Source organism: Hordeum vulgare, chromosome 5H (assembly GCF_904849725.1).
Source record: "Hordeum vulgare subsp. vulgare chromosome 5H, MorexV3_pseudomolecules_assembly, whole genome shotgun sequence".
In the NCBI taxonomy this organism is placed as follows: Eukaryota; Viridiplantae; Streptophyta; class Magnoliopsida; order Poales; family Poaceae; genus Hordeum; species Hordeum vulgare.
This window is the reverse complement of record NC_058522.1, coordinates 497,340,302-497,410,757: the sequence shown is the minus strand read 5'-3', so window position 1 is coordinate 497,410,757 and position 70,456 is coordinate 497,340,302. Positions and strand designations below refer to the sequence as shown.

Sequence of the window (70,456 nt, the reverse complement as noted above, 5' to 3'; positions counted from 1 at the left end):
AGAAACAATAAATAACAACAACATGTGCAACACGATGTATGACATGGCAATATGCACGGCTAGGCATGAGCTAACGCAGTATCATCCGTCATTGACGGATCGGGAAAATTACACATGATATTTCCCGGGTCGCTGGCTACTAGTGGTCACGCGAAACGGATGGAAAAGTTCCACTTTCGATATGCTAGGGACGCGTGACACATGAACGGATAGCGTATCCCGGTTCATCTCGTTTTGTGATCAACTTTCACATACAAATTATTTTCATCTGACTTATGGTTTATTTTATATTAATTTTTAAAGTTTTATTAATATTCAGAATTTAAAACAGATTATTTAAATTCAATAATCAGGATTATGACATCGGCATGATGTCAGTGTGACATCAACAGTCAATAGTTCACTTCACTGGTCAACCCTGACCAATGGGTCCCAAAGTGTCATTGACACAGTTTTAGTTAACGTTTAATTAACTTTTATTCAGTTTAATTAGTGGGGTGGGACCCACCTATCATACTATTTAATTTAATTAATTAACGGTTTACTTAATTAATCTATTTAATCTTAAACATCTTATTAATTAATTAATTCACTAATTAACTAATTAATTAATTAAACTAATTACTTGTTTATTTTTATTTTTATATATTGCCTTTTTTGTTAAGTTTAGGGACGTTCCCCTCCCCCCCCCCCCGTGTCATAGGGCAAGGGGGCAATTTGCCCCAAAATGTCAGATCGCACGGGGGATTAATCCCCTAGATTTGCATGGAAAAGGGGCCCGAGGGGGCTAGGCTGAGGCGAGGCCATGGCCAGGGAGGCCGGTGATGATGGCGCCGGCTAGCGGCAGTGGGGGCAGGGCGAGTGGCCGGCCCGGGGAAGGACGAGGCCACTTTAGAGCAGCGGTCGGCCACGGGGCGGTGTGCAGTAGCGGGAGGGCGAGCCGGGGCGCGGGAGTGGTCGGAGGCGTGGTGCGGTTGCAACCACGAGGGGAGAGGGGGCGGTCGGAGCTGCGGGGCCGACGGTGGTAGGAGGCAAGGCGGAGCTCGTGGAGGGAGAGTGGGGAAGGAGAGGGGGTGTGGATCCCGTTGGCTCACCGGCGTGCAGGGTATCGGGGGCAGCGAGGCGTGAGAAAGCTGGTCGGGGAGGAGGCGAGGACGTGCGGCGGGGCGTCGTAGGGTGTGTTTGGTTGGAGGGATAGGCTAGGGTGGTTGTGGGTATCCCCAACCAGGTAGCTGGGGACAGCCCTTTTTTTTGTTTGGTTGGAAGGGTAGGGTTATCCCTTTTTTGTTTGGTTGGGAGGATGGAATCCTGCCGCGTTGGCCTCCTCCTGCGCCACCCGCGCCGGCCGCGCCTCCCGCGTCGGCCGCCCTCCCGCGCCCTGTCGCGTCGGCCGCCCCAGGGTGGTTGCCACCGCCCGCCCGTTTTTGGCGGTTGGCCACATCCCTTTTTTTGAAGAATATTCCCAGCATCTGGTTGACTCTATCCCTCCTCGCCCCAGATCCAAACGCATGGCAACCATAGAAAAAAGTGGTTATCCCTGTCCCTGGGAGGATATCCCTCCAACCAAACACACCCGTAGGTGGCCGGCGGTGGGCCGTCGGAGGTGGCCAACGGCGGGGCATTGGAGGTGGCCGGCGGCGGGGCACCGGCGGGGTAGTGCGACCCAGCCCCGATCTGGACGGGCGAGGGGAGGAGAAGGGAGCGTGGGGTGGGTGCCCATTGTTGGCCGCGGGGGAGAGAGTGAGTGGGGGCGGGGAGTTGGTGGGGATTTAGGGTTAGGGGGTTATACCCCACAGGGTTTAGTTGGTCGATGGGGGTGGTTGGGCTGGTTGGGGCTGGTCAGGGGTGTTTTTATTTTTCTTTTATTTTTTTATAAGTTCCTGTTTTAGCTTTATCTTAATTTAGCGGATTTAAATACTTTCAAAAATGTTGATTCCCACAACGCAATTACTTATGCATTATTTATCGCATCCCCATCATTTTAGTTTGTATATTCGAAAAGTTTTGTTGTTTGACTTGGTTTTGAATTTCGAATTCGCACGGGATTGAATCACCGTGACATTAATCAACAGTAACCGAGGTGTCGTGGCATCATTAGCATAGGATTACCGTAGCTTAATTACGGAGATTATTGTAGCACAAATCCGGGGATGTCATAGCTTGGCCGCTCCCCTCATGCTGCCGCAGCTCCCGCGCACCCCCGCCCCATCAACTGCACCCGCTCGCGCCGCTCGCCACGCCTGCCCGCTACTCACCTATCGCGTCCTGGCCGCGCGCCACAACCACTGTGGCCTCCGCTCTCGCCTCCGCTACGCTTGCCTCCATCGGCGCGCCTCCGCGAGCCGAGCGGCACGGCCGACTCGGTTGGCCCCGATAGGATTAGTGAGGGGATTAACCCCCTCTTTCACTATTCCCCCACATTGTATGACTAATGGGCCCAACCCTTAAAAAGAATAAATAAAAAATAGTAAAAATAGTAAAAATAAATAACAATAAAAGTAATTAATTAACAAAATCAATTAATTAAGTGCTTAATCAGTAAGCTAATTAGGTAACTTAATAACCTATGGTTATACTCTTAAATTAATTAGGTTAATTAAACGTAATTTGTTTAATTTAAAACCTGTTAAAACTTGGGTCTATGATAGTGGGATCCATTGGTGAGTCTAACGAGTCAACTAGACTCGTGACTCATAATGTCAGCATGATGTCATGCTGATGTCATAATTGTATTTTTTTTTAATTAAAATAAATCAGTTAAATTTCAAAATAAAAATAAAAATTTAACAATTAATCTAAAATAATCTCTAACTCGGATGAAAATACTTTGTACATGAAAGTTGTTCAAGAAAACGAGATGAACCCGGATACGATGTCTGTTCGTGTGTCACATGCCCCTAGCATAACGAATATCGAACTTTTGCATCGAATTCATGTGTCCGGTAGTAGCCAAAGACCCGGGAAATATCGTCATATATGTTCCCGATCCGTCCATGACGTTTAGTACTGTGTTAGCTCATGGCTAGTACTGCATATAGCCATGCCATGCATCGTGTTGCACCTGCTTACTATTATTTATTATTTCTTCCCCCCTCTTCTCTCCAGTAGATGCCGAAGTTGACGCTGCTGATGGGTACGACTACCCTCCTGATGACAAGCCTTTTGCAGCAGAGCAACAAGGCAAGCAACCCCGCCCCCTTGATCATTCCTATATTGCTCATTCCTTCTCCCTCATGGTTGCATTAGATTTAGCTATTGGTGTAGGTAGCTTCTATTTTGATGCATAGCCTGTTTTTGATAAACTGCTATTATACTCTACTCACATGAAATGCTTAGTATAGGTGGAGCAGTAAACCCCATTGACCCCGTAGTACGATTTGCCACTGCTTTATCATCAAAGACTCAATCTACCAATCGACGAGCCAAGAACCGTCACATCACTTCACACCCCCTAGTTGTACGACTCTGTAGGACCACTATCGAGTACCGAGGGCGACACCTCGCTATGTACTCTTGATGTTAGCTCTATGGTGTAGCTAACCAGTAGTGGTTTACAGAGGGTTATTCCTCCTTCACCACTTCCCATAATGACTCTATCATGCAACCCCTCAAGCATGAACCATCGAGGGTGATTCCTCACTGGTCGCCTTGATGGTTACATCATTCAGAATCCTTCAAGGGTGATACCGCAAAACCCTCTGATGTTACAGCCACACGGTTACTTGACCTTACTACTGGGAACATGATGAAAGGTGTGTTGATGGTGGATTCCCGCGAGGATATGACGAGGCGTGGCCGGGCATTCTTGGACCTTGCCACACATCCTCGAGACAGGGCGACGGGGCCACATATCGTGGATTGCCGATCGGCGCCGCAGTGTTAATAAAAATGGTAATGGGATTTGGGTATTTGATATGAGTTGGTCGATGGCCTCTTTCGCACTAACCATCACGTGGGAGAAGTTATGGGTACTCAACATTGTTGTATCATCTGAAGCTCTTCAGATGTCAGCAATTGAGCGGCACGTGCCCAAGTGGTCCGCGTAAGCATTGATCTTGTATTAGAGGTGCCAGGACTAATCTCGGACGCCCATGCAACGTACCGAAGCGCAAAGGGTGATTGTTCCAAGACCCCTGCGCGCTTAGGAGGTAGACCGGCGGGCTGGCCTCTCTGTTGAGCCTAGGTAGGGTTGTGACGTGTTGATTTTCCGAGTCTGGGCATGACCTAGGAAATTGTGTCCGACCAGAATTGATCAAGCGTGTTGGGTAATGTGGTGCACCCCTGCAGGGATGAAATTAACTACTCAAATAGTCGTGTCCATGATAACAGGACGACTTGGAATTGTATCCCGATCTAATACAACTAGAACTATGACTTAACTAGAATGTTTGGCTCCAAGATTTCTTTCTCGTAGGGAGTCGAGAAAGAATCTTTGGGCGCGACTTAATTAAAATTGTTGCAACAATATGACTATATTGTGTTATTGCTCTACACTCTTCTAATGCTGCAAGACACCGAAGATGCTAGTTTTCGATAGGACTAGACCCTTCTCTCTATTCTCGCATTGTTGCAGTCAGTCCAGATATAACCCCATTCCTTTGATACTGATGCATACTTAGCATAGTTTTGATGTCAGTCTTGTGAGTACTTTGGATGAGTACTCACGTTGCTTTTCTCCCCCTTTTCCTTTTGATACGATTGTCGCGATGAAATGATGGATCCCAGGAGATGGTGTATCCCGCCGATGACGACTACTACCCCGACGGAGCCTACTACTACGTGGAGGCCGCTGACGACCACGAGTAGTTCAGGAGGTTCCCAGGCAGGAGACCTCACCTCTTTCGATCTATGTATATTTTGTGCTAGCATTCCCTAAGGAAAAAACTTTTTTCTATGTATGTACTCACAAATTATTGCTTCCGCTGACTCGTGTGTTTCTGAGCTTATGTATTCGAGCCCTCAAGGCCCCTGGCTTGTAATATGAAGCTTGTATGACTTTTATTTGTGTCTATAGATGTGTTGTGATATCTTCCCGTGAGTCTCTAATCTTGGTCATATGCATTTGTGTGTATGATTAGAGTACGATTAAGCTGGGGCGTCACACAAAGCTCCCCCGCATTTGTCTCCAATATGCGGGAGAAATCGTGTTCGGATCGCGCCGTTGACCGATACAAGCCCATGTTGGATGGCTTCTGTGGCCCGCACAAATGTGGGTGGTTTGTGGGTTTCCCTTGGAGATTCCCTAACGAGCAATTTTCAAATCGATTTGATGGGTTAGTCAACCAAATTTTTATAGTCAGCCTATTTGTTTTGAACCGATCACCTCCGTAAACTGCACGACCATCGTGTGATCACCTGCCTCCACCGCTCGTGGTCAGCGGTGCTCCCACAGCATCCAACCTCACGGTCTCATCCTTCCCTCACTTCCTCCCACTGCCATGCTCGCACCACCATAGGCTGCAACCTTCCCTCTAAGAGCATCTCCATCCGCGCCCCCAACAGGCCCCCCAAGGCCATTTTTTGTCGCCTGCGGGGAAAAAACGGCCCAGTCGCGCCCCCATGAGCCCGTTTTTTGCTAGTTAGGGCTGAAATTGGCCCCAGCGGTCCCAGACCGACCCCAGCATGTTGGGGACGCCCGGGGGTGCCGGTGGAAGGGAAAACGGCACGTCGACCCCCCATGTCAGGCAAAAAAAGTTTTTTCCTCCTCCAGATCCGCCCCTCACGAACTACACCTTTCGCCTCCATGCCGATCCTGGCGCCGCCCACCTACCTATTGCCGCTACAAAGTTCATCTCCGCGTCGACGAAGGGAGGGTTCATCGCGGCTTCGCCTCCCATGCTTCTTGGCAGGTTTTCCGAGCGCTCCGGGCATGCACGCGGCTGCGCGTCTACCATGCTCGCTAGGTGTTCGGTGATTTGCCTGGGCGATGGACTCCGACGATGAGGAGGCGTTCGCGGCGCTAATGGAGGAGGAAGCTGATGCCGACACCTAGGATGAAGAGAACCTCATGGTCCTCGCCACTCTGGCCGGCCAATTCGTGAGCAATGTAAACCCGAGGCGAGGTGGCTCGGCGCCGGGTCAGTTGAAGGCAAAGCAGAGGCATCGATTGGAAGGTTATTTCTTTCTCTACACTGACACTCTTCTACATAGTGACAGTGTATTTCGACATCGTTATTGGATGAGCCGGAAGCTCTTCCTCAGGATTGTGAATTCCATTAGGGAGTTCGACAACTAATTGAAGTGCAAAAGGATTTCACCAGCACACTTGTATTTACCTCACTCCAGAAGTGCACGACAACTATGAGGATGCTTGCATACGGAGCTCCCAATGATATTCTGGAAGACTATGGACGCATGGACGAGTCCACCACTAGTGAGTGTTTGTACAAGTTCTGCAGGGCAGTGGTGGCAGTGTTTGGACCTCAATACTTGCGATCACCCTATGCTGAAGACACTGCTCAAATCCTAGCACATAATGTAGCAAGAGGATTTCCTGGGATGCTTGGAAGTATCAACACATGCATTGGGAATGGAAAAACTGTCCATTTTCTTAGCAGGGGATGTACAAAGGCGCCAAAGGAGGTTGCAGTGTGGTACTTGAGGCACTCGCCATACATGACCTGTGGATTTGGCACACCTTCTTTGGTATTCCAGGAACTCACAATGACATGAACGTAATGCTGAGCTCGAATGTCTTTGCCAAGCTTGTTGAAGGTTATGCTCCTCCGGTTAACTACGAGGTCAATGGGCACCACTACAACAAGGGATACTACCTAGCAGATGGCATCTATCCGAGATGGTCCACATTTGTGAAGACTATCTCAAATCCTGCACGAGTAGGTAAGAACTCCTACTTTGCCAAGCGTCAAGAAGCTTGCGGGAAGGATGTCGAGCGGGCATTTGGTGTGCTTCAATCTTGTTTTGCTGTTGTCTGGTATCCCGCTTAGACCTGGTCGAAAGATCAAATGTGGGAAGTCATGACTTGTCGTGTCGTCTTGCACAACATGATCATTGAGAGCGAGCAGGAAGAGTCAGTGTTTGACACTGAACCATATTATAGGCAGGGTCCTCTTGCCCAAGTTAATCACCAGCTACCGGCAGCCTGTACTGCCTTCCTCAACATGCGTCAGGAGATTCGAGACCCACAGGTGCATCAACAACTGCAAGACAATTTGGTGGAGCACCTATGAAGGCTCAAGGGCAATGCCAAGCTCGATGTGTGATGAATTATGAGTTTTTATTTGTTGAACTATTTTTATTTGTATTGATTTGTTGAACTATTTTTGATTTGTATTGATTTCTGTGAATAACTATGTGATAAAAAATAAAGGATCTGCTCAATTTGTGCCGAAGCATGCCGAATATGGGCCAAAAGTGGGCCAATTTGCGCTGAAAATGGGCCGAAATTGATGGTTGGGGACGACCTTGGGGGCGGCTGGGAACCCGAGCCCCCCCCCCCCCCCCCGCACACGCTGATTTTTTCGCTGGTGCACCCCCATGCGGCGCTATTTCACGCCCGTGTAGGGGCGAACGGCTGGAGATACTCTAATAGGTGCACCATCCAAAATTTATAAGCTTGCCCCCAAATTGTTAACCTTCAAAGTCGCCTCTGCTGGCTCGGCAACAGCTACTCTCAATCCTGGCCGAGGCCTTGCTAGCGTCCCCGAGCCTTGTTGCGCTTGCCCTGGCGTCGACGGCTTTGGTCCTCTATCTCGTCTCCTTCGTTTCCAAACGAAATCGACTGGCCCAAATTCAAAAATCATGCAACACACATCTAGCTAAACTGTTAAATTTTAATACATTATATCATATGTAAGTGCTCGAGAAATTAACTACACATGCAAACAAGACATGTTATAAATTAATACTCCCTCTGATCCATATTAAAGTGATTATCTACATCAAGATGAAGAAAGCATAGATATAGGTTAGGATGCCCCAAACTTTTACGTTCTTCAGTATCACGGAGAATCATGTATTGTAGTCAAAGCAACCGTCCTTCATGGAGTAGTTGATCAGTTAGGCCTTAGACGCTCTCTGAAGTATTTTTTTTGTTTAGAAAAGGCTAAATGTGATACATTAAGTAGCACAAACCCTTACAAAAACACTTTTTATAATAAAAATTAAAAAATACATCAAAATTCTTAGTCCTCTTATTTGTGTGTAAGATCCTTTTTTGCATTTGTATCCTGCAACATCCGTATTTGTATCCAAATTTGCTTTGATAATATGAAAAATGTATAATGACTTGATTGACAAAGGGCACGGAGCTGATAAGATCCAAATGTATAGGCATATATGCATGATTAATGTTCCTTTTAAGATATTCTAAACACTCGGGCTATGCTTGTTGCAGAGAAGGTAGTTTCTGGAATTAAAACAACTTTAATAGAAGGTCGTTACATTTTGGGTAATGTAATTATGCTACATGAGACCATGCACTTCTTACATAAGAATAAAGTTTCTGGCGTGTTAGAGATGATCGGGTTTCCTAAAAAGTGTACTCAGTGGATTAAGGCAATTATTTATATAACACTCATGTCCTCGTGACCTTGGTCAAAAAGGATCCCCTTGTCTAAGCCCTTTCCTAGTAATTAAGATAGGAAAGTCATCATCATACAGCTCAAACTAGGTTTAGTTTTAGTTGTATGATGGTGGCCTTACTATCTTATAATATGTTGACAATAATATTTTTATGACTCGAGATGATTTACGGGGGGCAAAAAAACTAAAGATTATCTTGTGTGTGTTCGAGCATTTGACTGGTCTAAAAATTAATTTCTGAAAATCAAGGTTACTATTTTGGTGGGGCAGAACCAAAACGGAACGACTATGCTCAATTTTTTACTTGTGCTATTGGGAAGTTTCCTTTTGGTTATCTGGGTCTTCATTTACATTATAAGAGGCATAGTAATAGGGATTTGAAACCTGTAGAGGAGAAGTGTGAAAGGAAAGTAGCTACATGTTAGGGTAGTTTGCTTCCTATGTGGGGTATGATAATCCTTACATAAACGAGCATGAGCAACATTCCGAACCACATGCTCTCGTTTGTAGATTACCGAAAGGCGTAGGTAAAAGATTTGATTTTTTTCCGAGCTCGGTTGGTCTGGCAATAAAAAATATGGTGTGCGTAAATGTCATCTGGCAAACTAGAGTGATGTGTGACAACCTAGGGACCAGGGTGGCATGGGAGTTACTAATTTAGATATTAATAATATAAGTCCTTTGTGCAAATGGCTTTGGAGGCCAAAGAACGAGGGGGTTGACAGGAGATGATTATAGAAAAGTTTTGGAAAAAAACACTTTGACTCAATGTGAATCATCTCGTGGCAACTCCCATTTCTAGAATGGCTTGATGGAAGTTAAATATGTTGGAATTATGCCCTAGAGGCAATAATAAATGTATAGTTATTATTATAATTCCTGTATCAAGATAATAGTTTATTATCCATGCTATAATTGTATTGAATGAAGACTCATTTACATGTGTGGATACATAGACAAAAACACCGTCCCTAGCATGCCTCTAGTTGGCTAGCCAGTTGATCGATGATAGTCAGTATCTTCTGATTATGAACAAGGTGTTGTTGCTTGATAACTGGATCACGTCATTGGGAGAATCACGTGATGGACTAGACCCAAACTAATAGACGTAGCATGTTGATCGTGTCATTTTGTTGCTACTGTTTTCTGCGTGTCAAGTATTTATTCCTATGACCATGATATCATATAACTCACTGACACCGGATGAATGCTTTGTGTGTATCAAACGTCGCAACGTAACTGGGTGACTATAAAGATGCTCTACAGGTATCTCCGAAGGTGGTAGTTGAGTTAGTATGGATCAAGACTGGGATTTGTCACTCCGTGTGACGGAGAGGTATCTCGGGGCCCACTCGGTAATACAACATCACACACAAGCCTTGCAAGCAATGTAACTTAGTGTAAGTTGCGGGATCTTGTATTACGGAACGAGTAAAGAGACTTGCCGGTAAACGAGATTGAAATAGGTATGCGGATACTGACGATCGAATCTCGGGCAAGTAACATACCGAAGGACAAAGGGAATGACATACGGGATTATACGAATCCTTGGCACTGAGGTTCAAACGATAAGATCTTCGTAGAATATGTAGGATCCAATATGGGCATCCAGGTCCCGCTATTGGATATTGACCGAGGATTCTCTCGGGTCATGTCTACATAGTTCTCGAACCCGCAGGGTCTGCACACTTAAGGTTCGACGTTGTTTTATGCGTATTTGAGTTATATGGTTGGTTACCGAATGTTGTTCGGAGTCCCGGATGAGATCACGGACGTCACGAGGGTTTCCGGAATGATCCGGAAACGAAGATTGATATATAGGATGACCTCATTTGATTACCGGAAGGTTTTCGGAGTTACCGGGAATGTACCGGGAATGACGAATGGGTTCCGGGGGTTCACCGGAGGGGGGCAACCCACTCCGGGGAAGCCCATAGGTATTTGGGGGGGTCACACCAGCCCTTAGTGGGCTGGTGGGACAGCCCACCAATCCCCTATGCGCCAAGGAAGAAAAAATCAAAGGAAAAGGAAAAAAAAAGGAGGAAGTGGGAAGGGGGAAGGACTCCCTCCCACCAAACCAAGTAGGACTCGGTTTGGGGGGGGAGAGTCCTCCCCCCTGGCTCGGCCGACCCCTTGGGGTTCCCTTGGACCCCAAGGCAAGGTCCCCCTCCCTCCTCCTATATATATGGGGCTTTTAGGGCAGATTTGAGACGACTTTCTCACGGCTGCCCGACCACATACCTCCATAGTTTTTCCTCTAGATCGCGTTTCTGCGGAGCTCGGGCGGAGCCCTGCTGAGACAAGATCATCACCAACCTCCGGAGCGCCGTCATGCTGCCGGAGAACTCTTCTACCTCTCCGTCTCTCTTGCTGGATCAAGAAGGCCGAGATCATCGTCGAGCTGTACGTGTGCTGAACGCGGAGGTGCCGTCCGTTCGGTACTAGATCGTGGGACTGATCGCGGGATTGTTCGCGGGGCGGATCGAGGGACGTGAGGACGTTCCACTACATCAACCGCGATCTCTAATCGCTTCTGCTGTACGATCTACAAGGGTACGTAGATCACTCATCCCCTCTCGTAGATGGACATCACCATGATAGGTCTTCGTGCGCGTAGGAAAATTTTTGTTTCCCATGCGACGTTCCCCAACAGTGGCATCATGAGCTAGGTTCATGCGTAGATGTCTTCTCGAGTAGAACACAAAAGGTTTTGTGGGCGGTGATGTGCGTTTTGCTGCCCTCCTTGGTCTTTTCTTGATTCCGCGGTATTGTTGGATTGAAGCGGCTTGGACCGACATTACTCGTACGCTTACGAGAGACTGGTTTCATCGTTACGAGTAACCCCCTTTGCTCAAAGATGACTGGCAAGTGACGGTTTCTCCAACTTTAGTTGAATCGGATTTGACCGAGGAGGTCCTTGGATGAGGTTAAATAGCAACTCATATATCTCCGTTGTGGTGTTTGCGTAAGTAAGATGCGATCCTACTAGATACCCTTGGTCACCACGTAAAACATGCAACAACAAAATTAGAGGACGTCTAACTTGTTTTTGCAGGGTATGATTGTGATGTGATATGGCCAATGATGTGATGTGATATATTGGATGTATGAGATGATCATGTTGTAATAGAAATATCGACTTGCACGTCGATGGTACGGCAACCGGCAGGAGCCATAGGGTTGTCTTTATACTAACATATGTGCTTGCAGATGCGTTTACTATTTTGCTAGGATGTAGCTTTAGTAGTGATAGCATAAGTAGCACGACAACCCCGATGGCGACACGTTGATGGAGATCATGATGATGGAGATCATGGTGTGGCGCCGGTGACAAGAAGATCGTGCCGGTGCTTTGGTGATGGAGATCAAGAAGCACGTGATAATGGCCATATCATGTCACTTATGAATTGCATGTGATGTTAATCCTTTTATGCACCTTATTTTGCTTAGAACGACGGTAGCATTATGAGGTGATCTCTCACTAAAATTTCAAGACGAAATTGTGTTCTCCCCGACTGTGCACCGTTGCTACAGTTCGTCGTTTCGAGACACCACGTGATGATCGGGTGTGATAGACTCAACGTTCACATACAATGGGTGCAAAACAGTTGCGCACGCGGAACACTCGGGTTAAGCTTGACGAGCCTAGCATGTGCAGACATGGCCTCGGAACACATGAGACCGAAAGGTCGATCATGAATCATATAGTTGATATGATTAGCATAGGGATGCTTACCACTGAAACTACTCTCGACTCACGTGATGATCGGACTTGGGATAGTGTAAGTGGATCATGAACCACTCAAATGACTAGAGAGATGTACTTTTTGAGTGGGAGTTTAGCATATAATTTGATTAAGTTGAACTCTAATTATCTTGAACATAGTCTAAGTCCATTTTGAATATATTTGTGTTGTAGATCATGGCTCACGCAAGTGTCATCCTCAATTTTAATACGTTCCTAGAGAAAGCTAAGTTGAAAGATGATGGAAGCAACTTTGTAGACTGGGCTCGTAATCTTAAGCTAATCTTACAAGCTGGAAAGAAGGATTATGTCCTTAATGCTGCGCTAGGAGATGAACCACCCGCTACGGCTGATCAGGATGTTAAGAACGCTTGGTTAGCGCGTAAGGAGGACTACTCAATAGTTCAATGTGCAGTCTTGTATGGCTTAGAACCGGGACTTCAACGTCGCTTTGAGCGTCATGGAGCATTTGAGATGTTCCAGGAGTTGAAGTTTATCTTTCAGAAGAACGCCCGGATTGAGAGGTATGAGACCTCCGATAAATTCTATGCTTGCAAGATGGAGGAAAACTCGTCTGTCAGTGAACATGTGCTCAAAATGTCTGGGTACTCAAACCGTCTAGCTGAACTGGGGATTGAACTCCCGCAAGAAGCTATCACTGACAGAATCCTCCAATCACTGCCGCCAAGCTATAAAGGCTTTGTGTTGAACTACAACATGCAAGGGATGAACAAGTCTCCCGGCGAGTTGTTTGCGATGCTGAAAGTCGCAGAGTCTGAACTCCGTAAAGAGCATCAAGTGTTGATGGTCAGCAAGACCACTAGTTTCAAGAGAAACGGCAAAGGCAAGAAGGGCAATTCGAAGAAGAGCGGCAAGCCTGTTGCCAATCCGCCGAAGAAACCCAAGGCTGGACCTAAGCCTGAAACAGAGTGCTTCTATTGCAAGGGTATGGGTCACTGGAAGCGCAATTGCCCCAAGTATCTGGCAGATAAGAAGGCGGGCAAAGAGAAATCAGGTATATTTGATATACATGTTATTGATGTGTACTTAACCAGCTCTCGTAGTAGTGCCTGGGTATTCGATACCGGTTCTGTTGCTCACATTTGCAACTCGAAGCAGGAACTGCGGAATAGACGGAGGCTGGCAAAAGACGAAGTGACGATGCGCGTAGGAAACGGTTCCAAGGTTGATGCAATCGCCGTCGGCACCGTGTCACTTCAACTACCATCGGGATTAGTGATGAACTTAAATCATTGTTATTTAGTGCCTGCGTTGAGCATGAACATTATATCTGGATCTTGTTTATTGCGAGACGGTTACTCTTTTAAGTCTGAGAATAATGGTTGTTCTATTTCTATGAGTAACATCTTTTATGGTCATGCACCGAATGTGAGAGGATTGTTCATATTGAATCTCGATAGCGATACGCATATACATAACATTGAGACCAAAAGAGTTAGAGTAAACAATGATAGCGCCATATTTTTGTGGCACTGCCGCTTGGGTCATATTGGTGTAAAGCGCATGAGGAAACTCCATGCTGATGGACTTTTGGAGTCACTTGACTTTGATTCACTTGACACATGCGAACCATGCCTCATGGGCAAGATGACTAAAACTCCGTTCTTCGGAACAATGGAGCGTGCAAGTGACTTGTTGGAAATCATACATACCGATGTGTGTGGTCCAATGAGCGTGGAGGCACGCGGCGGATATCGTTACTTTCTCACCTTCACTGACGATTTAAGTAGATATGGTTATGTCTACTTGATGAAGCACAAGTCTGAAACATTTGAAAAGTTCAAGCAATTTCAGAGTGAAGTGGAAAATCATCGTAACAAGAAGATCAAGTTCCTGCGGTCTGATCGTGGGGGTGAATATCTGAGTTTCGAGTTTGGTACTCACTTAAAACAATGTGGAATTGTTTCACAGTTAACACCGCCTGGAACACCACAGCGTAATGGTGTGTCCGAACGTCGTAATCGTACTTTGTTAGAAATGGTGCGATCTATGATGTCTCTTACTGATTTGCCGTTATCATTTTGGGGTTATGCATTAGAAACAGCTGCATTCACTTTAAATAGGGCACCATCGAAATCCGTTGAGACGACACCATACGAACTGTGGTATGGCAAAAGGCCAAAGTTGTCGTTTCTTAAAGTTTGGGGATGTGATGCTTATGTCAAAAAGCTTCAGCCTGAAAAGCTGGAACCCAAAGCGGAAAAGTGCATCTTCATAGGTTACCCAAAAGAGACAGTTGGGTACACCTTCTATCTCAAATCCGAGGGCAAAGTGTTTGTTGCTAAGAACGGAACTTTTCTCGAGAAGGAGTTTCTCTCGAGAGAATTGAGTGGGAGGAAGATAGAACTTGACGAGGTTGTCGAACCTCTCATCCCTCTGGATGGTGGCGCAGGGCAAGGGGAAACCTCTGTCATTGCGACGCCGGTTGAGGAGGAAGTTAATGATGATGATCATGAAACTCCAGTTCAAGTTTCTGTTGAACCACGCAGGTCGACGAGATCACGTGCTGCTCCAGAGTGGTACGGTAATCCCGTCTTATCAATCATGTTGTTAGACAACAATGAACCTGCAAATTATGAAGAAGCAATGGTGGGGCCAGATTCCAACAAATGGCTAGAAGCCATGAAATCCGAGATAGGATCCATGTATGAGAACAAAGTGTGGACTTTGGAGATACTGCCTGAAGGCCGCAAGGCTATTCAGAACAAATGGATCTTTAAGAAGAAGACGGACGCTGACGGTAATGTGACCGTTTATAAAGCTCGACTTGTGGCAAAGGGTTTTTCACAAGTTCCAGGAATTGACTACGATGAGACTTTCTCTCCCGTAGCGATGCTTAAGTCCGTCAGAATCATGTTAGCAATAGCTGCATTTTTCGATTATGAAATCTGGCAGATGGATGTCAAAACGGCGTTCCTTAACGGTTTCCTTAAGGAAGAGTTGTATATGATGCAACCCGAAGGTTTTGTCGATCCTAAAAATGCTGACAAGGTGTGCAAGCTCCAGCGATCCATTTATGGACTGGTGCAAGCATCTCGGAGTTGGAACAAATGCTTTGATGAGGTGATCAAAGCATTCGGGTTTATACAAGTGGTTGGAGAATCTTGTATTTACAAGAAAGTGAGTGGGAGCTCTGTGGCGTTTCTAATATTATATGTGGATGACATATTACTGATTGGAAACAACGTAGAGCTTTTGGAGAGCATAAAAGGTTACTTAAATAAAAGTTTCTCTATGAAGGACCTAGGAGAAGCTGCTTACATTCTAGGAATTAAGATCTATAGGGATAGATCAAAACGCCTGGTAGGATAAGATCTTCGTAGAATATGTAGGATCCAATATGGGCATCCAGGTCCCGCTATTGGATATTGACCGAGGAGTCTCTCGGGTCATGTCTACATAGTTCTCGAACCCGCAGGGTCTGCACACTTAAGGTTCGACGTTGTTTTATGCGTATTTGAGTTATATGGTTGGTTACCGAATGTTGTTCGGAGTCCCGGATGGGATCACGGACGTCACGAGGGTTTCCGGAATGGTCCGGAGACGAAGATTGATATATAGGATGACCTCATTTGGTTACCGGAAAGTTTTCGGGCATTACCGGAAAAGTTTCGGGCTCATCGGTAGTGTACCGGGAGTGCCGGGAGGGGTGACGGGGACCATCGAGAGGGGTGTCACGCCCCAAGGGGTCTCATGGGCTATGGGAAGATATAAACCAGCCCCTAGTGGGCTGGAATAAGTTCCCACTAAGGCCCATAAGGTTTGAGAAGGGAAAAACACAAGGTGGAAAGAGTTTCCAAGTGGGAAGGTGGAATCCTACTCCAAGTAGGATTGGAGTAGGACTCCTCCACCTCAAATTTCGGCCAAACCTTGAGGGTTTGAGGCTGCCTCCTCCCCTCCCTCCCTCCTATATATAGTGGGGTTTTAGGGCTGATTTGAGACAACTTTTGCCACGGCAGCCCGACCACATATCTCCACGGTTTTACCTCTAGATCGCGTTTCTGCGGAGCTCGGGCGGAGCCCTGCTGAGATAAGATCACCACCAACCTCCGGAGCGCCGTCACGCTGCCGGAGAACTCATCTACCTCTCCGTCTCTCTTGCTGGATCAAGAAGGCCGAGATCATCGTCGAGCTGTACGTGTGCTGAACGCGGAGGTGCCGTCCGTTCGGCACTAGATCGTGGGACTGATCGCGGGACGGTTCGCGGGACGGATCGAGGGACGTGAGGACGTTCCACTACATCAACCGCGTTCACTAACGCTTCTGCTGTACGGTCTACAAGGGTACGTAGATCACACATCCCCTCTCGTAGATGGACATCACCATGATAGGTCTTCGTGCGCGTAGGAAACTTTTTGTTTCCCATGCGACGTTCCCCAACATTAACATCATTATGTGATCCGGCCATGCTGAAAAAAGAGTGCAAGATCCAGAGATGTTGTGAGGCCACGGCCTCAAGTATGACAGTGCAAGCCCTGACATGGCCCTTATACTGCCCTTGCCAAGCGGTAGGGCAGTTCTTCCACTTCTAGTGCATGCAGTCTATGCTGCCGAGCATCCCGGGGATGCCCCTGCTGGCATTCATCGCCAACAAGCGGGCTGTATCTTGAGGAGTCAGCTCTCTCAAGTACTCACGGCCAAACACAACAATCACAGCCTTGCAAAACCTGTACATGGACTTTAGGCATGTACACTCGCTCATATGGATGTACTCATCAATGAGATCATCGCGTACTCCGTATGCAAGCATCCGGATGGCTGGAGTGCATTTTTGATAAGATGAGAAGCCAATCTTTCCAAGGGCGCCCTCTTTGCACTCGTAATAGTTATCTTATCCAACCACACCCCCTCTCTAAAACGGTTGAAAACATACCTAGCCATATGGAAATGCCGCCGGAATTTCTGATGTTTAAACACCGGATTGGTTGTGTCAAAATAGTCCTTCCAAAGAAGGAAATGGTCGCTCTCTCGGTTACGATTAACGCCAGAAGGTCTCCCGAAATTGAACCATGAAGCAACGTCTGCTAGCTATTAAGGTGGTGATGGAACAACGCGACAACCAAGATCTCCACCTCCTCATCGGACGACGAATCGTTGGAGTCGCAAAGAAAATTATGGAAAAAGAACTCGTCGGCGAAGTCCATTGTGTACCTTGGCAAACTATCGAACAACTTGCACGCGTCGTTGAAGGAGCTGGCCAGCGAAGAGATGCGCGCCTCCCTTGGACCTCGCGGCTGGCCTGGACAAGTCTTGGCGGCGACGACGGTGGTGGCGGCGACGTTGGGGTAGGTGTGTCGGCACCGACAAATGGACGGTGGCGATGACGCGACAGAGGCTGGCGAGGGTTTGCTGTCGATATGGGTGGAAGAGGATGACCAATGTGTCATCGACTAGCGGGCCAAGGGGAGGAGTAGGCGGACGCCACACGCGTCCATCTCGTGTTCGCGTCGACGCAAATCAGGATAAAAAATGAACCGAGAATGGATCGGCGCGCGAACGAAGAGCGGACGCACATCCATTTGGGTCGACGCGTTGGGCCGACTTTTCTGTCCGTCTTGATCCAAACGGACGCACATGGACGAAATGGGTCCGTGCGTTGGAGTTGCTCTTAATCCCGTAATGACGGACAATTTTTCTGTTTTGACCTACAAGACTAAGAAAATCCAGAATTGACCTCCCTTTCAAAAAAGTTCCCAATATAACCTCTCTTTGTGACGTCAACATCCCTGATGTCTGGTTTGCATGAGAGACGTCAAGGTCCCTGGCGTCTGGTACGGGCCTGCATGACCGGCTGACCCACTAAGTCTCTGACGTGGCAAAGGGTCAGGCGCTAGGGACCTTAGCGTCGAGCAAATCACACATTTTTTAATAATGTGTCACATCATCCAGACGCCTGGACCCTCGGCGTTTGGTACCACACACTGGACCCTCAGCGTTTGGTACCACACACCAGGCTCCTTGGCGTCTGGTTCTGGACCAGATGGTATCATACCACGTCAAAGACTTAGCGCGTCAGCCGGTCATGTCAGGCCATACCAGATGTCAGGGATCTTGACGTCTCTCATGCAAACCAAACGCCAGGGATGTTGACGTCATGAAAAGAAGTTAGGTTAAGAATATTTTTTAAAGCAAGGTCAATTTTGAATTTTCTTAGCCCTATAGGTTAAAAATAAAAAACTGTCCATGTCTGCGCGTGTAGCATTGCTTGCCAAAGCCCATACATTCCAACAAGACGGTGATTCACGGGCGCGTGGCCTCCCGCTTGCAGTTACGAGGCGATCACCACCGTCGTCTGCCATGCGGCCATGCCGCTGCCGTTTTGGCAGTTTTCGGCCTGGTTCTGTTGGGTCGCTTGCACTATAAACAATGACATGATCCATGCGAAGATAAAGATGAACGAACAGACAGTGTTGACTGGACGGTACCATGCACGCGACGTGATCGAGTGTATAAATCGGAGGGTTTATTGATACCGACGCACGGGGACGACGACGACGACGGGACAGCACGGGGAACATCGATCGATCTTACAGGGCAAGACAGGGCAGGACACGCCAACTGTAGCTAAGCCTCACACGCGAATCAACATGTAATCAACAATAGACAGGTAGAGATAGTAGTAGATATATTTAGGCAGCAGGCTATTCCTCGTCACTGGCGGGCGAACAGGCAGCGGATCAGGCACTGAAACATTGTCGACCAACGTAGTACGGTGTGGTTGGATCCTTCTCTCCAGCAAAGGAATCCGGACCTCCAGAGCACTGTGGGGGATCCCATGGAATGTAACATAACATGATCCTGCAAAGCAAAAGGGCAAATCTCAGTTGCTGTCTGCGCACAATCAAATCTGTACAGCTTCAACTATATCACGATACAAGGCGATAAAAGAGCAGAGACCACAGAGATGTTCACGTATCGTATGGCCAAGAGGTCCGCTACGGTTGCATGCTCTGTACATCGTAGTTTCAGCCCATAGCCGGCTGCCCCCCACCCACTGTTTTAGTTCTCTGTCTGCTAGCGGTTTTCAGCGCGTGCTCGTCGTCGTGTTGCAGGCTCGCCGCTGCGTGCTGGTCTGCGGCACGCTACTGGGCAGCACCATGTGCTCAAGAAAGCTTGGCGGCATGGCCCAAAGGAGGCAACACCTCTGTTACTAGTATCACAGTAGTAGTTTAGTACTACCCCATGCCTTGGTTAGTACTCCAGGAGTATCGACTCGTGTCGCTCTTCGTAACAGAGGATCTTACATGATTGGATTTGGAGATCACAGAATGATGGAAGTACTCTGCTCCTATGGGAGCAACAGAAATCATCTTTCTGACCAATAACATTTGAATGACACTCAAACCTACCATCATTCTTTCTGCTTAAAACAACCATCAGTTCATCAAGGAATTTTTTTGTCAATAATTTTCTTATCCCAATGTGTTGACATGGGTAAGTCTAAACAACGCACAGTTTATCAATTTCAAATGCGATTCGTATGCCATGGCTAGTCGTCGGGCCCATAAACAAATCTATACTTGACCAAGGGGACCCATTCTACACTAAAACTGCCACAGAAATAGCATAATTTTATTATAAATACTGGGATCCAAGGAAGAAAATCTTAAGAAACCTTGAAATGGTAAACAGCCATCCACAATACACCATGCATGTCGATTTGATGACCCTTGAGAAGGGTACATCATTGATATATAATTCAAAGGTCAGATGAAATAAATTCCAGGTAGTAGATTACCGGATAGAGAAAACAAACTTGTTACCGAGCCTAGGCACCAAGCAGGGGAGGTTCCTCTGCATTACTACGTCCATTGAGCTGCTCTGGGTGGATCTTCTTCCCCAGCATCTTCTTCACGGCCTACTTATTCCCACAGATGACCAATACCATCAGATGACGACAGGTTAGTGACTGTTTGTTATCAAGAGCTAAGCTGTATAAAACTTACTTTTAAAAAACATGAACAATATATAAAACACTGTCGTGTCCATGGAGTAATGTGGTGAATTTGAACCACTTCTAGGTAAGTAACAGACAGTGTAACACCACAAGCTAACATGAATTTGCAGAAGAACTAATGGCCATGTTTCCATAAAATGAGCATAGTTGCAACATATAAAAGATAGGGACGAAGAAGGCCATACTCGACTTAATTTTCTCGTAGCCTTTAGCGGATCTGGCATTGGCTTTATTGTCTTCTTTTTATGCGTCTTTTCCATGCACAATGCAGGTTTTGAAGTGGATGCCCCAGCAATAATGGCAGTCTTCTCGTAACTCTTCTCCTCTGTATCACTTGGTGAGAATGCTTCGGCTGCAAATAGATCAGCAAGTGTAGTTCTCACTTTTTCCACCTTCTCTACCATCAGAAGTGGCCGTTCCTGGATTTGAGCAACATCCTCCACTTCAACTTCACACATCAGGATTTCTTCCTTTAAAGAACATGTGAAGTTGTATTCTTTCATCGACGATGAATGCATCTTGGCAGGTTCAACAGCAGGTTCTGGTTCACTTGGTGCTGTAGCCAATGCGTCTTCTTTGTCCCCACACTTCTCCTCTTCGTACTCCTCTTCTTCCACCTTTTCTCTATCCATGACGATGAACTCATCTTGTTCATGGCAGGCATCAGGGCAAAGGGAGTTCACGTTGTGGCCAAGTGTGCCAATCGCAAGTATTCCATTAAGAAGCACATCACGGAGGAGCAGGGCTTCAGTATCTTGCTCAGCCACACTCTCGCACACAGAGTCTTCCTTCTCCGTGGCTGTTTCATTAAAAAAAAGTTGATGACATAAATAAGAACAAAGAAATGCGTGATCAGATAAAAGGGGGGTATCCTGGGTCATGACATGCTTACCCTTATTTTCATCGATGGTGCAGTACTCAGCATTAGAATGCATCTTCCGATTCAGCCAACTGAACACCTGGCGATGCCATAAGAAGACGTAGAATCATTAGCAGCATCACTAAATCCAAGACCAGGGACTTGAATCTTACACACAGCTTAAGAGAGCAGAAACTGCAAAGGCCTGTACTTTGCAGCATACACTATACACCGACAAATGGTGTGTCAGCACGAGTTAACTGTATACCTTTAGGGCCATCTCTCTAGAGCCAATCTGAAGTCAGAGGTGAAAGCCAGACAGTAGCTCAGATCCTCAAATGCAAGGCCTGGTTTTATATAAGCAGACTAGTCTCATAATTGAATGGTCCAGGAGACAAAAGAATGGACTTTTGGCCGCAACTGGCTTGGCCTGACTCAAGTGAAGTAAATTCTTTCACTGAGGTAGATATGGACACCTGTGGCACTCTCATAGTAAGCAAAGGTCAGTCCCACTAATCACAACAGGTGGTGGATGATTCAGAGATAATCCAACCACCAAACTGTGGAACAATGCATGTGCATACTGGGGTCCTATTGACAGAATCGATCATATCATACCTAATTGGTTCCTGGTATCATGCAATCTCACCTCAGGGTCATAGAATGGACTGAGTAGGTGCGCTTTCCTCACAGACAGGGCAAGACCAGTATAGTCTTTATTCTTTAACAACTTACAAAGTCCAGATTAAGCACGTGACAGAGTATGGATTAAATTAAAATCTATTACTCCCTCCGTCCCAAAATTCTTTTCTTAGGTTTGTCTAGAAATGAATGTATCTAAATACTAAAACGTGTTTAGATACATTCATATCTAGACAAATCTAAGACAAGAATTTTGGGAGGGAGGGAGTAGTTAGTTAGATGCTTGACATCTGTACAGATATGTTCATCATCCTAACTTTCAAAGAGATGTTTCCATCTTCATACACTTTACTTTGTTCATATTTTCAAGATTCTTGCAACTTGCAAAGCTAAGCCTATTACTCCATCTGTAACGAACTATAAGACGTTTTTTGGTGTAGTTCGGTACAAAAAAACGTCCTACATTTTGTTACAGAGGGAGTATTTAACAGTAAGATGCAGATGCTTTCACTTGGGTTTTGATGTATGGTGTGGTTGTAAATTGTTACGCTAATTGTTCATAACGCAGTAGCCATACAATGGGCAGTTATCGCCCAAGCACGACTGCTAACAGGCAGAAAGCCTGGAAGTTGGCAATCATGAATAATAACTTACTATGGCATTAGAGTGCATAGACAAGTAGTGAGTCCCAGTTTAAAACTACATCGGCAGCTAATGGCTGGCAGATACATATAACTTGTGGGCAGAAGTTCGGTCACAGGTCCCAGTATTCTGCTTCCTTTTTAAAAGTAATGGTACGGTTGCAGGTTGCTGATATCCACATTTTTATATGTCAATACTGTTTTATTTTATTTTCTTTGCTACAATTTCTTGCGTGATCTATATCAATTTTCACAAGGAAATTATGGCAAGGCAATTATGTTCTATGAACTGGGATGTTTGATTTTGCATTCTTCATATTGAAACAAATGAAGAAAAATATGTGCAAGATATTGGGAAAAATTTCTGCTGAAACAGGTTAGAAAATTTCAAGGATCCGGTTTGAAAAAAATCAATATACAATAGTAAGAAGTAAACATATGGCTTACATTTGTTCTCTCATCTCTAATTAGCTTACCACATACAATGTATCGAAAGATGTTCTCATGACAGACCATGTGTGGCTGTTTGCTCCAAAACTGGTCAACTTTAACCATACGTGCAAAATAATACCACATTGATGATGTAATTATCAAAATAATAATACAATAGAACACGAGAAGATAACCTTGTCCATATGACGGTTCAGAAGGCGCTTTCCCTGCACAATCCCCCACCACCACCACCATTCAGCATGGAGCTGAGACCTACATATCTTCTTCGCAATGCCAGCAAGCTCCAACTTTCAACAGTTCCAGGCTGCGACGTGCAAAATAATACCACGTTGATCAAGTAATTATCAAAATAATAATACAATAGAACACGAGAAGATAACCTTGTCCGTATGACGGTTCATAAGGCACTTTCCCTGCACAATCCCCCACCACCACCACCATTCAGCATGGAGCTGAGACCTACATGTCTTCTTCGCAATGCCAGCAAGCTCCAACTTTCAACAGTTCCAGGCTGCGTCCACAATCCTTGATGGATGAAGAGAGCCCCAGGTACATGTAGCCAAATCTCACAAGAGCAGAAATGCCCGTTCTACATCCATCTTTCTACAGTGGCAACTTCACACGGGCCCATATTTGTAATGCAATAACATGTCCCCCAGTTCCATCGGCTTGGCGCTTTATGAAATACCAGAATAATACTGTATCAAATTTCAGCACAGTTCAGCAGCTAGTTGCTCAACAGCAATCAAGAAACGGATGGAATAACAGTAGTAAACAAGTACTGCACAGAGAGCATTAATAAGAAAGATATCACACAATGTTGCTTCTGCATCAGAATTTAAGAACATTGGACGATCGTAAGGAGTAGGGAATTCCCACCGCGCAAGGATGAAGATTGATACATGGACATGTCAGTTTTTCTTTTTCTTTTTTGAACTGAGAAATGGAATACCAGGTTGTGCAACGTTTCACAGAAGGCTGGTGTGAAACAGGGTATTGAAAGCATTTAATTCAAGAAAAAATCAAATATTCCGCTGGGGACGAAGATCAATGATATGGAAGAAACAGAAACAAATAATTGCATTCTGGACCAGTCAATGGTACATGATGAACATATACAAACGAAATAAAATTCAAGCACACAACGGAGCTCTGAATTATCTGTTTCATATAAGATTTGAGGAAACAAGACAAGGTCCAGCTAATAAACAGAAGCATTACTTGATAAACTTGAGGAAACGGTGATTGCACAGGGAAATATTTGCCATCATGAATCTAAGAAATCAGCAATATTACATATGATCAACGTAGTAACAGATATATGTGTTGATATTCTAGATTATTCACAGAACCTATTGTTTCCTTGCAGGGAATGGACTCAAAAATCCCATCTTAAAACAATAGTCCAGTGCAATAGCAGAAGACAGAAATATAAAAATGCTCCCAACCACACTAACTGCACCATCAAGAGCAAGTGGCATTAAGGCATCGGTGCTCAGCTCGAAAGTCCTCCCAGATTCCAGCAAAGCAAGACCTGCAAACAATTCAGTTTCAGTGAAGAAAATAATCGTGCAAACGAATATTTGCTGAGAAGTTTTTAGCAATGGCATCGTCTAGTTTTACCTCTAACAACAGCGAATGCGGCAGCAGCTCCGGTTTTAAGCTGGATATTATCCAGATCTCTTCTAACAGCATACCGGAATGTGACTCCAAACAATGCACAACTTATGAGAACAACCGATGATCGAAAAAACAGTTGGGGCAAACTGTGGACTTCATAGGAAGATATGGGCAAACTAGCCAGAACACCGATTATAGAGGAAATTGCTGCAGCTTTTACAGATTCAAGTCTCTCACTATCTTTATCGATATCTTCTCCACCTGACGTGTTCCAAAAGCTTCGATCCTCAAGGCTAGAAGTCAAGGTACGCTGTGCTTCATCAATCATTTCTCTTGCCTGTAGCAATTCCCGCTGGGACTCTGCAATCTTGTTTAAGTAATGCAACATTATAAACATATATATTATGAAGAAATGCATCAAGCTAGAAAAAACTGATGTCTTCCTATGACTATTGAAGGAAAGGTATTTCGATGATTACAGAACTGTACGATCATATAAAGTTGGTATCACAACCAATAATCAATTTGCTTCATCATCACGGGACCACATGAACAAAGGCACATGCCACTAGTACTTTATGTTTGTAGAAGAAGTGGAACCATCTCATTATCTCAGTTTACCAAACAAACAACAGGGCGTCTTGAAGCCTTGAACCCCAAAAGGGTGGAAAAGTCTACTGGTAGAAGCCAATATGATACCCATCAGTACTTAACAAGTTCCACAAATAACAATTCTCTCGTCTGCGAGCACATGAAGCTCAAGAAGTAAATCTCGCATTCCCTGCATCTAGCCTGTCTATCGCAGTCCCGCCGCTCTGCGGGCATTACCTTGACGAACCACATGCACCTACTGAGTCTGAGTGTTTCTATTGTTTGGCCAATTAAAGAGCATCATTCATCGCCCCTCAAGTTAGTCGGCGCCACATTAGCTCAAACACAAGAGCGGCGGTCACCGAACGTCGTAGCGACATGGTAGGCAGCGGTACTACCATATGTCCATATCCACAGTAGCGTAGAATCGCGCCAGAAATAAGCAGCGGCGCACTGAGGGTGACGGTGGCGGTCCGTGCTACGTACCGCCCACTGGCCGCTCGCGTATGATCGCCCTCCTACGACTGACCCACGCAACGCGGGAGAATCACTGAGCAGGCAAAGCGTCGAACAGGTTACGTGCAGCCGCGGCGTATGCTGTCGCGTACCTCGTCCCGGCGCCTCTCGAGGCGGCGGACCTCCTCGGTGGCGAGGCGGGCGGCTGCCTCCTGGCGCTCGATGTCCGCGAGCTTGGCGCGCGCGAGCTCCACGCGGCGCTCGGCGGCCTCGACCCCGTCCAGCAGCGCCCGGTTCTCCTCGCGCCGCAGCAGCTCGTCCACCTTCTCCCCGACCGCCGAGCTCAGCCACTCCGCGCCGGAGGCGCCCTCGCCCGCGCCCTGGCCGGGAGCGCATCTCCCACGGACGCGGCGGCATCGCGCGGTGAGCGGCCTCGCGGGGACGAGAGGGGGCGGGATGAGCGGGCGGAGGAGCGCGGCGTGTGGCATCGTGCCGTGGTGTGCGTTTCTCGGCTGCCGCGTGCTCTGCTCTGCTGCGGTTTGGATTGGAAGAGGACGGCGACGAGTTGTTCCACTCACCGCCTGGCGCTCACTGCACGTGGGACCCACACAAACCCAGACAGAGTGCCTCTGGAAGAACGTTTTATTTTAAAAACAAATAAAAATAAAACATGGAAGAATGTTTTAATTCAAAAGAAAACATGAAAATGCAGCAATATAAGTACTCCAACATTAGTGTAGGCACTGCAGTTGCATTATGCAGCCCCGTTTGGACCGTTGAGATTTCGATAGAAACGGCTCGAAATTCCCACAAGAATCAGAAAAAGATACATGTCCTCGTGGCATAACTTTGACAGGAGACATACAACATGTGAACGACATATATGAATTGTCACTGGAATTTGCAGGGAAGGTCCAGGTGTGTTACCATGCTTCTCTTTGATACTCTGCTGTTTGTTGCTCTATAGCACCAGATGTCAACAGCAAGGTAAAACACGAACTTTAAACAAGGAAACACAAGGAAAGACCGACAACTGAGAATAAGGCCAGGTTTATCAGCATCCGGGAAGACCTTCAGTAGCCCCATACATGGTTTGCATTCAGCAGCAACCAATCCATTTGCACGCAGCTGGTTAGGGTCAACGGCCTGAAAATCAAACGATGCAGAGGGTTTAGCTTACAGAATTTACGACGCAGAACAAGTTTCAGTCGATTTGCACCCCACCCAGCGTGCTACTTGGTAGGAGTATAATTGTTCTGCGGGCATTTTCCGATTAAGCAGACATAAAGTATGTTGTTGCAAATACAAATAACACATCTCAGTCCAAGTAGCTCGAATAAGTATATGATCATTCTCGGACCTAAATGTTATGATTAGGGAGCATAGTTGAAGCGTATCGGATTCTGATTTTTGAATAACCTAAGTCAAAGGACTGCTTCTATTTCACATTATGAACATGTATCCAGACCTCAACAAGTGATTGTCTGAAATGTCACACAAGTTTGCACAAACATAAGTTTCTGGTACATATCTGCAGGAACCATGTAAATAAATTAGGAATTGTTTGGATTCCTCTTTTATCTCACCAACGTGACTTTGAGGGGAGGTAATCATGTAACCAAATTTGAACCTGTTCAACTGTGACTTTTCTATGATAGTTTCACTCTTAAATGGGTTTAAAAGTTGAGTGTAATCTAAGTCTAATTGTTTTTAGCAGGAAGACATCTCCTAGTATTAAGAGTACAGCTCATATAAGAATAGAACACACTTATGTTTCGATGTTGGTTATTATTGGTCTTCTTGCTACCATAGAACCAACTGTAACAATTCTACAGGATTTGCAGCATTACACGCATTATTAATTAAGATACAAACAAGTTCAGAGGGCCACTGGTTTAATCTAGAAACAGAAGCCGGCCAACATCCATGACTAAACTCCTCTAAGATGATACTCCCTCCGTTCCTAAATATAAGTCTTTTTAGAGGTTCCGCTAGGAGACTACATACGGATGTATATAGACATACTTTAGAGTGTAGATCACTCATTTTGCTTCGTATGTAGTCTCCTAGTGAAATCTCTAAAAAGACTTATATTTAAGAAAGGAGGGAGTACAAATTTATCTCAACATTGCCTCCAACTCTGAAATATTCCCCATTGTACATATGTCTACACAGGTGATACATTCATATGTTATGAAGACTCTTAACCATACACTACTAGGAAACGTACAAGCATCTGATCTGAATTCCTGGGATATTTGGGAATTTGACAAAAGGTGTTGGCACAATTCTTCCATATGATACCTGACCTTACTCACTATTGCAGCAATCTCAAATCAGTACGGCAAGAAAGAGGGTAAATAAGCTTCAGGGTTCAGAGAGATTGCGACGAATTGCATAATACCTAAATAAATATTTCCTGCATTTACCCAGGTATTATTAGTTCCTATGATCAAGTTCAACAAGTGTGTCACTACCTCAACCAAGATAACAGTTAACTGGCACATAAAAGATCTTCATGAATTGTCTATTATACAGAATTGACATGGTAAATTTTAGCAACAGCAAGCCCAGGGATCAAATTTACCTTTTCTTACTTCATGTCAGCATCACTGTTCTTCAATGATTTGGGTAACCTTTCTCAGGCAGGCATCAAGCTGGGGAAGACCCAAACTGGGGGTCTGAGAGGTGAATCGCTGTTCAGAGGTGGTGCGCCCGCATATTCAGCATAGCAGACATCACAAGTTCCATTAACCAAGGAATACTCGCACCATTCGCCCAAGCGTCGCCCAGCTGCATATATGCAATCACCTCGGATCTCAGGGAAATCTGGGCCCATGCAAGCCGCGAATCCATGGAACCCAAGAAACAATGTTCGCCCACCCAAGCTTGTTATCATCACCCACTTTCCCTCCCCAGGCACCCACCGGAAAACACGGTACACAACCGTCTCTGCCTGCTCCTCGCCGATGAGCAACACCTCGCCGTCGCACTCCCCGAGCATGAACCGCTCCCCCACCGGCCTGTTCTCCTCATCATACTCTCCTCCAAGGAATGACAACTCCAGCGAAGTTTCGGACAGCTCCAGCGTGGCAAGACGGAGGCCAACCAGGGCGTAGAGGGTGCCGTCAACGAAGATCAAATCGTCGAACACGTGGGGCGCATCGGCGGTGGCCACACGCCAGAGCGCATCCCCAGGGCGGCAGTGCTGGACGGTGGACCTGCCGGGCAGGAAGAGCACGACGAGGAGGTCGGCAGAGAGGATGGCACGGGAGAAGGGGGTGGGGACCCTGGGGAGGCGCTGCTGGTCGCCGGTGAAGAGGTGGAGGAGGAGGAGCCTCGGCGGGTACTGGGCGGCCGCGGTGGTGACGGTGACGAGGAAGCCGTGGGCGTAGAGGAGGGTGAGGCGGGAGGAGGGCACGTGGTGGCCCCAGGGGAGGCGGAAGCGGTGGAGGCGGCGGAGGCGGGGATGGAAGAGCGCCTCGGCGAAGGAGGGGAAGAGGGAGACGAGGAGGAGCGGGGCCTGGGAGGCGAGGTGGGGGCGGGACACCGGGAGGAGGGCGCGGTAGTCGCGGCAGGAGGCGCGGAGGGAGAAGAAGTCCTCCAGGGAGGTGAGGCGACGGGCGATGTCCGGGAGGAGGTCTGGCGGAGGGGACGGCGTGTGGACGGAGGCCGCGGCGGTCGACGAAGAGGAGGCGCCGTCCGCAGTCGCCGGCGGTGCGTGGTGACGCCGACGCTTCTCCGTCGCCATTTCTCTCCTCTCCTTTTTTTAGTTTTTTTTTTCCTGTCTAAGCTGACCGGTAGCTGTAGGAGGAAATGGCGAAGACTCTCCCCCGTCTCTCGCACCATCCAGTTATCATGGGCTGTGGTGGGCTCGCAGCCCATGGCGGCATGGCCCCTGTCATTCCCAAGCTTTCTACTCCCTATGTACTACTCCCTCCGTTCCTAAATATAAGTCTTTTTAGAGATTTTATTAAGTGACTACATACGTAGTAAAATGAATGAATGTGCATTCCAAAGTATGTCTATATACATCCGTATGTAGTCTTCTAGTGAAATTATATTTAGGAACGGAGGGAGTAATTATTATGGTACAGAGGGAGTAAAAAGAACATGATTCTCAAGCTCTCAAAAAAGAAAAGAAAAGGACAGTTTTTTTAATTAGATTTTCTCAAGAAAAAATACAGTGACTTACTTTTACTGAAAAAGTGAAAATCAACCAGCATCCACAACTTTAACTGAAAAACACAACAGAATTCTGAAGCAAGAATGGCACACAATTTACATTTGCAGGTACTCCGGGTAATGTTGTTTCCCTACTTCTTACACAGGAAGTACTAGTGAGCCAAAAATATAACTGCTCCAGTAGCACAGGTGGTTCCAGCTCTCATGAAGACAAGGGGAAAAGAAAATACAACAGTACAGGTACATCATGACTTTGCTTCAGAAACGGAGGCATCGGAGCTGAGGGTGACACACGGGAACCAGTATCTACGCTTGCCATCCCTGTGTCCGTCGTCGATCATAGCAAGTCCCTCCTGGTCGCCCAAGAGAGTTTCATGGGTTAGAAGTCGCCGATGTTATACACGCGACAAAGAAATTTACAGATAATTTTAATCTGGGCATGCACATGGCTCCAGAAAATCGCAGTGTAGGTCTCGGTCCAGGGTGTTCCAACATAACTTGCGTTCTAAAAAACAAAGCTGATTTTCTTTCCTTTTGGCGTGGGAATGAACCATATAGATTGCTATCATAAAGAGGAAATCCAGAGGCGGTGTTTACCTTTAGCAAGGTTTCAAGGGCATCAATTGCACGGCCAGTTGACCATGAGAACTCCTTCTCAACTTGTTCTACGGTGACATAGCCTTTAGCCTGCATGTGAATGATGTTACAACTAGAGTAATATGGTATTATGGTATAGGTTACACCAGTTTATGCTTGTTCTCAGTTTGATAGGTTCTATCAACCTATGCCTTGCTTGTCTAGTGCCTAACTGAACTAAGCTTGGCAAAAGAGTTTTCCAATGTACTGTAAGGGAACATATACGAATTGATATGATTGTATTGTAACATTGTGTCAAAAAACACAAACCTGAGCTAGTTCAAGTATCCCATTATGGTCTTTATTTAACTCAGTAGGAACCGATCGCACAAGCTTTTTCTTCCCAACAGAAAATACTTCAAAACCACTACCAAGGACCTGCAAGTTCACAATTGAAGGATTACAAGAGCCAGAAAGCTATAAAAGGACATCAAATAACACTGTACTGAGCAAGGATTATTCACTAATTATAGTGCAAACTCTAAAATGATGTGAAGCACCAATTCTAAAGTTCTCAAACATGTTATTCGACAATATAAGCTTGCAAGACTGACCTTGAGCTTACTTATAGCACGTAAACAGTCATCTGACGATAATGACCCAAGATCAGTTTTTCTTTTCTGGCAGAGAAGCTTGCGGAGTTCTAGCAAGTCAATAAGACCACCATTATGCGATCTGGTCGCTATGCATATGTCAACGATCTGAACACCTGCCATGACAGAGATGGATGTTAAGCAGAGCATAAAAAGGTATAAGAGAAACTTACAAGAAACAAAGAACAGCAAAGAATACCAACCCAATTCATAGTAGAAGTCACCAATCCCTAGGAGCTCTGCCCAAACTCCTTTATTAGATGCCAGTGGATCTACTCCAACTTTTGCACACATTTCATGAAACTGCTGTCTAAATACCGAATTTTTACGGATGTCACTCTGCACTAGCACAATTGTGTACATGGCATTAGCAGAGGCAACTGAAATATGCTTTGCCATTAGAAATTTATTGTCATCTCTTCTGGCACATGGGGATAAAAATGTAAATACCACCACACTGGAATTATGCCATGAGAAGAGTGAAATCTAGAACTATCAGTTATTACAAAAAACAGCAATCAATTGAAACCTAATTGATACTTGCTGATACGAAATGAAGTTCTATATGACATATTTCCCAGCAGTGGCATATTAGTCAGACCGGAGTATATATGAATAACTCTGCACACACACGCACGCACGCACGCAAAAATCGCAACAGCAAATTATGTTTGCTCAGTTTTGAGTACATGCAGGGTCATGCACTTCAAAGCTAGTTAGGCTCCCCTTCGAAGTTTGATTGACAACTTCAATTCATATAAAGCAGTAACTAGACTGCTTTCAGTTTTGCCCAAAATAGTCATTCCAATTGTGATTATTGGAATCCAACAGATATCAGATACTCCCTCCTTCCCAAAATAAGTGTTGTTGATTTAGTACAACCTTGTACTACCAACTTTGTACTAAATCAGTGACACTTATTTTAGGAGTGTACAAACAAGTGAGGAAGATAGGGAGATCGATAGGTAGATCAGAAAAATAGTCCGTATCATGTCGATTCAGTGGAACTACCGTGGGCAATCTGTCCCCTCCACTTCAATTCCCCTCAACTACAGCAAGCAATGAATTACCTTATGCTTGCGAGCGAATTCTTCGAGCTGCGACCTGAATGTCGCGAGCTGCTCCTGCATGACATCCGTCCTGACCTTGGCCACATTCTCCCCGACCAGACGGAATTTGTCCTGGAAGTTCCCAAACACAGTTGCATCTCAGGATCCAAAGGATGGAAACCCGCGCGCCATCTAGGCCAACAAGTAGAAGAATTTGCACGTACGCGAGTCGCCGCCGCGTTCTGCAAGCCGGCGATCCCCGGCCGCCTCCTCATGCTCCTCCTCCTCCTGCCGCGCGGCTCGCGCCCTACCGCCCGGTGTCCCGGAGGCGGCGCGCCTATGGGAGGTGGGAGGTCGGATGGTGCTAGATCCTGAGCGCGGGGTGGGGTGGGAGAGGCAGGGGCGTGCAGTGAGGCCGACGAGGACGACGGAAGGGTAGGTGACTTGGCGGTGGAGGGGCGAGCTGCGATGAGCGGTGGCGTGCCGACGGCGAGGGGTCAACGAAGGATGGGCTGGCTTAAGTTTTTTGTTTTTTAAGAAAAAGATGAGCTGGGTTAGTGAGGCTCGGCCTCCGGCGATGGGAGCTCCTACCTGCTGCTCACTGCGGCAGGCAGCCCTGCGCCGCACATGGGGCGCCCCGACTGGGCCCGCCCAGATTTGTTTCTCATTTTTCTGTTTCTTTTTTCCTGCTCTGTTTATTTTCTTTTTTGTTCGTTTTTTATTTCCTTTTTCCTTTTCTTTTGTATTTGAAGAAAAAACATTTTTAGAATTTGAATAACAATTTTAGAAAATCGTGACCAAATTTGGAAGCGTGAACAATTTTTTAAAGTACGAACATTTTTTGATTCTTGAGAACAAAAATTTGAAAAGGAGAACAATTTTCAAAACCCCCAAACAAATTTGAAAGAGCGAAATTTTTAAAGCACAAACATTTTTTTGCATTTTGAAAACAAATTTTGAAACCAAGAACAATTTAAAAAAAACATGAACAAATTTGCAAGCACGGACAATTTTTTAAATACACGAACATTTCTTGAATCTTGAGAACAAAATTTTGAAAAGGAGAACATTTTTTAAAACCTCCAAGCAGATTTGAAAGAGCGAACATTTTTAGAATTTTGAGAAGAAATTTCGACACCGAGAACAATTTTCAAAAAACGTGAACGAATTTGGAAGCCCAAACATTTTTTAAATACACAAAATATTTGGAAAACATAAACAATTTCTTAGTCTATAAACAAATTTGAAAACAGAAGCATTTTACAAACATGGAACTTTTTTTTGTAAGAAAGAACATTTTTTGAAATTTGTGAACAATTTTTGAAACGTAACATTTTTTGAACTTGTGTACACTTTTTAAAACAGGAACATTTTTTGAACTTACGTACATTTTTTGAAATGGAAAATATTTTTAAGGAAATGTAGAATATTTTTTAAGCTTCCCGAATATTTTAAAATCATGAATAATTTTAGAATTGGTGAAGAAAATTTGAACAGGTTTTCAATTTGTGAACAATTTTTCAAAAAAAGGAAACATTTTTTCTAAACATGTGAAAAGAAGAACAAATTTTAAAAAATTGTGTACAATTTATGAAACAGGTACCATTTTTTGAAAAAATCATGCACTTTTTTGAATATGGGAACAATTTTTGAAACACGAACATTTTTCAAAGTATAAACACATTTTCGAAGCAGAACATATTTTGAAGCACGGACATTTAAACATAAATTGTGAATATGAGAACATTTTTTGAAATTCAAAACAAAAATTATAAAATGTCAAACAAAAAAATTGGAAAAGGAAAAGGGAACAAAAGTGAAGGAAAAAATTAAAAAGGAAACAATAACATTTTTTAAAAAAGAACATTTTTAAAAAATGGCGAACAGAAACGAAAAAAAAAAGGAAAGAGAAAAAACAAAAACAAAAAAAAGGAAAAGGAAAGAGAAGAAAAAAGACAAAGGAAGGAAGTAATAAAAAAAGGCATAAAAGATGATTGTTAGCGTATCACCAAATGTGGCATGATGGTTTCCGCGTTTGTACCTGATGTCGAGGTCGCACGTTCGATCCCCCGCATGCACTCCTTTTTTCACCTTTTGAAAACACGAAGATGGGTCGGCCCGGTGCGGGAGCACTACACGTGCACGTTTGCACAAATGCACGTTAACGGACACGTGTAGCGTCAAATAGGAAACACCACCGGCGAATGGGTCAACGAAGGATGGTCTCTCAGCACCAGAAATGCTAATGAGCCTAGCCCAACTGACTGCAGGCTTTCTGTTTTTTTTTCTCTTTGCCTTTTCACGCTTACTTATGTTGCTATTTCTAAAAAAAACTTATGTTGCTGCTTTGCTATATCTGTGAGTTCATTAGTAAGTTTTTTCCCTAGGCAAAAACCTAGGGTTTCGACAACTTCCGACGCGCGTCTTCGGAATTTTATATCTAGCCCATGTCAACCGCTCTCCGACCACCTCTGGACTCGGGCCGACCAAGGGGGATCCTAGCGATCTTTCCCGGCCTTGGACTCGAGGGGGCGGGGGCGATTTTCACAGCGAGGTGCGACGTGTGGCATTTTGAGATCGGATCGTGCACGATGGAGGATCTTCCTAGAATGCATAGGAAGAAGGGGAAGGAATCGACGGAGGATCTCCTAGCTCGGTTAGCCCTGCAGGAGGAGGAACAGGATGACTTTATTTAGGAGGAAGAACTGTCGGATCTGCTGGAACCGGCGAAGTGGCTGGCGATTGCCTGTTTCCACACACCAAAAAACTTTAGCCCTAATGCTTTGTATGGCGACATGCGGGCAGCTTGGAACCCTACAAAATCGATGGTTTGGACAAAAATCAAGGATAATCTCTTCATGGCGCAGTTTGGCTGCCTACGGGATTGGAAGAAAGTAATGACCGAAAGGCCATGGTTGTTCAAGGACCAAGCGGTGGTGCGGGAGTATGATGGGTTTAAGAACCTAGATACTATCAAGTTGGACAAATTGGTTGTGTAGGTGCAAATCCATCGCTTGCCACACAAATATTTAATTGAGCCCGCAGTACGGGGCTTGGCTTTTTCGGATTTTGTGAATTTTTTTTGAAATGTATGAAGAATTATGGAGTGAAGACAGGTCAGAGAAGGGCGGCTTGTGGGCCACAAGTCAACAGGCCGCAGACACCCATGATACGTCCATTTTGCATCATGTTTTCATGTTGATATTTATCGCTTCTTTGGCTGTTATTTCACTTCACGGTACAATTCTTATGCCTTTTCTCTCTTATTTTGCAAGGTGTACATGAAGAGGGAGAATGCCGGCAACTGAAATTCTGGCCTGAAAGTGGAGCAAAGTTGAGATACCTATTTTGCGCAACTCCAAACACCGTAAAAATCTTTTCGGAAGTTTTATTCCGTTTGGACTCCGTTTAAAAATCCTCCTCTGAAAAGGGTCAAAAACACAGAAAAAACAGGAACTGGCACTTGGCACTGAGTTAATAGGTTAGTTCCAAAAAAGATATAAAAGGCATACAAAACATCCAAAGTTTGACAAGATAATAGCATGAAACCATCAAAAATTATGGATACGCTGAAGACGTATCAACCATCTATTGATCAACGAGCTAGACAACTAGAGGCTCACTAGGAACGTGGTGTGGTATATGTATTCACACATGTATTACGGTTTCCGGTTAATACAATTATAGCATTAACAATAGACAATTATCATGAACAAGGAAATATAATAATAACCATTTTTATTGCCTCTAGGGTATATTTCCAACAACAACACCATGTTGTACTCTCAATGGTATTACGCGTGGTGCACCGGGATGTAAAACTCCACGTACATGAAGTCGGGCGGACCTCGTGATGAGCCAGCCTCATGGTCATGCTTCCCCTTGCCCTTGTTGAAGAAGCCCATGACGCTTAGGGTTTGTGTCAGCCGCCGAGGGAGCACACGTGACCAGATGTGGACTGAAGTGGGAAGGAGAAGTGGGTGAGGTTGTCCTCGCATGCTTGCCATTTTAAAAGGATGTGGACTCTAGACGCTTCCAATCGCTGACATATAGGCCCGAGGGAGGTGGGTAGCATTGAATATGACCGCGATGGTGTTTGGGGGCCGCTAAGCGGGCCGAGACGAACACCTAGAGGACGCTCGACGCGTCCATCTCGTGTCCGAATTAACGTAAATCATGCATAATTTTAGGCCGAAAATGCGTCCATGCACAGAGGGGCGTGATTTGGATTTGTGTCCGTGGGACGTTTGTGACACCCCGATGCCGACGTTCGAGAAGATTTCCCTTCTATTCCGTTTTCGTCGTGTGTCTATTTTCTTTTATCGCATCATCATCGCATCATGCGCATCATCTGCATTGCATCGGCATCCCGTTGCCGCCAGTTTTCGAAACTTGCATCCGTTGTTAGTTGCCGGTTCTCGTCGTTGTCCGTTCTAAGACCGACCGCACTCGCACGCGCCCGCGACACCGTCGTAACCCTGTTTTTAAAGTGTGCGTAAAACTTTCTCTGATTGGGGTGAGATTTGACGTGCGGTGTTAATTTAATATAGCTAGACCGCCTGTCGAATTTCGTCGCGATCGGAGTCCGTCTGGTACCCGAACGGTCCACCGTAGCGGCACCGTATTAGGTCTACCGTCGGACGTCTGTCGGTGTTTTAAAAATCGTTGTCGCGTCGCCCGTTCTCCCTCTCGTCTCCGGATAGCCCCTCTACATGGCCGCGTACCCGTTCCCGCGTGCGGAATCATTCGAATTCGACCCCGCGGTTGGATCCGGAACGCGATTTGGGGTAACCTAGCCCCCCCTGTTTGTCTATATATAGGCCCCCGTGTCATTATTTTAGACAGCCCCTCTCCCTGCCTCGAAAACCGTGCCAACCCTAGCCTCCCGCACCCCCTCTCTCCTCCCCTCGGTCCCTCAGCCACCGCCAGGGCCCGCCGAGCCCAGATCGGGCCCGGGCAGGCCCGAAACCGCCGCCGCCGCCGCCTCCCGTGCTCCCGTGCCCCCGCAGCCCGAGCCCCTCCTCCCGAGGCAGCAGCCTCGCTGCCAGCCCCGCTCCCGAGCGCCGCCGCCACCAGATCGGGTCGCCGCCTCGACTGCCCCGCGCGTAGCTCGCGTGATGCCCCGCCTCGCCGGAGATCACCCCGCGCCGCCGCCCCAAATGCGACCAGCCTCGAGGTTGTGCTGCTCCCGCGTGGCCTCCTCCTTGCCACCGCCGCCCAGATCTGGCCGGATCCGTCGAGATCCGGCCCGGGGAGGTGCGTTCCCATCTCCAGCCGGCCCCGCCCTTGTCCACTCGCCGAAGCTCCATCGAGCAGCTCTGCGTCGGTCACCTGCTGCCTCATGTCAAGGGAAGGAAGGAGCGGCCGAGTGGGCTGCCCCAACCGCCGCATGGGCCAGCGCCAGCGCCGCGGCCCAGCTCCACCCCGCGCGAGCCTTTGTGCCTCCGTGCACCATGGGCTTGGCCCATGAGGTGAGCATCCCTCCAGCCCGTCTATTCCCCGCCCCCGACGATAGTTAGCTATATTGCGCTGCCTGTTCGGCCCGTTAGTATATTTAGGAGTTTTTGGAAATTTAATTAAATTCCAGAAAATAGTCGATATTAATTCGTCCGTAGTTTAATAACCGTTTGTCGGATCGCGAAGAATTAGATATGTTTTTCATGTAGTTTTGCGCGTAGAATCCGTTTATAAAACTTGCACATTTGGTTGACATCGTTTAGCGTGCCTAACGCCTAATTTAGCGTGTTGTCCTAATATGTTTTGCCCGTAGTTTAATTTTCGCACGTGTCCGGTTTGCCCGAATGCCTTAGATTAAATGTTCATGCTCTAGGGACCCTTTTTCCATGTATCTTAGAGCGGTCACTCGTATTTTTGCGTGTAGGGAATTGCCGCTAATTTATTTTCCCGTGTATAGGTTATTTTCTCGCATTTATGTGTGGCATTATTATTGTTGCGCAACCCCATATATTATATATGTTTTCGGGATAGAAAAATCCCATGGATTTTTCTGTGCAATTAGTTTTAGCTTTTGAGTAAGTTAGTTCGCGCTATATTTTGCCGTGATGCCCTTTTGTTTATTTCGTAGGTTTTATTCCGTGCTTCGTTTGACGGAGTTGTCAACTAGAGAGTTGTTCTTGGGTGTTTTGTCTAGCCCCTGGTATTTTTGGTTGCAATAGAGATGCATGATTAGGTGTGGTTTGCTTGCTCTCAAGTTGCTAGAAATAGTGCTGATTTGGAGGAGCTGAAATATTTCTAAGTCTGGAATCTGTTATATTTTGTTGTTGTCTTGTCTTGCTTGTATCTTGTGATCTACAGCTCTTTTGAGGTTGGTCCAATGGAGTTAGTTGTAGCCCTTGTGTTTCTCTAGCGTGCTGTGAATTTTCATGCCATTTGGAGTCCTGTAGCTATAGGTTTTGCTGTTGTCAATATGGCTTCAGATCGAAAATTGCACTTTCATGAGGTGTAATTTTCACTAATTCTGAAATAGTGTGTGAGATGCCATTTTGTGTATTCTTTCCCTAGTGATCCATGATTCCATGCTAGTTGTTGTTAGTTGTTTGTAGTAGTGCATCTTGCCCCCTTTCGTGTCTTGCCTTGCTTGAGTTTATTTGAGTTGTGTAGCTCGTAGTTGTGGGGTATAGAAAGTGCTATGTGGCTGATTTTGGCAGATTGTAGTGATTTCTTGATTTGCTCGTAGTTGTTGAATCGTAGCTCCGTTGGAGATGTTCTTTACGTGTAGATTGCTTGAAATGACGCGTAGAATCACGTGAACCTATTTGTTTTGCTGTTTGACAACTAATTAAATGTGTTAGTTCAAATCTGGCCAGAATTGTAAATTAACATGTGATGTCGTCTCGGAGATGCTATATGTCATTTCCGACCTCATTTAAAATGCCTAGATAGATAGTTTAATTACGCTTCAACTCTTGCCATGTTTAATCACATTTAATATTGCCGTGTACCTAATCGGGATAGAACTAAATATTTAAACGTGGAGTTTCATCAATATGCAACCCGTTGCATATTGAACTTCACTTAATGTGTAGTGTTTGTTTTGTCATGAATTGTCATGCCGTGTCTTGCATGTTTTCAGCTGCTCATGCATCATTTGTGTTGTTGCATCGTGTGGTGAATTTCGTGTGTTGATGCTTGTTTCCGGTTCTCCCCGTCTCGATAGAGTTCCGCAAGCGTGTCGGATGTGAGGACCCGTTCGACTACGTCGGTTCATCTGCTTCACGGAGGCATTCTTCTTCCAAGCGGGATCTCAGGCAAGATGATCATTTCCCCGGATACCATTACTATCATTGCCTTAGTTTTATCGCTTCTATCGATTATGTCTCGTTGCCTACCACATGTTAAATATCAGCCTCTCAACAATGCCATGAAAATCTTCAACCTGTTCAACCTAGCAAACCACTGATTGGCTATGTTACTTCTTGCTTAACCCTGTTGATAGCGTTACTAGTTGCAGGTGCAGTTGCTTCCATGTGATAACATGGGTCCCTTGTCACATCACCCTATTAAATGCTATTTAATTTAATGCACCTATATACTTGGTAAAAGGTGGAAGGCTCGGCCTTTCTAGCCTGGTGTTTTGTTCCACCTTTGCCCCCTTAGTTTCGGCTACCGGTGTTATGTTCCATAATTGGGCGCTCCTAACACGATCGGGGTTGTTATGGGGACCCCCTTGATAATTCGTTTTAGATTAAAGCTGGTCTGGCAAGGCCCAACATTGGTACTACATTTGCCCAACATAATAATTCTGTTAAATTGAAATGCATAGGGAGTTAGCGCTACCCGAGGAGTAATTCTACATAATACAGGGAGGGCCAGTGCTGATGGTGCTGGTCCAAAACAGAGCACTGTGCGGGGCCACCGCGAGGAAACCCGAGGTTTGGCACTCGTACGCGTAGCTTATCCGTCGTGTCCTGAGAACGAGATACGCGGCTCCTATCGGGATCGTCGACACGCCGGGCGGCCTTGCTGGATTAGTTTTACCTTTGACGAGATATCTTGTGCATCGGTGTTAGAGCATATATCTCCATATGTGGTTTTTGTAATTGATGACAATTCCTATGGACTAATGGTTACCTTAAGTTTCATTTATAGGATTTGTCCATAGGCACTTCTTGAAGTCCATCTGTTGGGTTCAAGGAGTTTATATGATGACCAAGATGGTATTCAAGGTATTATCCAAAGAATGGTCATAGAGACACATGGTTGATCAAGATCTCAGACAAAGAGTAAATCAAGATGATCAACACACAAAGCGTACAAGATGTACCGAGAGGGATCAAGTGATCCCATGGTATGGTAAGCATTGTCCATTACGTGTTTGTGTACTAACCCATGGTCTTCGTGAAAGTTCTATGTGGGGGTTAGGTGTGTTTCCATGGGCTTGCGTCAAAGGGAAGATCTCATACAACCCATGAAGTATGACGTCAGTTGTGATCGTCATCAAGATTGTGATGTGCAAGTTCAAGCGGATCAGCACGAAGATATCATGCTTGAAGCTTGCCGTCCGTTGTGGTGGCAATGGACTTGTGAAGATATGCTGAAGAGTGGCTCACCCATAGTGAGTATGGGGGAGCAATCAACTAGTCTTCATCAAGCCAACACAATCAAGAAAGGTGGTCCATCTTGAGGAAGCCAAGATCATCATCATCTAGCTCAAGAGGACGAGGTGCAAGGTATAGGTTTGCCCTTGATAGGTTTTCTGTTTAAGATAGATTGCTGTACTATCGAGGGGGGGCTCTCAACTGAGTAGCTTGATCGTATCGTTCGTTGAGAGCTCAAACCATTTGCATCCTTGCATCATACTTCTTGGTTCTTGTTTGGTGTTTCTCTTTGTGAGTTTTAGAGCTTATGGTCATCTTCGTGACAAGCTCGAGTTCATCGAAAACGGAGTCCATATGCATCTACTATGATGTTTTCGATGTTGGAGTTTTTGCCGGTTCTTCATTCATAGAGGACTCACATCTCTATATCATTGGCATTTTCATCTCGAGTTCATAGGCTGTTTGGATAGCTCTTGTCGTCCTGAATCCAACAAGCTTGGGTTTGCTCGATTCGGAGCTCGTATGCGAAAGTTATGGTTGTTTCAGTGGCGAGCGGTAGTACCGCTGGACCTAGCGGTAGCACCGCTAGAGTTGGCGGTAGTACCGCTGGCTGGCGGTAGTACCGCCCCTGGTCAGCGGTAGTACCGCTCCAGGAGCTTAGTACCGCCTGCCTAGCGGTTGTTCGTGGATGGACCTTTTTGTGAAGACTTTCTTGGCGGTGGTAGTGCCTTTGCACTACCAGGGGCCCAGCGGTAGTACCGCTGGAGTGCCAGCGGTAGTACCGCTAGCTGGCGGTAGTACCGCTGCAGCGAGCGGTAGTACCGCGAGCTGGCGGTAGTACCGCTGGAGCTCGGGCACAGAGTGGGGGTAACGGTCTGATTCCTTCCCCCACTATATAAAGGGGGTCTTCTTCCCCCTTGGCCTTATCCATTAGTTGAGCTCTTGTTCTACCTCCATTGTTGACATTCTTAGAGCTTGCTTACTCTCAATCCCTCCAATGATTCTTGCTTGTTCTTGAGGGAGAAGAGAGAGGAGATCTAGATCCACATCTCCACCAATCACTTTCTCCTCTATGTGAGGGGAACCCCTTGGATCTTGATCTTGGAGTTCTTTGTGAGCTCCTTGTTCTTCCTCTCATATTTCTCCATAGCTTTCGTTGTTGTGGATGGATTTGAGTGTGAGGGACTTGACCACTTCGTGTGTTCTTGCCATTGCATTAGTTGCATCGGTTTGAGTTCTCCACGGTGATACGTGGAAGTGAAGTTTGAGAAGCTTATTACCTTTGGTACTTAGTGTTGGAATTATGCCCTAGAGGCAATAATAAATGTATAGTTATTATTATAATTCCTGTATCAAGATAATAGTTTATTGTCCATGCTATAATTGTATTGAATGAAGACTCATTTACATGTGTGGATACATAGACAAAACACCGTCCCTAGCATGCCTCTAGTTGGCTAGCCAGTTGATCGATGATAGTCAGTGTCTTCTGATTATGAACAAGGTGTTGTTGCTTGATAACTGGATCACGTCATTGGGAGAATCACGTGATGGACTAGACCCAAACTAATAGACGTAGCATATTGATCGTGTCATTTTGTTGCTACTGTTTTCTGCGTGTCAAGTATTTATTCCTATGACCATGAGATCATATAACTCACTGACACCGGAGGAATGCTTTGTGTGTATCAAACGTCGCAACGTAACTGGGTGACTATAAAGATGCTCTACAGGTATCTCCGAAGGTGTTAGTTGAGTTAGTATGGATCAAGACTGGGATTTGTCACTCCGTGTGACGGAGAGGTATCTCGGGGCCCACTCGGTAATACAACATCACACACAAGCCTTGCAAGCAATGTAACTTAGTGTAAGTTGCGGGATCTTGTATTACGGAACGAGTAAAGAGACTTGCCGGTAAACGAGATTGAAATAGGTATACGGATACTGACGATCGAATCTCGGGCAAGTAACATACCGAAGGACAAAGGGAATGACATACGGGATTATACGAATCCTTGGCACTGAGGTTCAAACGATAAGATCTTCGTAGAATATGTAGGATCCAATATGGGCATCCAGGTCCCGCTGTTGGATATTGACCGAGGAGTCTCTCGGGTCATGTCTACATAGTTCTCGAACCCGCAGGGTCTGCACACTTAAGGTTCGACGTTGTTTTATGCGTATTTGAGTTATATGGTTGGTTACCGAATGTTGTTCGGAGTCCCGGATGAGATCACGGACGTCACGAGGGTTTCCGGAATGGTCCGGAAACGAAGATTGATATATAGGATGACCTCATTTGATTACCGGAAGGTTTTCGGAGTTACCGGGAATGTACCGGGAATGACGAATGGGTTCCGGAAGTTCACCGGAGGGGGGCAACCCACTCCGGGGAAGCCCATAGGTGTTTGGGGGGGTCACACCAGTCCTTAGTGGGCTGGTGGGACAGCCCACCAATCCCCTATGCGCCAAGATAGAAAAATCAAAGGAAAGAAGAAAAAAAAGGGAAGAAGTGGGAAGGGGGAAGGACTCCCTCCCACCAAACCAAGTAGGACTCGGTTTGGGGGGGGAGAGTCCTCCCCCCTGGCTCGGCCGACCCCTTGGGGATCCCTTGGACCCCAAGGCAAGGTCCCCCTCCCTCCTCCTATATATATGGGGCTTTTAGGGCAGATTTGAGACGACTTTCTCACGGCTGCCCGACCACATACCTCCATAGTTTTTCCTCTAGATCGTGTTTCTGCGGAGCTCGGGCGGAGCCCTGCTGAGACAAGATCATCACCAACCTCCGGAGCGCCGTCACGCTGCCGGAGAACTCTTCTACCTCTCCGTCTCTCTTGCTGGATCAAGAAGGCCGAGATCATCGTCGAGCTGTACGTGTGCTGAACGCGGAGGTGCCGTCCGTTCGGTACTAGATCGTGGGACTGATCGCGGGATTGTTCGCGGGGCGGATCGAGGGACGTGAGGACGTTCCACTACATCAACCGCGATCTCTAATCGCTTCTGCTGTACGATCTACAAAGGTACGTAGATCACTCATCCCCTCTCGTAGATGGACATCACCATGATAGGTCTTCGTGCGCGTAGGAAAATTTTTGTTTCCCATGCGACGTTCCCCAACAGTGGCATCATGAGCTAGGTTCATGCGTAGATGTCTTCTCGAGTAGAACACAAAAGGTTTTGTGGGCGGTGATGTGCGTTTTGCTGCCCTCCTTAGTCTTTTCTTGATTCCGCGGCATTGTTGGATTGAAGCGGCTTGGACCGACATTACTCGTACGCTTACGAGAGACTGGTTTCATCGTTACGAGTAACCCCCTTTGCTCAAAGATGACTGGCAAGTGTCGGTTTCTCCAACTTTAGTTGAATCGGATTTGACCGAGGAGGTCCTTGGATGAGGTTAAATAGCAACTCATATATCTCCGTTGTGGTGTTTGCGTAAGTAAGATGCGATCCTACTAGATACCCTTGGTCACCACGTAAAACATGCAACAACAAAATTAGAGGACGTCTAACTTGTTTTTGCAGGGTATGAATGTGATGTGATATGGCCAACGATGTGATGTGATATATTGGATGTATGAGATGATCATGTTGTAATAGAAATATCGACTTGCATGTCGATGGTACGACAACCGGCAGGAGCCATAGGGTTGTCTTTATACTAACGTTTGTGCTTGCAGTTGCGTTTACTATTTTGCTAGGATGTAGCTTTAGTAGTAATAGCATAAGTAGCACGACAACCCCGATGGCAACACGTTGATGGATGATCATGGTGTGGCGCCGGTGACAAGAAGATCGTGCCGGTGCTTTGGTGATGGAGATCAAGAAGCACGTGATGATGGCCATATCATGTCACTTATGAATTGCATGTGATGTTAATCCTTTTATGCACCTTATTTTTCTTAGAACGACGGTAGCATTATGAGGTGATCTCTCACTGAAATTTCAAGACGAAATTGTGTTCTCCCCGACTGTGCACCGTTGCTACAGTTCGTCGTTTCGAGACACCACGTGATGATCGGGTGTGATAGACTCAACGTTCACATACAACGGGTGCAAAACAGTTGCGCACGCGGAACACTCGGGTTAAGCTTGACGAGCCTAGCATGTGCAGACATGGCCTCGGAACACATGAGACCGAAAGGTCGATCATGAATCATATAGTTGATATGATTAGCATAGGGATGCTTACCACAGAAACTACTCTCGACTCACGTGATGATCGGACTTGGGATAGTGTAAGTGGATCATGAACCACTCAAATGACTAGAGAGATGTACCTTTTGAGTGGGAGTTTAGCATATAATTTGATTAAGTTGAACTCTAATTATCTTGAACATAGTCTAAAGTCCACTTTGAATATATTTGTGTTGTAGATCATGGCTCACGCAAGTGTCATCCTGAATTTTAATACGTTCCTAGAGAAAGCTAAGTTGAAAGATGATGGAAGCAACTTTGTAGACTGGGCTCGTAATCTTAAGCTAATCTTACAAGCTGGAAAGAAGGATTATGTCCTTAATGCTGCGCTAGGAGATGAACCACCCGCTACGGCTGATCAGGATGTTAAGAACGCTTGGCTAGCACGTAAGGAGGACTACTCAATAGTTCAATGTGCAGTCTTGTATGGCTTAGAGCCGGGACTTCAACGTCGCTTTGAGCGTCATGGAGCATTTGAGATGTTCCAGGAGTTGAAGTTTATCTTTCAGAAGAACGCCCGGATCGAGAGGTATGAGACCTCCGATAAATTCTATGCTTGCAAGATGGAGGAAAACTCGTCTGTCAGTGAACATGTGCTCAAAATGTCTGGGTACTCAAACCGTCTAGCTGAACTGGGGATTGAACTCCCGCAAGAAGCTATCACTGACAGAATCCTCCAATCACTGCCACCAAGCTATAAAGGCTTTGTGTTGAACTACAACATGCAAGGGATGAACAAGTCTCCCGGCGAGTTGTTTGCGATGTTGAAAGTCGCAGAGTCTGAACTCCGTAAAGAGCATCAAGTGTTGATGGTGAGCAAGACCACTAGTTTCAAGAGAAACGGCAAAGGCAAGAAGGGCAATTCGAAGAAGAGCGGCAAGCCTGTTGCCAATACGCCGAAGAAACCCAAAGCTGGACCTAAGCCTGAAACAGAGTGCTTCTATTGCAAGGGTATGGGTCACTGGAAGCGCAATTGCCCCAAGTATCTGGCGGATAAGAAGGCGGGCAAAGAAAAATCAGGTATATTTGATATACATGTTATTGATGTGTACTTAACCGGCTCTCGTAGTAGTGCCTGGGTATTTGATACCGGTTCTGTTGCTCACATTTGCAACTCGAAACAGGAACTGCGGAATAGACGAAGGCTGGCGAAAGACGAAGTGACGATGCGCGTAGGAAACGGTTCCAAGGTTGATGCAATCGCCGTCGGCACCGTGTCACTTCAACTACCATCGGGATTAGTGATGAACTTAAATCATTGTTATTTAGTGCCTGCGTTGAGCATGAACATTATATCTGGATCTTGTTTATTGTGAGACGGTTACTCTTTTAAGTCTGAGAATAATGGTTGTTCTATTTCTATGAGTAACATCTTTTACGGTCATGCACCAAATGTGAGAGGATTGTTCATATTGAATCTCGATAGAGATACGCATATACATAACATTGAGACCAAAAGAGTTAGAGTAAACAATGACAGCGCCATATTTTTGTGGCACTGCCGCTTGGGTCATATTGGTGTAAAGCGCATGAAGAAACTCCATGCTAATGGACTTTTGGAGTCACTTGACTTTGATTCACTTGACACGTGCGAACCATGCCTCATGGGCAAGATGACTAAGACTCCGTTCTCCGGAACAATGGAGCGTGCAAGTGACTTGTTGGAAATCATACATACCGATGTGTGTGGTCCAATGAGCGTGGAGGCACGCGGCGGATATCGTTATTTTCTCACCTTCACTGACGATTTAAGTAGATATGGTTATGTCTACTTGATGAAGCACAAGTCTGAAACATTTGAAAAGTTCAAGCAATTTCAGAGTGAAGTGGAAAATCATCGTAACAAGAAGATCAAGTTCCTACGGTCTGATCGTGGGGGTGAATATCTGAGTTTCGAGTTTGGTACTCACTTAAAACAATGTGGAATTGTTTCGCAGTTGACACCGCCTGGAACACCACAGCGTAATGGTGTGTCCGAACGTCGTAATCGTACTTTGTTAGAAATGGTGCGATCTATGATGTCTCTTACTGATTTGCCGTTATCATTTTGGGGTTACGCATTAGAAACAGCTGCATTCACTTTAAATAGGGCACCATCGAAATCCGTTGAGACGACACCATACGAACTGTGGTATGGCAAAAGGCCAAAGTTGTCGTTTCTTAAAGTTTGGGGATGTGATGCTTATGTCAAAAAGCTTCAGCCTGAAAAGCTGGAACCCAAAGCGGAAAAGTGCGTCTTCATAGGTTACCCGAAAGAGACAGTTGGGTACACCTTCTATCTCAAATCCGAGGGCAAAGTGTTTGTTGCTAAAAACGGAACTTTTCTCGAGAAGGAGTTTCTCTCGAGAGAATTGAGTGGGAGGAAGATAGAACTTGACGAGGTTGTCGAACCTCTCATCCCTCTGGATGGTGGCGCAGGGCAAGGGGAAACCTCTGTCGTTGCGACGCCGGTTGAGGAGGAAGTTAATGATGATGATCATGAAACTCCAGTTCAAGTTTCTGTTGAACCACGCAGGTCGACGAGATCACGCGCTGCTCCCGAGTGGTACGGTAATCCCGTCTTATCAATCATGTTGTTGGACAACAATGAACCTGCGAATTATGAAGAAGCGATGGTGGGCCCAGATTCCAACAAATGGCTAGAAGCCATGAAATCCGAGATAGGATCCATGTATGAGAACAAAGTGTGGACTTTGGAGATACTGCCTGAGGGCCGCAAGGCTATTCAGAACAAATGGATCTTTAAGAAGAAGACGGACGCTGACGGTAATGTGACCGTTTATAAAGCTCGACTTGTGGCAAAGGGTTTTTCACAAGTTCCAGGAATTGACTACGATGAGACTTTCTCTCCCGTAGCGATGCTTAAGTCCGTCAGAATCATGTTGGCAATAGCTGCATTTTTCGATTATGAAATCTGGCAGATGGATGTCAAAACGGCGTCCCTTAACGGTTTCCTTAAGGAAGAGTTGTATATGATGCAACCCGAAGGTTTTGTCGATCCTAAAAATGCTGGCAAGGTGTGCAAGCTCCAGCGATCCATTTATGGACTGGTGCAAGCATCTCGGAGTTGGAACAAACGCTTTGATGAGGTGATCAAAGCATTTGGGTTTATACAAGTGGTTGGAGAATCTTGTATTTACAAGAAATTGAGTGGGAGCTCTGTGGCGTTTCTAATATTATATGTGGATGACATATTACTGATTGGAAACAACGTAGAGCTTTTGGAGAGCATAAAAGGTTACTTGAATAAAAGTTTCTCTATGAAGGACCTAGGAGAAGCTGCTTACATTCTAGGCATTAAGATCTATAGGGATAGATCAAAACGCCTGATAGGACTTTCACAAAGCACATACCTTGATAAAGTTTTGAAGAGGTTCAAAATGGAACAGTCCAAGAAAGGGTTCTTGGCGGTGTTACAAGGTACGAGATTGAGTAAAACTCAGTGCCCAGCAACTGATGAAGATAGAGAGCATATGCGCTCCGTCCCCTATGCTTCAGCCATAGGCTCTATCATGTATGCAATGCTGTGCACCAGACCGGATGTTAGCCTGGCCATAAGTATGGCAGGCAGGTTCCAGAGTAATCCAGGAGTGGATCACTGGACGGCGGTCAAGAATATCCTGAAGTACCTGAAAAGGACTAAGGAGATGTTTCTCGTGTATGGAGGTGACGAAGAGCTCGCCGTAAAAGGTTACGTCGATGCAAGCTTTGACACAGATCCGGACGACTCTAAGTCGCAAACCGGATACGTATTTATTCTTAATGGGGGTGCAGTAAGCTGGTGCAGTTCCAAGCAAAGCGTCGTAGCAGATTCTACATGTGAAGCGGAGTACATGGCTGCCTCGGAAGCGGCTAAGGAGGGTGTCTGGATGAAGCAGTTCATGACGGATCTTGGAGTGGTGCCAAGTGCACTGGATCCTATAACCTTGTTCTGTGACAACACTAGTGCCATTGCCTTAGCAAAGGAACCAAGGTTTCACAAGAAGACCAGACACATCAAACGACGCTTCAACCTCATCCGCGACTACGTCGAGGAGGAGGACGTAAATATATGCAAAGTGCACACGGATCTGAATGTAGCAGACCCGCTGACTAAACCTCTTCCACGGCCAAAACATGATCGACACCAGAACTGTACGGGTGTTAGATTTATTACAATGTAATTCGCATGGTGATGTGAGGGCTAGATTATTGACTCTAGTGCAAGTGGGAGACTGTTGGAATTATGCCCTAGAGGCAATAATAAATGTATAGTTATTATTATAATTCCTGTATCAAGATAATAGTTTATTGTCCATGCTATAATTGTATTGAATGAAGACTCATTTACATGTGTGGATACATAGACAAAACACCGTCCCTAGCATGCCTCTAGTTGGCTAGCCAGTTGATCGATGATAGTCAGTGTCTTCTGATTATGAACAAGGTGTTGTTGCTTGATAACTGGATCACATCATTGGGAGAATCACGTGATGGACTAGACCCAAACTAATAGACGTAGCATATTGATCGTGTCATTTTGTTGCTACTGTTTTCTGCGTGTCAAGTATTTATTCCTATGACCATGAGATCATATAACTCACTGACACCGGAGGAATGCTTTGTGTGTATCAAACGTCGCAACGTAACTGGGTGACTATAAAGATGCTCTACAGGTATCTCCGAAGGTGTTAGTTGAGTTAGTATGGATCAAGACTGGGATTTGTCACTCCGTGTGACGGAGAGGTATCTCGGGGCCCACTCGGTAATACAACATCACACACAAGCCTTGCAAGCAATGTAACTTAGTGTAAGTTGCGGGATCTTGTATTACGGAACGAGTAAAGAGACTTGCCGGTAAACGAGATTGAAATAGGTATACGGATACTGACGATCGAATCTCGGGCAAGTAACATACCGAAGGACAAAGGGAATGACATACGGGATTATACGAATCCTTGGCACTGAGGTTCAAACGATAAGATCTTCGTAGAATATGTAGGATCCAATATGGGCATCCAGGTCCCGCTGTTGGATATTGACCGAGGAGTCTCTCGGGTCATGTCTACATAGTTCTCGAACCCGCAGGGTCTGCACACTTAAGGTTCGACGTTGTTTTATGCGTATTTGAGTTATATGGTTGGTTACCGAATGTTGTTCGGAGTCCCGGATGAGATCACGGACGTCACGAGGGTTTCCGGAATGGTCCGGAAACGAAGATTGATATATAGGATGACCTCATTTGATTACCGGAAGGTTTTCGGAGTTACCGGGAATGTACCGGGAATGACGAATGGGTTCCAGAAGTTCACCGGAGGGGGGCAACCCATTCCGGGGAAGCCCATAGGTGTTTGGGGGGGTCACACCAGTCCTTAGTGGGCTGGTGGGACAGCCCACCAATCCCCTATGCGCCAAGATAGAAAAATCAAAGGAAAGAAGAAAAAAAAGGGAAGAAGTGGGAAGGGGGAAGGACTCCCTCCCACCAAACCAAGTAGGACTCGGTTTGGGGGGGGGGAGAGTCCTCCCCCCTGGCTCGGCCGACCCCTTGGGGATCCCTTGGACCCCAAGGCAAGGTCCCCCTTCCTCCTCCTATATATATGGGGCTTTTAGGGCAGATTTGAGACGACTTTCTCACGGCTGCCCGACCACATACCTCCATAGTTTTTCCTCTAGATCGTGTTTCTGCGGAGCACGGGCGGAGCCCTGCTGAGACAAGATCATCACCAACCTCCGGAGCGCCGTCACGCTGCCGGAGAACTCTTCTACCTCTCCGTCTCTCTTGCTGGATCAAGAAGGCCGAGATCATCGTCGAGCTGTACGTGTGCTGAACGCGGAGGTGCCGTCCGTTCGGTACTAGATCGTGGGACTGATCGCGGGATTGTTCGCGGGGCGGATCAAGGGACGTGAGGACGTTCCACTACATCAACCGCGATCTCTAATCGCTTCTGCTGTACGATCTACAAAGGTACGTAGATCACTCATCCCCTCTCGTAGATGGACATCACCATGATAGGTCTTCGTGCGCGTAGGAAAATTTTTGTTTCCCATGCGACGTTCCCCAACAGTGGCATCATGAGCTAGGTTCATGCGTAGATGTCTTCTCGAGTAGAACACAAAAGGTTTTGTGGGCGGTGATGTGCGTTTTGCTGCCCTCCTTAGTCTTTTCTTGATTCCGCGGCATTGTTGGATTGAAGCGGCTTGGACCGACATTACTCGTACGCTTACGAGAGACTGGTTTCATCGTTACGAGTAACCCCCTTTGCTCAAAGATGACTGGCAAGTATCGGTTTCTCCAACTTTAGTTGAATCGGATTTGACCGAGGAGGTCCTTGGATGAGGTTAAATAGCAACTCATATATCTCCGTTGTGGTGTTTGCGTAAGTAAGATGCGATCCTACTAGATACCCTTGGTCACCACGTAAAACATGCAACAACAAAATTAGAGGACGTCTAACTTGTTTTTGCAGGGTATGAATGTGATGTGATATGGCCAACGATGTGATGTGATATATTGGATGTATGAGATGATCATGTTGTAATAGAAATATCGACTTGCATGTCGATGGTACGACAACCGGCAGGAGCCATAGGGTTGTCTTTATACTAACGTTTGTGCTTGCAGTTGCGTTTACTATTTTGCTAGGATGTAGCTTTAGTAGTAATAGCATAAGTAGCACGACAACCCCGATGGCAACACGTTGATGGATGATCATGGTGTGGCGCCGGTGACAAGAAGATCGTGCCGGTGCTTTGGTGATGGAGATCAAGAAGCACGTGATGATGGCCATATCATGTCACTTATGAATTGCATGTGATGTTAATCCTTTTATGCACCTTATTTTGCTTAGAACGACGGTAGCATTATGAGGTGATCTCTCACTGAAATTTCAAGACGAAATTGTGTTCTCCCCGACTGTGCACCGTTGCTACAGTTCGTCGTTTCGAGACACCACGTGATGATCGGGTGTGATAGACTCAACGTTCACATACAACGGGTGCAAAACAGTTGCGCACGCGGAACACTCGGGTTAAGCTTGACGAGCCTAGCATGTGCAGACATGGCCTCGGAACACATGAGACCGAAAGGTCGATCATGAATCATATAGTTGATATGATTAGCATAGGGATGCTTACCACAGAAACTACTCTCGACTCACGTGATGATCGGACTTGGGATAGTGTAAGTGGATCATGAACCACTCAAATGACTAGAGAGATGTACCTTTTGAGTGGGAGTTTAGCATATAATTTGATTAAGTTGAACTCTAATTATCTTGAACATAGTCTAAAGTCCACTTTGAATATATTTGTGTTGTAGATCATGGCTCACGCAAGTGTCATCCTGAATTTTAATACGTTCCTAGAGAAAGCTAAGTTGAAAGATGATGGAAGCAACTTTGTAGACTGGGCTCGTAATCTTAAGCTAATCTTACAAGCTGGAAAGAAGGATTATGTCCTTAATGCTGCGCTAGGAGATGAACCACCCGCTACGGCTGATCAGGATGTTAAGAACGCTTGGCTAGCACGTAAGGAGGACTACTCAATAGTTCAATGTGCAGTCTTGTATGGCTTAGAGCCGGGACTTCAACGTCGCTTTGAGCGTCATGGAGCATTTGAGATGTTCCAGGAGTTGAAGTTTATCTTTCAGAAGAACGCCCGGATCGAGAGGTATGAGACCTCCGATAAATTCTATGCTTGCAAGATGGAGGAAAACTCGTCTGTCAGTGAACATGTGCTCAAAATGTCTGGGTACTCAAACCGTCTAGCTGAACTGGGGATTGAACTCCCGCAAGAAGCTATCACTGACAGAATCCTCCAATCACTGCCACCAAGCTATAAAGGCTTTGTGTTGAACTACAACATGCAAGGGATGAACAAGTCTCCCGGCGAGTTGTTTGCGATGTTGAAAGTCGCAGAGTCTGAACTCCGTAAAGAGCATCAAGTGTTGATGGTGAGCAAGACCACTAGTTTCAAGAGAAACGGCAAAGGCAAGAAGGGCAATTCGAAGAAGAGCGGCAAGCCTGTTGCCAATCCGCCGAAGAAACCCAAAGCTGGACCTAAGCCTGAAACAGAGTGCTTCTATTGCAAGGGTATGGGTCACTGGAAGCGCAATTGCCCCAAGTATCTGGCGGATAAGAAGGCGGGCAAAGAAAAATCAGGTATATTTGATATACATGTTATTGATGTGTACTTAACCGGCTCTCGTAGTAGTGCCTGGGTATTTGATACCGGTTCTGTTGCTCACATTTGCAACTCGAAACAGGAACTGCGGAATAGACGAAGGCTGGCGAAAGACGAAGTGACGATGCACGTAGGAAACGGTTCCAAGGTTGATGCAATCGCCGTCGGCACCGTGTCACTTCAACTACCATCGGGATTAGTGATGAACTTAAATCATTGTTATTTAGTGCATGCGTTGAGCATGAACATTATATCTGGATCTTGTTTATTGTGAGACGGTTACTCTTTTAAGTCTGAGAATAATGGTTGTTCTATTTCTATGAGTAACATCTTTTACGGTCATGCACCAAATGTGAGAGGATTGTTCATATTGAATCTCGATAGAGATACGCATATACATAACATTGAGACCAAAAGAGTTAGAGTAAACAATGACAACGCCATATTTTTGTGGCACTGCCGCTTGGGTCATATTGGTGTAAAGCGCATGAAGAAACTCCATGCTAATGGACTTTTGGAGTCACTTGACTTTGATTCACTTGACACGTGCGAACCATGCCTCATGGGCAAGATGACTAAGACTCCGTTCTCCGGAACAATGGAGCGTGCAAGTGACTTGTTGGAAATCATACATACCGATGTGTGTGGTCCAATGAGCGTGGAGGCACGCGGCGGATATCGTAATTTCTCACCTTCACTGACGATTTAAGTAGATATGGTTATGTCTACTTGATGAAGCACAAGTCTGAAACATTTGAAAAGTTCAAGCAATTTCAGAGTGAAGTGGAAAATCATCGTAACAAGAAGATCAAGTTCCTACGGTCTGATCGTGGGGGTGAATATCTGAGTTTCGAGTTTGGTACTCACTTAAAACAATGTGGAATTGTTTCGCAGTTGACACCGCCTGGAACACCACAGCGTAATGGTGTGTCCGAACGTTGTAATCGTACTTTGTGAGAAATGGTGCGATCTATGATGTCTCTTACTGATTTGCCGTTATCATTTTGGGGTTACGCATTAGAAACAGCTGCATTCACTTTAAATAGGGCACCATCGAAATCCGTTGAGACGACACCATACGAACTGTGGTATGGCAAAAGGCCAAAGTTGTCGTTTCTTAAAGTTTGGGGATGTGATGCTTATGTCAAAAAGCTTCAGCCTGAAAAGCTGGAACCCAAAGCGGAAAAGTGCGTCTTCATAGGTTACCCGAAAGAGACAGTTGGGTACACCTTCTATCTCAAATCCGAGGGCAAAGTGTTTGTTGCTAAAAACGGAACTTTTCTCGAGAAGGAGTTTCTCTCGAGAGAATTGAGTGGGAGGAAGATAGAACTTGACGAGGTTGTCGAACCTCTCATCCCTCTGGATGGTGGCGCAGGGCAAGGGGAAACCTCTGTCGTTGCGACGCCGGTTGAGGAGGAAGTTAATGATGATGATCATGAAACTCCAGTTCAAGTTTCTGTTGAACCACGCAGGTCGACGAGATCACGCGCTGCTCCCGAGTGGTACGGTAATCCCGTCTTATCAATCATGTTGTTGGACAACAATGAACCTGCGAATTATGAAGAAGCGATGGTGGGCCCAGATTCCAACAAATGGCTAGAAGCCATGAAATCCGAGATAGGATCCATGTATGAGAACAAAGTGTGGACTTTGGAGATACTGCCTGAGGGCCGCAAGGCTATTCAGAACAAATGGATCTTTAAGAAGAAGACGGACGCTGACGGTAATGTGACCGTTTATAAAGCTCGACTTGTGGCAAAGGGTTTTTCACAAGTTCCAGGAATTGACTACGATGAGACTTTCTCTCCCGTAGCGATGCTTAAGTCCGTCAGAATCATGTTGGCAATAGCTGCATTTTTCGATTATGAAATCTGGCAGATGGATGTCAAAACGGCGTCCCTTAACGGTTTCCTTAAGGAAGAGTTGTATATGATGCAACCCGAAGGTTTTGTCGATCCTAAAAATGCTGGCAAGGTGTGCAAGCTCCAGCGATCCATTTATGGACTGGTGCAAGCATCTCGGAGTTGGAACAAACGCTTTGATGAGGTGATCAAAGCATTTGGGTTTATACAAGTGGTTGGAGAATCTTGTATTTACAAGAAATTGAGTGGGAGCTCTGTGGCGTTTCTAATATTATATGTGGATGACATATTACTGATTGGAAACAACGTAGAGCTTTTGGAGAGCATAAAAGGTTACTTGAATAAAAGTTTCTCTATGAAGGACCTAGGAGAAGCTGCTTACATTCTAGGCATTAAGATCTATAGGGATAGATCAAAACGCCTGATAGGACTTTCACAAAGCACATACCTTGATAAAGTTTTGAAGAGGTTCAAAATGGAACAGTCCAAGAAAGGGTTCTTGGCGGTGTTACAAGGTACGAGATTGAGTAAAACTCAGTGCCCAGCAACTGATGAAGATAGAGAGCATATGCGCTCCGTCCCCTATGCTTCAGCCATAGGCTCTATCATGTATGCAATGCTGTGCACCAGACCGGATGTTAGCCTGGCCATAAGTATGGCAGGCAGGTTCCAGAGTAATCCAGGAGTGGATCACTGGACGGCGGTCAAGAATATCCTGAAGTACCTGAAAAGGACTAAGGAGATGTTTCTCGTGTATGGAGGTGACGAAGAGCTCGCCGTAAAAGGTTACGTCGATGCAAGCTTTGACACAGATCCGGACGACTCTAAGTCGCAAACCGGATACGTATTTATTCTTAATGGGGGTGCAGTAAGCTGGTGCAGTTCCAAGCAAAGCGTCGTAGCAGATTCTACATGTGAAGCGGAGTACATGGCTGCCTCGGAAGCGGCTAAGGAGGGTGTCTGGATGAAGCAGTTCATGACGGATCTTGGAGTGGTGCCAAGTGCACTGGATCCTATAACCTTGTTCTGTGACAACACTGGTGCCATTGCCTTAGCAAAGGAACCAAGGTTTCACAAGAAGACCAGACACATCAAACGACGCTTCAACCTCATCCGCGACTACGTCGAGGAGGAGGACGTAAATATATGCAAAGTGCACACGGATCTGAATGTAGCAGACCCGCTGACTAAACCTCTTCCACGGCCAAAACATGATCGACACCAGAACTGTACGGGTGTTAGATTTATTACAATGTAATTCGCATGGTGATGTGAGGGCTAGATTATTGACTCTAGTGCAAGTGGGAGACTGTTGGAATTATGCCCTAGAGGCAATAATAAATGTATAGTTATTATTATAATTCCTGTATCAAGATAATAGTTTATTGTCCATGCTATAATTGTATTGAATGAAGACTCATTTACATGTGTGGATACATAGACAAAACACCGTCCCTAGCATGCCTCTAGTTGGCTAGCCAGTTGATCGATGATAGTCAGTGTCTTCTGATTATGAACAAGGTGTTGTTGCTTGATAACTGGATCACGTCATTGGGAGAATCACGTGATGGACTAGACCCAAACTAATAGACGTAGCATATTGATCGCGTCATTTTGTTGCTACTGTTTTCTGCGTGTCAAGTATTTATTCCTATGACCATGAGATCATATAACTCACTGACACCGGAGGAATGCTTTGTGTGTATCAAACGTCGCAACGTAACTGGGTGACTATAAAGATGCTCTACAGGTATCTCCGAAGGTGTTAGTTGAGTTAGTATGGATCAAGACTGGGATTTGTCACTCCGTGTGACGGAGAGGTATCTCGGGGCCCACTCGGTAATACAACATCACACACAAGCCTTGCAAGCAATGTAACTTAGTGTAAGTTGCGGGATCTTGTATTACGGAACGAGTAAAGAGACTTGCCGGTAAACGAGATTGAAATAGGTATACGGATACTGACGATCGAATCTCGGGCAAGTAACATACCGAAGGACAAAGGGAATGACATACGGGATTATACGAATCCTTGGCACTGAGGTTCAAACGATAAGATCTTCGTAGAATATGTAGGATCCAATATGGGCATCCAGGTCCCGCTGTTGGATATTGACCGAGGAGTCTCTCGGGTCATGTCTACATAGTTCTCGAACCCGCAGGGTCTGCACACTTAAGGTTCGACGTTGTTTTATGCGTATTTGAGTTATATGGTTGGTTACCGAATGTTGTTCGGAGTCCCGGATGAGATCACGGACGTCACGAGGGTTTCCGGAATGGTCCGGAAACGAAGATTGATATATAGGATGACCTCATTTGATTATCGGAAGGTTTTCGGAGTTACCGGGAATGTACCGGGAATGACGAATGGGTTCCAGAAGTTCACCGGAGGGGGGCAACCCATTCCGGGGAAGCCCATAGGTGTTTTGGGGGGTCACACCAGTCCTTAGTGGGCTGGTGGGACAGCCCACCAATCCCCTATGCGCCAAGATAGAAAAATCAAAGGAAAGAAGAAAAAAAAGGGAAGAAGTGGGAAGGGGGAAGGACTCCCTCCCACCAAACCAAGTAGGACTCGGTTTGGGGGGGGAGAGTCCTCCCCCCTGGCTCGGCCGACCCCTTGGGGATCCCTTGGACCCCAAGGCAAGGTCCCCCTCCCTCCTCCTATATATATGGGGCTTTTAGGGCAGATTTGAGACGACTTTCTCACGGCTGCCCGACCACATACCTCCATAGTTTTTCCTCTAGATCGTGTTTCTGCGGAGCTCGGGCGGAGCCCTGCTGAGACAAGATCATCACCAACCTCCGGAGCGCCGTCACGCTGCCGGAGAACTCTTCTACCTCTCCGTCTCTCTTGCTGGATCAAGAAGGCCGAGATCATCGTCGAGCTGTACGTGTGCTGAACGTGGAGGTGCCGTCCGTTCGGTACTAGATCGTGGGACTGATCGCGGGATTGTTCGCGGGGCGGATCGAGGGACGTGAGGACGTTCCACTACATCAACCGCGATCTCTAATCGCTTCTGCTGTACGATCTACAAAGGTACGTAGATCACTCATCCCCTCTCGTAGATGGACATCACCATGATAGGTCTTCGTGCGCGTAGGAAATTTTTTGTTTCCCATGCGACGTTCCCCAACAGTGGCATCATGAGCTAGGTTCATGCGTAGATGTCTTCTCGAGTAGAACACAAAAGGTTTTGTGGGCGGTGATGTGCGTTTTGCTGCCCTCCTTAGTCTTTTCTTGATTCCGCGGCATTGTTGGATTGAAGCGGCTTGGACCGACATTACTCGTACGCTTACGAGAGACTGGTTTCATCGTTACGAGTAACCCCCTTTGCTCAAAGATGACTGGCAAGTGTCGGTTTCTCCAACTTTAGTTGAATCGGATTTGACCGAGGAGGTCCTTGGATGAGGTTAAATAGCAACTCATATATCTCCGTTGTGGTGTTTGCGTAAGTAAGATGCGATCCTACTAGATACCCTTGGTCACCACGTAAAACATGCAACAACAAAATTAGAGGACGTCTAACTTGTTTTTGCAGGGTATGAATGTGATGTGATATGGCCAACGATGTGATGTGATATATTGGATGTATGAGATGATCATGTTGTAATAGAAATATCGACTTGCATGTCGATGGTACGACAACCGGCAGGAGCCATAGGGTTGTCTTTATACTAACGTTTGTGCTTGCAGTTGCGTTTACTATTTTGCTAGGATGTAGCTTTAGTAGTAATAGCATAAGTAGCACGACAACCCCGATGGCAACACGTTGATGGATGATCATGGTGTGGCGCCGGTGACAAGAAGATCGTGCCGGTGCTTTGGTGATGGAGATCAAGAAGCACGTGATGATGGCCATATCATGTCACTTATGAATTGCATGTGATGTTAATCCTTTTATGCACCTTATTTTTCTTAGAACGACGGTAGCATTATGAGGTGATCTCTCACTGAAATTTCAAGACGAAATTGTGTTCTCCCCGACTGTGCACCGTTGCTACAGTTCGTCGTTTCGAGACACCACGTGATGATCGGGTGTGATAGACTCAACGTTCACATACAACGGGTGCAAAACAGTTGCGCACGCGGAACACTCGGGTTAAGCTTGACGAGCCTAGCATGTGCAGACATGGCCTCGGAACACATGAGACCGAAAGGTCGATCATGAATCATATAGTTGATATGATTAGCATAGGGATGCTTACCACAGAAACTACTCTCGACTCACGTGATGATCGGACTTGGGATAGTGTAAGTGGATCATGAACCACTCAAATGACTAGAGAGATGTACCTTTTGAGTGGGAGTTTAGCATATAATTTGATTAAGTTGAACTCTAATTATCTTGAACATAGTCTAAAGTCCACTTTGAATATATTTGTGTTGTAGATCATGGCTCACGCAAGTGTCATCCTGAATTTTAATACGTTCCTAGAGAAAGCTAAGTTGAAAGATGATGGAAGCAACTTTGTAGACTGGGCTCGTAATCTTAAGCTAATCTTACAAGCTGGAAAGAAGGATTATGTCCTTAATGCTGCGCTAGGAGATGAACCACCCGCTACGGCTGATCAGGATGTTAAGAACGCTTGGCTAGCACGTAAGGAGGACTACTCAATAGTTCAATGTGCAGTCTTGTATGGCTTAGAGCCGGGACTTCAACGTCGCTTTGAGCGTCATGGAGCATTTGAGATGTTCCAGGAGTTGAAGTTTATCTTTCAGAAGAACGCCCGGATCGAGAGGTATGAGACCTCCGATAAATTCTATGCTTGCAAGATGGAGGAAAACTCGTCTGTCAGTGAACATGTGCTCAAAATGTCTGGGTACTCAAACCGTCTAGCTGAACTGGGGATTGAACTCCCGCAAGAAGCTATCACTGACAGAATCCTCCAATCACTGCCACCAAGCTATAAAGGCTTTGTGTTGAACTACAACATGCAAGGGATGAACAAGTCTCCCGGCGAGTTGTTTGCGATGTTGAAAGTCGCAGAGTCTGAACTCCGTAAAGAGCATCAAGTGTTGATGGTGAGCAAGACCACTAGTTTCAAGAGAAACGGCAAAGGCAAGAAGGGCAATTCGAAGAAGAGCGGCAAGCCTGTTGCCAATCCGCCGAAGAAACCCAAAGCTGGACCTAAGCCTGAAACAGAGTGCTTCTATTGCAAGGGTATGGGTCACTGGAAGCGCAATTGCCCCAAGTATCTGGCGGATAAGAAGGCGGGCAAAGAAAAATCAGGTATATTTGATATACATGTTATTGATGTGTACTTAACCGGCTCTCGTAGTAGTGCCTGGGTATTTGATACCGGTTCTGTTGCTCACATTTGCAACTCGAAACAGGAACTGCGGAATAGACGAAGGCTGGCGAAAGACGAAGTGACGATGCGCGTAGGAAACGGTTCCAAGGTTGATGCAATCGCCGTCGGCACCGTGTCACTTCAACTACCATCGGGATTAGTGATGAACTTAAATCATTGTTATTTAGTGCCTGCGTTGAGCATGAACATTATATCTGGATCTTGTTTATTGTGAGACGGTTACTCTTTTAAGTCTGAGAATAATGGTTGTTCTATTTCTATGAGTAACATCTTTTACGGTCATGCACCAAATGTGAGAGGATTGTTCATATTGAATCTCGATAGAGATACGCATATACATAACATTGAGACCAAAAGAGTTAGAGTAAACAATGACAGCGCCATATTTTTGTGGCACTGCCGCTTGGGTCATATTGGTGTAAAGCGCATGAAGAAACTCCATGCTAATGGACTTTTGGAGTCACTTGACTTTGATTCACTTGACACGTGCGAACCATGCCTCATGGGCAAGATGACTAAGACTCCGTTCTCCGGAACAATGGAGCGTGCAAGTGACTTGTTGGAAATCATACATACCGATGTGTGTGGTCCAATGAGCGTGGAGGCACGCGGCGGATATCGTTATTTTCTCACCTTCACTGACGATTTAAGTAGATATGGTTATGTCTACTTGATGAAGCACAAGTCTGAAACATTTGAAAAGTTCAAGCAATTTCAGAGTGAAGTGGAAAATCATCGTAACAAGAAGATCAAGTTCCTACGGTCTGATCGTGGGGGTGAATATCTGAGTTTCGAGTTTGGTACTCACTTAAAACAATGTGGAATTGTTTCGCAGTTGACACCGCCTGGAACACCACAGCGTAATGGTGTGTCCGAACGTCGTAATCGTACTTTGTTAGAAATGGTGCGATCTATGATGTCTCTTACTGATTTGCCGTTATCATTTTGGGGTTACGCATTAGAAACAGCTGCATTCACTTTAAATAGGGCACCATCGAAATCCGTTGAGACGACACCATACGAACTGTGGTATGGCAAAAGGCCAAAGTTGTCGTTTCTTAAAGTTTGGGGATGTGATGCTTATGTCAAAAAGCTTCAGCCTGAAAAGCTGGAACCCAAAGCGGAAAAGTGCGTCTTCATAGGTTACCCGAAAGAGACAGTTGGGTACACCTTCTATCTCAAATCCGAGGGCAAAGTGTTTGTTGCTAAAAACGGAACTTTTCTCGAGAAGGAGTTTCTCTCGAGAGAATTGAGTGGGAGGAAGATAGAACTTGACGAGGTTGTCGAACCTCTCATCCCTCTGGATGGTGGCGCAGGGCAAGGGGAAACCTCTGTCGTTGCGACGCCGGTTGAGGAGGAAGTTAATGATGATGATCATGAAACTCCAGTTCAAGTTTCTGTTGAACCACGCAGGTCGACGAGATCACGCGCTGCTCCCGAGTGGTACGGTAATCCCGTCTTATCAATCATGTTGTTGGACAACAATGAACCTGCGAATTATGAAGAAGCGATGGTGGGCCCAGATTCCAACAAATGGCTAGAAGCCATGAAATCCGAGATAGGATCCATGTATGAGAACAAAGTGTGGACTTTGGAGATACTGCCTGAGGGCCGCAAGGCTATTCAGAACAAATGGATCTTTAAGAAGAAGACGGACGCTGACGGTAATGTGACCGTTTATAAAGCTCGACTTGTGGCAAAGGGTTTTTCACAAGTTCCAGGAATTGACTACGATGAGACTTTCTCTCCCGTAGCGATGCTTAAGTCCGTCAGAATCATGTTGGCAATAGCTGCATTTTTCGATTATGAAATCTGGCAGATGGATGTCAAAACGGCGTCCCTTAACGGTTTCCTTAAGGAAGAGTTGTATATGATGCAACCCGAAGGTTTTGTCGATCCTAAAAATGCTGGCAAGGTGTGCAAGCTCCAGCGATCCATTTATGGACTGGTGCAAGCATCTCGGAGTTGGAACAAACGCTTTGATGAGGTGATCAAAGCATTTGGGTTTATACAAGTGGTTGGAGAATCTTGTATTTACAAGAAATTGAGTGGGAGCTCTGTGGCGTTTCTAATATTATATGTGGATGACATATTACTGATTGGAAACAACGTAGAGCTTTTGGAGAGCATAAAAGGTTACTTGAATAAAAGTTTCTCTATGAAGGACCTAGGAGAAGCTGCTTACATTCTAGGCATTAAGATCTATAGGGATAGATCAAAACGCCTGATAGGACTTTCACAAAGCACATACCTTGATAAAGTTTTGAAGAGGTTCAAAATGGAACAGTCCAAGAAAGGGTTCTTGCCGGTGTTACAAGGTACGAGATTGAGTAAAACTCAGTGCCCAGCAACTGATGAAGATAGAGAGCATATGCGCTCCGTCCCCTATGCTTCAGCCATAGGCTCTATCATGTATGCAATGCTGTGCACCAGACCGGATGTTAGCCTGGCCATAAGTATGGCAGGCAGGTTCCAGAGTAATCCAGGAGTGGATCACTGGACGGCGGTCAAGAATATCCTGAAGTACCTGAAAAGGACTAAGGAGATGTTTCTCGTGTATGGAGGTGACGAAGAGCTCGCCGTAAAAGGTTACGTCGATGCAAGCTTTGACACAGATCCGGACGACTCTAAGTCGCAAACCGGATACGTATTTATTCTTAATGGGGGTGCAGTAAGCTGGTGCAGTTCCAAGCAAAGCGTCGTAGCAGATTCTACATGTGAAGCGGAGTACATGGCTGCCTCGGAAGCGGCTAAGGAGGGTGTCTGGATGAAGCAGTTCATGACGGATCTTGGAGTGGTGCCAAGTGCACTGGATCCTATAACCTTGTTCTGTGACAACACTGGTGCCATTGCCTTAGCAAAGGAACCAAGGTTTCACAAGAAGACCAGACACATCAAACGACGCTTCAACCTCATCCGCGACTACGTCGAGGAGGAGGACGTAAATATATGCAAAGTGCACACGGATCTGAATGTAGCAGACCCGCTGACTAAACCTCTTCCACGGCCAAAACATGATCGACACCAGAACTGTACGGGTGTTAGATTTATTACAATGTAATTCGCATGGTGATGTGAGGGCTAGATTATTGACTCTAGTGCAAGTGGGAGACTGTTGGAATTATGCCCTAGAGGCAATAATAAATGTATAGTTATTATTATAATTCCTGTATCAAGATAATAGTTTATTGTCCATGCTATAATTGTATTGAATGAAGACTCATTTACATGTGTGGATACATAGACAAAACACCGTCCCTAGCATGCCTCTAGTTGGCTAGCCAGTTGATCGATGATAGTCAGTGTCTTCTGATTATGAACAAGGTGTTGTTGCTTGATAACTGGATCACGTCATTGGGAGAATCACGTGATGGACTAGACCCAAACTAATAGACGTAGCATATTGATCGTGTCATTTTGTTGCTACTGTTTTCTGCGTGTCAAGTATTTATTCCTATGACCATGAGATCATATAACTCACTGACACCGGAGGAATGCTTTGTGTGTATCAAACGTCGCAACGTAACTGGGTGACTATAAAGATGCTCTACAGGTATCTCCGAAGGTGTTAGTTGAGTTAGTATGGATCAAGACTGGGATTTGTCACTCCGTGTGACGGAGAGGTATCTCGGGGCCCACTCGGTAATACAACATCACACACAAGCCTTGCAAGCAATGTAACTTAGTGTAAGTTGCGGGATCTTGTATTACGGAACGAGTAAAGAGACTTGCCGGTAAACGAGATTGAAATAGGTATACGGATACTGACGATCGAATCTCGGGCAAGTAACATACCGAAGGACAAAGGGAATGACATACGGGATTATACGAATCCTTGGCACTGAGGTTCAAACGATAAGATCTTCGTAGAATATGTAGGATCCAATATGGGCATCCAGGTCCCGCTGTTGGATATTGACCGAGGAGTCTCTCGGGTCATGTCTACATAGTTCTCGAACCCGCAGGGTCTGCACACTTAAGGTTCGACGTTGTTTTATGCGTATTTGAGTTATATGGTTGGTTACCGAATGTTGTTCGGAGTCCCGGATGAGATCACGGACGTCACGAGGGTTTCCGGAATGGTCCGGAAACGAAGATTGATATATAGGATGACCTCATTTGATTACCGGAAGGTTTTCGGAGTTACCGGGAATGTACCGGGAATGACGAATGGGTTCCGGAAGTTCACCGGAGGGGGGCAACCCATTCCGGGGAAGCCCATAGGTGTTTGGGGGGGTCACACCAGTCCTTAGTGGGCTGGTGGGACAGCCCACCAATCCCCTATGCGCCAAGATAGAAAAATCAAAGGAAAGAAGAAAAAAAAGGGAAGAAGTGGGAAGGGGGAAGGACTCCCTCCCACCAAACCAAGTAGGACTCGGTTTGGGGGGGGAGAGTCCTCCCCCCTGGCTCGGCCGACCCCTTGGGGATCCCTTGGACCCCAAGGCAAGGTCCCCCTCCCTCCTCCTATATATATGGGGCTTTTAGGGCAGATTTGAGACGACTTTCTCACGGCTGCCCGACCACATACCTCCATAGTTTTTCCTCTAGATCGTGTTTCTGCGGAGCTCGGGCGGAGCCCTGCTGAGACAAGATCATCACCAACCTCCGGAGCGCCGTCACGCTGCCGGAGAACTCTTCTACCTCTCCGTCTCTCTTGCTGGATCAAGAAGGCCGAGATCATCGTCGAGTTGTACGTGTGCTGAACGCGGAGGTGCCGTCCGTTCGGTACTAGATCGTGGGACTGATCGCGGGATTGTTCGCGGGGAGGATCGAGGGACGTGAGGACGTTCCACTACATCAACCGCGATCTCTAATCGCTTCTGCTGTACGATCTACAAAGGTACGTAGATCACTCATCCCCTCTCGTAGATGGACATCACCATGATAGGTCTTCGTGCGCGTAGGAAAATTTTTGTTTCCCATGCGACGTTCCCCAACACTTAGTACCCTAGATATTGTTCTTCGCGGATGCTTTGGCATCCTAGAAGCTTGGTGGTGTCTCGGAGCTCAATCATTGTGGTGTGAAGCTCCGGGCAAGCGTCGGGGTCTCCAATTAGGTTGTGGAGATTGCCTCGAGCAATTTGTACGGGTTCGGTAACCGCCCCCAAGGGTTGCCACGTGTACGGGTTCGGTGACCGCCCCCAAGGTTTGCCATTTGTACGGGTTCGGTGACCGCCCTCAAGGGTCCCTTAGTGGAATCACGGCATCTTGCATTGTGCGAGGGTGTGAGGAGATTACGGTGGCCTTAGTGGCATCTTGGGGAGCATTGTGCCTCCACACCGCTCTAACGGAGATTAGCATCCGCAAGGGTGTGAACTTCGGGATACATCATCGTCTCCCCGTGCCTCGGTTATCTCTTACCCGAACCCTTTACTTATGCACTTTACTTTGTGATAGACATATTGTTTATTGTAATATATCTTGCTATCACTTAGTTGTTTATCTTGCTTAGCATAAGTTGTTGGTGCACATAGGTGAGCCTAGTTGTTTGTAGGTTTTGTGCTTGACATATTAAACGTTAGTTTTATTCCGCATTTGTTCAAGCCTAAACCTTAATTATTTTACAGCGCCTATTCACCCCCCCTCTAGGCGACATCCACGTCCTTTCAATCGGGATTCCGGTGATGCTTTGGGTAATCTCAGAGTTGAGGTTTTCCACTAAGGAATCCGACGAGATCGCGAGCTTCGTGATTGAGGATTTCTATGCGGCTCGTGGTAATTTGTGATGGACTAGTTGGAGCACCCCTGCAGGGTTAAATCTTTTCGGAAAGTCGTGCCCGCGGTTATGTGGCAACGTGGAAACTTTGTTTAACACTGGTTCTAGATAACTTGAAGTTATCTTAACTAAAACTTGCCAACTGTGTGCGTAACCGTGACTGTCTCTTTCGTGAGTTCCTTCTCCGATCGAGGACACGGTGGGGTTATGTCTGACGTAGGTAGGTGTTCAAAATCATTCATTTGATCATCAGTAGTCACGTCCGTTATGCGTAGATCTTCCCCCTCTTATTTCTGGTGCTCGTAAGTTAGCCACCAAATACATGCTTAGCCGTTGCTGCAACCTCACCACTTAACCATACCTCACCCATTAAGCTTTGCTAGTCTTGATACCTTTGGAAATGAGATTGCTGAGTCCCCTGTGGCTCACAGATTACTACAACACCAGTTGCAGGTACAGGTAAAGGTTACTTGACGCGAGCGCGTTGATTGTTCATTTGGAGTTGCTTCTTCTTCTTCTTCTTCTTCTTCTTCTTCATCGATCTATGATGAGTTCCAGGCCGGCAGCCTGGGATAGCAAGGATGGACGTCGTTCTTATTTTTTCTCGTTTGTTTTCGTCCGTAGTCGGACCCTGCTCTTCTTCATGATGATTATGTATTGTACTGATGTGACTCTGATGTAGCTTGTGGCGAGTGTAAGCCAATTCTATTTATATCTTATCTTTTCAGTACATGTACTTGTAACGATATCCATTCTTGCGACACGACGAGATGCGCTTCTAACCCTAACGAGGCCTTCGTGCCAAATTAATGATAGGGTCGCATCTTGGGCGTAACAACATTGGACTAGTGTTTTTTTTTTGTTTCAATCCAAATGGACACATATGGACCAAACCCTCCGGCGATGTTGGAGTTGCCTTTAGGACATGTACAATGGGGGCAACACCTAGCCGGTGTCCCAACACATCCACCTAGATTCAAGAAGATGAGGCTACTCGTTAATTTTGTCTCATTCAACGCCAAGGCACGAGGCCATCCTTTTGTGGAGCCAATATGTTGTGTGCTCACCAAATAAATGTTGTGTCCATCTCTCACTTCCCTTCCCTCTCTTCTCCTCTATCTCCTTCCTTTCTCTTCGGTTTGTCTCATGAAACAGCAACTTCCTCTGCAGGTCACACCATGACCTGCACGACGACCACCTTTTGCCCAACATGGCATATGAGCCTAAGTGGACAATGGTACAACAGGTTTGAGGCAGTCCATTGACCATGTCCTTATGTAAACCAGTCATTTCATTCACGTAGTAATGTGGATTTTTTTTTATTGGGAAAAGGGAGTTGTTGAAGATTTGCTTGGATGATAGATCGCACAGCGGATGCAAGGACCGTAAAATCTGACGACAGGCGCCCATAGGTGCGTGCTCCATGGCAAAGCTGGCTGAATAGGCCAATCCATGAACACGTCAGCACGACCCGCCAAGTGCCAGGCACGACACGGGCTAAACAGACCAGGCCCGACATGTGACGCACCATGGGTCGATAGGCTGAGCACGCGGATCGACACATCACAACCCGTTTAACTTGTTGATATTCTTTATATATGTACTATATATGTTTAATACAACCCCGTAAGTAAAATATGCAAAAAAAAATCCCAACAGACAAAAAACAAAGGGCCTACATGCCTGTGCAAAAAAAAATCCCAACTGACAAAAAACGAAGGACCGATTAGCATCTATCAGTGCTTGGGCTGCAGGCTGCAGCACGTGGGCTACCACGACACGCCCGGCTATTAACCATGGATGGCCGGGCCGTGCCAGGCACGATTACAGAGCGCCGGGCCGGCCCGTTTGGCCAGCTCTGCTCCACGGATCTAGCCGAGCCAGATCCACGCGGCACGTGAGAAGGGACACGACGCTCGGTCACCGCAGTCGCACTCCCCCAACACTCCCCGGCCGCCGCTGCCGGCCCCGTCAGTCGCAGATCCCCCAAACCACCACCAAAGCCGCCGCTCACCGCCGATCGGCCAACATGGCCGCCTCTGTCACCGCCGCCACGTCCGTCTCCCACCTCCTCCCCGCGCCGAAACCCAAGCCCAGAACCCCACTCCGCCTCTCCGTCCTCCCCCGCAGGCGCTCCCGCGCCGCCGGTGCCATCTCCGCCTCCGCCTCCGCCTCCGCGGCCTCCGACTTCCTCGCCCCGGCCCCGTCCCTCAAGTCCCGCCTCGCGGCGGGCGACACCCTCTACGGCCTCTTCCTCCTCTCCTTCTCCCCCACGCTCGCTGAGATCGCCGCGCTCGCCGGCTACGACTACGTGGTCGTCGACATGGAGCACGGGCCGGGCGGCATCACGGAGGCCCTCGCCTGCCTCCGCGCCCTCGACGCCGCCCGCACCCCTGCCGTCCTCCGCCTCCCGGAGGCCTGCCCCGTCTGGGCGAAGAAGGCGCTCGACCTCGGCCCCGCGGGCCTCATGCTCCCCGCCGTAGAGTCTCCGGCCGCTGCCGCGGAGGCTGTATCCCACTGCCGCTACCCGCCCCGCGGCGTCCGTGGCGCTGCCTACCCAATCGTCCGCGCATCCGCCTACGGCCTGGACGACTCCTACCTCTCCCGCTGCGAGGACGACACCCTCATCATCTGCCAGGTCGAGACCGCGGCCGGCGTTGCGGAGATCGACGCCATCGCCGCCGTCGAAGGGGTCGACGTCGTCCAGATGGGCCCGCTCGACCTGTCGGCGAGCATGGGGTACCTGTGGGATCCCGGGAACAGGAAGGTGCGAGCGGCGCTGAGGGAGGCTGAGCGGAAGGTGTTGGAGGCCAGGAAGAAGAAGGACGCTGCTCCGGGGACCAATGCGGCTTACTTGGGTGGGTTTGCGATGCCCAATGACCCACCTGAGCAGCTCAAGCATAGGGGATACCATATGGTTGCAGGTGCAGTGGACATTGGGTTGTTCCGGAAGGCGGCATTGGAGGATGTCAAGCGGTTCAAGGAGGCGTCAATGGAGATTGGTGAAGCAGAGGGCGAGGAGGAGGATGAGAAGGAAGATGGATACTGGAGTGAATGAGCACTGGGGAACTGGTGGTGGTTTCGTTTGTCTGTGTTCTGAACTGAAACTTTTAGGGCCTCCATTTTCTGGATTTTGGTGTACTCTTGTTTAGTCGATGATTTGGTTTTTAGGAGGCAATCTGTTTGGGCACCTTACTGTTCCCATTCGTAGGTGGTAATTGGTGAGTACCTAATAAAGAGTTGGATTTTAGTGAAATGCTGCTGTGTCCTTCTGCTCCATTTTATTTGTGAAAAGCTAGAAATTTGTATGAGCCAATCATCAGAAATTACTTCATGGCAAGAGAAAAGCAGTGGTAAGTTTTTCCAATAAAAGATTGTTGGTGAGTTTGTTTTGTGGGGTCAGGGTAAGCCACATAGCCAGACTCCAGATTGTCAATCTCAACACTTGCTCAACCTCAACCACTAGTTCAGATATGCTGGCACATCCCATCCAGAACCATTTAGGTCCTTTGGACACTTGCACATCCCAAAATATCTCCTTCCAGCAACAGGTGCAGCCTTAGGATTAGCTAAGCTCCCTTCTGATTCTTCCCCCCAAGTTTTTGCTCTTCTTTATCTCATGACCACGATGATCACAGCTAGCTCCGTAGTGAAAGCCAACCTTCCTTGCTCGTCAAGGATATCCTCCTGCTCAGACTTCTCATCTGGTCATTCGTGGCGCCCATTAGAAGCTGCAAAACATTACCGGACGCATGGTGTGCGCTCACTGCGGATAACATGTGCTGCCACTAAGACTGCGAAATCTCCAGGTACTGTGAATATGCTTGGCTCCTTTTACTTGATATGGAACTGTTTGTTATTCTGTTATGCATGATACTATCTTGGAATGTTTACCCCCCCTTTTTTGCAGCTGAAGAAGAATGGAAGATCAAACGGCAACTCCTATTAGAGAAGCGGGTAATAACCATCATTCTGACTGCTCAATATTTTTTGTATTAAATGTATATGAAGGTTGCTGCGGGCTTCTTAACGTTTAAGTCTTATGAAGAGGGTTAGAGTAGCATATGCATGCATAGAACAATTATATATTACTCCCTCCGTCCTATAATATAAGAGCGTTTTTTACACTAGTGTAAAAAAGCGCTCTTTTATTATGGGACGGAGGGAGTATGTGTGTAATAGGCCCTGTTTTGACATTTATGAGGACTTATCTACCTATTCCTGTTGATTCATATATTTATTGGCTTAATTTACTGTTGACTGAAGATGAGCATTCTATGCTTAGCAGCCACCATTTACATCAGAGGTGTTTCTCCTGTTTGTTTTTGCAGGTACGTAGTGTGGATGTGAAGGAAGCACTCCGCCTTCAAAATGAAAATAACTTTGTAATTCTTGATGTCAGACCAGAAGCAGAGTTCAAACAGGTACCTTATAGTTGCTGTCTCAAGCTCTTGGGTTTAGGCAGAAGCTTACTTTTACATTGTTGCCTACTTATCATTTTTGTGTCTTTTATCAGCCCGAAATGATAGCTGAAGCAAATTGTGTGTGTATCAATGATGATGTATTGAATCGACAACACTATGCTGAATACAATTCACAATTTTGTAATAACTGGAGATATAATATATGTTGCTGTTGCAGTAGCCAAACATAAATTTAAA

The 70,456-nt window shown here is 46.3% G+C and overlaps 6 protein-coding genes across 8 annotated transcripts in view; 2 read left to right on the top strand and 4 right to left on the bottom strand.

Moving 5' to 3' along the window:
- Window positions 1–18,756: 18,756 nt before the first annotated feature.
- On the bottom strand, window positions 18,757–24,022 carry LOC123400034 (protein TILLER ANGLE CONTROL 1-like). 3 transcript variants are annotated; one of them, XM_045094428.1, is made up of 6 exons: window positions 23,243–24,022; window positions 21,395–23,166; window positions 21,160–21,226; window positions 20,453–21,066; window positions 20,049–20,168; window positions 18,757–19,108 (listed from the first exon to the last, which is right to left on the bottom strand). In XM_045094428.1, the coding sequence occupies exons 2-5, from the start codon at window positions 21,404–21,406 to the stop codon at window positions 20,079–20,081; spliced, it is 783 nt and encodes a 260-aa protein (XP_044950363.1). In that variant the 5' UTR covers window positions 21,407–23,166; window positions 23,243–24,022; the 3' UTR covers window positions 18,757–19,108; window positions 20,049–20,078. The 3 variants fall into 3 exon arrangements, with proteins under 3 accessions (XP_044950363.1, XP_044950364.1, XP_044950365.1); XM_045094429.1 differs by having other exon boundaries at window positions 18,757–20,168; XM_045094430.1 differs by lacking the exon at window positions 23,243–24,022 and having other exon boundaries at window positions 18,757–20,168; window positions 21,395–23,211.
- Window positions 24,023–24,120: 98 nt separating this feature from the next.
- LOC123400033 lies at window positions 24,121–26,071 on the bottom strand. The gene is made up of 3 exons (XM_045094427.1): window positions 25,682–26,071; window positions 24,486–24,849; window positions 24,121–24,396 (listed from the first exon to the last, which is right to left on the bottom strand). The coding sequence occupies exons 1-3, from the start codon at window positions 26,015–26,017 to the stop codon at window positions 24,215–24,217; spliced, it is 882 nt and encodes a 293-aa protein (XP_044950362.1). The 5' UTR covers window positions 26,018–26,071; the 3' UTR covers window positions 24,121–24,214.
- Window positions 26,072–26,260: 189 nt separating this feature from the next.
- LOC123400032 lies at window positions 26,261–29,452 on the bottom strand. The gene is made up of 2 exons (XM_045094426.1): window positions 28,117–29,452; window positions 26,261–26,675 (listed from the first exon to the last, which is right to left on the bottom strand). The coding sequence occupies exon 1, from the start codon at window positions 29,278–29,280 to the stop codon at window positions 28,171–28,173; it is 1,110 nt and encodes a 369-aa protein (XP_044950361.1). The 5' UTR covers window positions 29,281–29,452; the 3' UTR covers window positions 26,261–26,675; window positions 28,117–28,170.
- A 286-nt stretch (window positions 29,453–29,738) lies between these two features.
- On the bottom strand, window positions 29,739–32,528 carry LOC123400031 (vacuolar protein sorting-associated protein 22 homolog 1). Its single transcript, XM_045094425.1, has 7 exons — window positions 32,217–32,528; window positions 32,014–32,124; window positions 31,147–31,282; window positions 30,905–31,059; window positions 30,621–30,728; window positions 30,312–30,401; window positions 29,739–30,067 (listed from the first exon to the last, which is right to left on the bottom strand). The coding sequence occupies exons 1-7, from the start codon at window positions 32,265–32,267 to the stop codon at window positions 29,960–29,962; spliced, it is 759 nt and encodes a 252-aa protein (XP_044950360.1). The 5' UTR covers window positions 32,268–32,528; the 3' UTR covers window positions 29,739–29,959.
- Window positions 32,529–67,622: 35,094 nt separating this feature from the next.
- LOC123400028 (2-keto-3-deoxy-L-rhamnonate aldolase-like) lies at window positions 67,623–69,051 on the top strand. Its single transcript, XM_045094422.1, has one exon. It carries the CDS (start codon window positions 67,825–67,827, stop codon window positions 68,851–68,853), a length of 1,029 nt encoding a protein of 342 aa, XP_044950357.1. The 5' UTR covers window positions 67,623–67,824; the 3' UTR covers window positions 68,854–69,051.
- Window positions 69,052–69,295: 244 nt separating this feature from the next.
- LOC123400030 (rhodanese-like domain-containing protein 14, chloroplastic) overlaps window positions 69,296–70,456 on the top strand; it is a 3,477-nt gene continuing 2,316 nt past the window's right edge. Inside the window, exons 1-3 of the mRNA XM_045094424.1 lie at window positions 69,296–69,604; window positions 69,706–69,752; window positions 70,127–70,219. Coding sequence (XP_044950359.1) covers window positions 69,415–69,604; window positions 69,706–69,752; window positions 70,127–70,219 — 330 coding nt within the window. The 5' untranslated portion in view covers window positions 69,296–69,414. The remainder of the gene's footprint in view (window positions 69,605–69,705; window positions 69,753–70,126; window positions 70,220–70,456) is intronic.

Coding starts and splice junctions, on each gene's coding strand:
- LOC123400034 (XM_045094429.1), bottom strand. Junction 21,067..21,159: donor CACCATCGATGAAAATAAGG/GTAAGCATGTCA, acceptor TTAATGAAACAG/CCACGGAGAAGGAAGACTCT. Junction 20,169..20,452: donor CTACGAGAAAATTAAGTCGA/GTATGGCCTTCT, acceptor GGGAATAAGTAG/GCCGTGAAGAAGATGCTGGG.
- LOC123400033 (XM_045094427.1), bottom strand. CDS start 26,017: ATGCCACACGCCGCGCTCCTCCGCCCGCTCATCCCGCCCCCTCTCGTC. Junction 24,850..25,681: donor TCGAGAGGCGCCGGGACGAG/GTACGCGACAGC, acceptor TACTTAAACAAG/ATTGCAGAGTCCCAGCGGGA. Junction 24,397..24,485: donor CGCATTCGCTGTTGTTAGAG/GTAAAACTAGAC, acceptor AATTGTTTGCAG/GTCTTGCTTTGCTGGAATCT.
- LOC123400032 (XM_045094426.1), bottom strand. CDS start 29,280: ATGGCGACGGAGAAGCGTCGGCGTCACCACGCACCGCCGGCGACTGCG.
- LOC123400031 (XM_045094425.1), bottom strand. CDS start 32,267: ATGAGGAGGCGGCCGGGGATCGCCGGCTTGCAGAACGCGGCGGCGACT. Junction 31,283..32,013: donor AATTCGCTCGCAAGCATAAG/GTAATTCATTGC, acceptor GTGCTAGTGCAG/AGTGACATCCGTAAAAATTC. Junction 30,402..30,620: donor GGATACTTGAACTAGCTCAG/GTTTGTGTTTTT, acceptor ATTCACATGCAG/GCTAAAGGCTATGTCACCGT.
- LOC123400028 (XM_045094422.1), top strand. CDS start 67,825: ATGGCCGCCTCTGTCACCGCCGCCACGTCCGTCTCCCACCTCCTCCCC.